This window comes from Triticum dicoccoides, chromosome 6B, assembly GCF_002162155.2.
Source record: "Triticum dicoccoides isolate Atlit2015 ecotype Zavitan chromosome 6B, WEW_v2.0, whole genome shotgun sequence".
Classification (NCBI taxonomy): Eukaryota; Viridiplantae; Streptophyta; class Magnoliopsida; order Poales; family Poaceae; genus Triticum; species Triticum dicoccoides.
Window position 1 is genome coordinate 311,723,830 of NC_041391.1, and position 72,089 is coordinate 311,795,918.

Below are 72,089 nucleotides of genomic sequence, written 5' to 3' on the forward strand. Positions count from 1 at the left end.
TCCTAGCTCAAACTGACAGGATGGGCACGAAATTTTTTCGACCAATTTTTTTTTTTCGACTGCCCGGACCCAAAAACTGGAAACGGGTCAAAAAAAACTTCCTATAATGGCACCTGTCTCAAAACACTCAGAAACACCTAAAATAGGATAGCCAGAAATTTTTTCGAAAAATGCGTTTTCGAAAAATTTTGGGCCTAAACGGAGCGTGGCTACCCGACTCCGACAAGGAAACACGAATAGGAAACTAGATGGATCTCGAAAACAAATCGAATAAGCAAAGAACTCGGATTGGTGGTGGATATATGGTGGTGGTATATGGCAGCGGTGGTGGTAGCGGTGGTAGTATATGGATATGGATCGGTGGTGGTATATGGACACGGATTGGTGGTGGTATATGGATACGGATTCGGTGCGGTGGTGGTAGATGGCAGGGGTGATGATGATGGTGCGGCGGCGGCGTGACAACTTATGACCAGAACTCGAAACTCTACAAGACTAGACTCTAAGACCAGCAACTAGACACGACGATGCAACCGCAAATTCAACAAAGCAAAACCCTAAAAAGATTATGCAAGGCTCAGATTGGTTCGGATATGATGAACTAACCCTAAATTTTTTTGTGGCTTTTTCATGGACTATAGGTATGAAGAACAGACTCGATCTAAACTACGAAAAACTGTAAAATCTCACCGAGCAACCTGGAAATCTGATACCACTTGATAAAGGCAAAGGTGACCCGTCTTTCGATGAGATGGTGGATTTCGCTTTGGTGGAAGTCGACTTTGACGATCCGACTACGAACGTGCGAGGATGTCGCGCCTTAGCAATCGCTAAACCAACTCCGAGAGGTTATTGACCACGCCGGAGCACGATCAACCTGACCACGAGGGTCTGTTTCCTGCGAGCAAACGAAGAACAAGCAAGAAACTAAGATTGCAATCTGGATATTGCGAATATAAGATGAAAGCTTTATTGATCAAGGTGGGGTTCTGTGACGCCTTTGTCTGGTCGTTGAACACAAACGAAGTACGCGAAGTTGCAGCTATGGCGAACTTTTAATCTAAACAAAACCCAAAGTCTAAACGATGCCCTAAGGGCTGTATATATGGAGGAAGAGGGGGAATTTCGTGGCCCTTGGTGGAGGAGTCCGAAATCAACCCTATCTCTTATTTCCCCACACATACGGACTCTAAAAATAGCCTATACTTATGTATTTCGAAATTACATGGGCCTGGCCCAATAATAAGGTGACGCAGCATCTAAAATAGCCTCGAGACGAAATTTATGAAGTGGCATCTTGTATATTTCGTCCAAGGCTTCATGCACCCATTATGGTGGCTTCAAAGTCCTGAAATCATCACTTGTAACTCCATTCTTGTTCCCCTTGCGCATGCCATCATCTCCATGCTTGTTCTTGCTCCAATGTTCATCCTTCTCCAAGCTAGGCCCTTCATTTGTAAGCAAAGCAAATGTATCCAATTTAGGCAGCATCATATTCTCATGAACATTAGAATCATTACCAAGAAACGAAAGTACCTGGTAATTTAGTTGGCGTGCACGAGCTCTAGTAATTGGTCCAGTATGTATAGCAGCAGGGGCTGTGGGTGTAACAATTGTATTGATGTCCTCATCACCCCGCCTCCATCAATTCTAGACTATAAGCAGTATACTAATATCACTCGTTTATTCCATCTTGCTTGTAAAGCTGAACGTGAAGTGCAGGATCGACAAGCATTGGGGCGAACTAACTTTTCTGCAGGCCGACCTTCATCATGGACACCACATGCATCTTCTACTTCAACTGCACCAGCACCTCCATCCGGTGCCACCTCCAGCCGTGATACAAGAAAACAGGCACAACCACCATTATCTGCCAAGAGCGCACCTGCCGGGCCTGCACAACGTTCTTCTTCTTCCATGGCATCAACAGGGCACACAAGTGATATTATTTGTCGTCGTTGTAAGGGAGGAGGTCATTATGCGAGGGAATGCAAATCTCCGCGTGTGATGATTGCTACCGCGGATGGTGGATATGAGTCTGCTAGTGACTATGATGAGGAGACTTTGGCTCTTATTACACGTGAAGAACATGGTGGAGATGATTCTGATCATGAGACGCAATACATGGCTCCTGAAGACGCTGACAGGTATGAATGTTTTGTTGCTCAACGTGTTTTGAGTGTGCAGGTCACACAAGCTGAGCAAAATCAGAGGCACAATTTGTTCCATACCAAGGGAGTTGTGAAGGAACGTTCTGTGCGCGTCATAATAGACGGAGGGAGCTGCAACAACTTGGCTAGCATGGAGATGGTGGAGAAGCTTTCTCTCACCACAAGACCACATCCACATCCTTACTACATCCAATGGTTCAACAACAGCGGCAAGGTTAAGGTAACACGTACTGTTCGTGTGCATTTTAGTATCTCTACATATGCTGATTATGTTGATTGTGATGTGGTACCTATGCAAGCATGTTCCTTATTACTTGGTAGACCATGGCAATTTGATAAAAATTCTGTACACCATGGTAGAAACAATCACTATACTCTTGTTCATAAGGATAAAAATATTACTTTGCTTCCTATGACTCCTGATTCCATTTTGAAAGATCATATTAATAGAGCTAATAAAGCACAACAGGAGAAGAATAAGAGTGAAAATCAGATTGTCGCAAAAGAATTTGAGCAACAAATGAAGCCTAATAATAAACCATCTAGTGTTGCTTCTGAAATTAAATTGAAAAGTGCATGTTTATTTGCCACCAAATCTGATATTGATGAGCTAGATTTCAGCAAATATGTTTGCTATGCTTTTGTGTGCAAAGAGGCATTATTTTCATTCGAGGACGTGCCTTCCTCTTTGCCTCCTGCTGTCACTAACATTTTGCAGGAGTTCGCTGACGTCTTTCCACAAGACGTGCCACCGGGATTACCGCCTATTCGAGGGATTGAGCATCAGATTGACTTAATTCCCGGTGCTTCACGGCCAAACCGTGCACCATACCGTACCAATCCAGAGGAGACGAAGGAGATTATGCGTCAAGTACAAGAGCTTCTTGACAAAGGTTATATACGCGAATCCCTTAGTCCTTGTGCTGTTCCTATTATTCTAGTGCCGAAAAAGGATGGTACATCACGTATGTGTGTTGATTGTAGAGGCATTAATAATATTACTATTCGTTATCGTCATCCTATTCCTAGGCTAGATGATATGCTTGATGAATTGAGTGGCTCTACAATATTCTCCAAAGTTGATTTGCGTAGTGGCTACCATCAAATTCGTATGAAATTGGGATATGAATGGAAAACAACATTTAAAACTAAGTTTGGATTATATGAGTGGTTAGTCATGCCTTTTGGGTTAACTAATGCACCTAGTACTTTCATGAGATTAATGAACGAAGTTTTACGTGCTTTCATTGGACGATTTGTGGTAGTTTACTTTGATGACATATTGATTTATAGCAGATCTTTGGAAGAACATTTGGAACATTTACGTGCTGTTTTTATTGCTCTACGTGATGCACGTTTGTTTGGTAACCTTGGGAAGTGCACCTTTTGCACCGACCGAGTATCTTTTCTTGGCTATGTTGTTACTCCACAGGGAATTGAAGTTGATAAAGCCAAGATTGAAGCTATTGAGAGTTGGCCGCAGCCCAAAATGGTCACACAAGTGAGGAGTTTTCTTGGCCTCGCTGGATTCTATAGGCGTTTGTGAGAGATTTCAGCACCATTGCTGCACCTCTCAATGAGCTTACAAAGAAAGATGTGCCTTTTCTTTGGGGTACCGCACAGGAAGAAGCCTTCACGGTATTGAAAGATAAGTTGACACATGCTCCTTTACTCCAACTTCCTGATTTTAATAAGACTTTTGAGCTTGAATGTGATGCTAGTGGAATTGGATTAGGAGGTGTGTTATTACAAGATGGCAAACCTGTTGCATACTTTTCTGAAAAATTGAGTGGGCCTAGTCTGAATTATTCTACTTATGATAAAGAATTATATGCTCTTGTTCGGACTTTAGAAACATGGCAACATTATTTATGGCCCAAAGAATTTGTTATACATTCTGATCATGAATCTTTGAAACATATTAAAAGTCAAGCTAAACTGAATCGTAGACATGCTAAATGGGTTGAATTCATTGAGACTTTCCCTTATGTCATTAAACACAAGAAGGGAAAAGAAAATGTTATTGCTGATGCATTGTCTCGTCGCTATACTATGCTTTCACAACTTGACTTCAAAATATTTGGTTTGGAGACCATCAAAGATCAATATGTGCATGATGCTGCTTTTAAAGATGTAATGCAGAATTGTAAAGAAGGGGAGGGATAGCATATTTGTTGTCGTGGATAGATTCTCGAAAATGGCACACTTTATACCATGTCATAAAAGCAATGATGCTGTTAATGTTGCTGATTTGTTCTTTCGTGAAATTATTCGCTTGCATGGTGTGCCAAATACTATTGTTTCAGATCGTGATACTAAATTTCTTAGCCACTTTTGGAGATGTTTATGGGCTAAGTTGGGGACTAAACTGCTTTTTAGTACTACTTGTCACCCCCAAACTGATGGACAAACTGAAGTAGTCAATAGAACGTTGTCTACTATGCTTAGGGCTGTTTTGAAGAATAATAAGAAAATGTGGGAGGAATGCTTGCCTCATATTGAATTTGCTTATAATCGTTCATTGCATTCTACTACTAAGATGTGCCCTTTTGAAGTTGTGTATGGTTTCCTACCTCGTGCACCTATTGATTTGTTGCCTCTTCCATCTTCGGAGAAGGTTAATTTTGATGCTAAACAACGTGCTGAATTGATTTTAAAAATGCATGAGTTCACTAAGGAAAACATTGAGCGTATGAATGCTAAATATAAACTTGCTGGAGATAAGGGCAGAACACATGTTGTGTTTGCACCTCGAGATCTTGTTTGGTTACATTTGCGTAAGGATAGATTTCCTGATTTGCGCAAATCAAAGCTAATGCCACGTGCTGATGGTCCCTTTAAGGTGTTAGAGAAAATAAATGATAATGCATATAAACTAGAGCTGCCTGCAGATTTTGGGGTTAGTCCCACTTTTAACATTGCAGATTTGAAGCCTTATTTGGGTGACGAAGATGAACTTCCGTCGAGGACGACTTCATTTCAAGAAGGGGAGGATGATGAGGACATCAATACAATTGTTACACCCACAGCCCCTGCTGCTATACATACTGGACCATATACTAGAGCTCGTGCACGTCAACTAAATTACCAGGTACTTTCGTTTCTTGGTAATGATTCTAATGTTCATGAGAATATGATGCTGCCTAAATTGGATACATTTGTTTTGCTTACAAATGAAGGGCCTAGCTTGGAGAAGGATGAACATTGGAGCAAGAACAAGAACGGAGTTACAAGTGATGATTTCAGGACTTTGAAGCCACCACAATGGGTGCATGAAGCCTTGGACGAAATATACAAGATGCCACTTCATAAATTTCGTCCCGAGGCTATTTTAGGTGGTGCGTCACCTTATTATTGGGCCAGGCCCATGTAATTTCGAAATACATAAGTATAGGCTATTTTTAGAGTCCGTATGTGTGGGGAAACAGGAGATAGGGTTGATTTCGGACCCCTCCACCAAGGGCCACGAAATTGCCCCCTCTTCCTCCATATATACAGCCCTTAGGGCATCGTTTAGACTTTGGGTTTTGTTTAGATTAAAAGTTCGTCATAGCTGCAACTTCGCGTACTTCGTTTGTGTTCAACGACCAGACAAAGGCGTCACAGAACCCCACCTTGTTCAATAAAGCTTTCATCTTATATTCGCAATATCCAGATTGCAATCTTAGTTTCTTGCTTGTTCTTCGTTTGCTCGCAGGAAACAGACCCTCGTGGTCAGGTTGATCGTGCTCCGGCGTGGTCAATAACCTCTCGGAGTTGGTTTAGCGATTGCTAAGGCGCGACGTCCTCGCACGTTCGTAGTCGGATCGTCAAAGTCGACTTCCACCAAAGCGATATCCATCATCTCATCGAAAGACGGGACACCTTTGCCTCTATCACTTTGCATAATATTTTTAGGGTTTTGCTTTGTTGAATTTGCGGTTGCATCGTCGGTCTAGTTGCTGGTCTTAGAGTCTAGTCTTTTAGAGTTTCGAGTTCTGGTCATAAGTTGTCACGCCGCCGCCGCGCCATCATCATCGCCCCTGCCATCTACCACCACCGCTCCGAATCTGTATCCATATACCACCACCAATCCGTGTCCATATACCACCACCGATCCATATCCATATACTACCACCGCTACCACCACCGCTGCCATATACCACCACCATATATCCACCACTAATCCGAGTTCCTTGCTTATTAGGTTTGTTTTCGAGATCCATCTAGTTTCCGATTCGTGTTTCCTTGCCGGAGTAGGTTTCGAAAAAAAAAAGAGTCGGGAAACCATGCTCCGTTTAGGCCCAAAATTTTTCGAAAACGCATTTTTCGAAAAAAAAATCTGGCTATCCTATTTTTAGGTGTTTCTGAGTGTTTTGAGACAGGTGCCATTATAGGAAGTTTGTTTTGACCCGTTTCCAGTTTTTGGGTCCGGGCAGTCGAAAAAAAAAATTTGGTCGAAAAAAAAAATTTCGTGCCCATCCTGTCAGTTTGACCTAGGAAGAGTTTTGAGACACTCGCCATTATAGTGATTTTTCGCAAAAAAAAAAGCAGCGCAAAAAAAAGAGCGAAAAAAAATTTTCAGAGTGTGCTTTTCCCTTGTTTACGTGCCGCGCCGTGATTTTGTTGGTGTTCTAGGCTCGCGTCTCTAGCACAGTCTAGCCTAGGACCAGCACAGTACCGTCGTTGAGCGTTTATTCAACTTTGCATCTCTGAATTGATTATTGCTGACCCTTTTTGCTACCATACTATAAGCCTTCCCAGCTCCACATACATCTACGTCGTGTGTTTGACTCTCCCTGGTAATCGCTCTATCCAAGCTTTCAGAGTTTTTGACTACAACGGTTGCCGATCACCGCCTGCTGCTGGGTAAGAACTGGTAAGAATTTGAGATTTGCTTGACGGATTTGTGATACACCACCACCACTTCTTGTTAGTTGATAGAGGCGGAGGTGTCCCGATCTTTCGATGAGATGATAACTATCGATTTGGTGGAGACGACTTTGATGATCCGACTACAAACGTGCACGACGTTGCGCCTTAGCAATCGCTAAACCAACTCCGAGAGGTTATTGACCACGCTGGAGCACGATCAACCTGACCACGAAGGTCTATTCTTGCAAGCAATCGAAGAACGAGCAAGAATATGATAAAGCAATCTGAATATTGCGAATATATGTGAAGTATAGATAATGGTGGGGATCCGGAAGCGGTCTTGGTCTGGTCGTGGGACACAAACGAAGTACACGAAGTTGCAATGGCTAACTTTTAACTAAACAAATCCCAAGGAAACGCTACTAGATGGATCTACTTATATAGGAGCAAGGGGTGGCGGCCAAGGAGGTGGGAGGACGTCCCAAGGCAGCCCAAAACTAAATCTAGGTCGTACAAGGCCAATGGGCCCAAGTGGAGGTGATGTAACACCTTTGGACTTGTAGTTTGACTCGGATTCTGCTGCAGCATCAGATTGTTTCGTCCACAACTCAACGCTCCGGACGAATTTGAAGGTGATTCCAATTGGGTTGGAAAGTGCACGAAATCTAGTTTCCAACAAAAAAAGAATCACCCAATTCGGAGTCCGTATGAACAACTTGTGTGTGTTTTGAGTCAGGTGTGTCTGTGCAGTCCGAATCTGAATCCAGAACGTGAGAGACTTGGACTCTATCTTCTCTTGGGCCAAAAGTGACGTGAGAGAACTTTTTGGACAGCAAATAAACATCTCTTTCTTCCTTATCTTCATATGTGGATTGTACAAATGTCTCATACACCTGCAATTAGACAAAACACAAAAGTGTGTGAAGTATTTTTGTTCTGGATAACATAAATAGATTATTGAATAGTTTGCACTAGAAATCACCTGACAAATATGCATATATGCAATATTTTTGGTCATATCCAAGGTAGTCATGTCCTCATCATTAGTAGTCTGTAGGATCATATTCTTGTGTGTTTCTATTGCTGCTAACCATGCCAGGATCACAAGCCGACGAGATTGACTGGGAGAATTTATCGAACAAGGAGCTTCATGATAAGTTTCAGCAAATGATGACTGAACAGGTGCAAGATGTGCTGAACAATTTTGAAGAGGCCATGGAGAAGATCACTGGCCTTGAGAAGACGTTCGAAACAAAGCTCGATAACAGATTTAATGAATTGCTCGCGCGTCTTCCACCACCACCACCCGCTGCACCTAACGCACCTCTCCAACAACAACAACAACGACTACCTCCACGTCGCGAAATAGACCTTCGCCGAGCGAGCCGTGTTCCTCTTGCGTTTGGCCAAACTGTTGGTGCTGCAGTTGATACTTCTGTGGCTCCTGCTACTGCTGTTGCTGGTACCCAGGAGGATGATGAGTATGCGGGCGATTATGAGGATGAGGTTGATCAAAATCAGATCTACGAGCAGCCACCAGCACCACCACCAGCAGGTCGACCTCAGGTATATATTCGTAATGGTAGGCCTGCACCACCACCTCAGGAACAAGATGATGTCCATATTCCTAAACTGAAATTGAATATTCCACCATTTGAGGGTAGATATGTTCCTGATATATATCTTACTTGGGAGTTAGAAACTGAACAACGATTTACATGTTTACAATATCCTGAGGAGAGACGAGTTGTTGCTGCTGTTTGTGCTTTCACTAGTTTTGCATGTGTATGGTGGTCTGAACATTGTAGATTATATCCTATTCCAACTACTTGGGCTGCTTTGAAAACTGCTATGCGTACGCGTTGGGTTCCACCATATTATCAACGTGAATTGCTTCAAAAATTGTAGCGTTTAAGACAAGGAAAAAATTCTGTAGAAGAATATTATCAGGAATTACAAACTGGCATGATTAGATGTGGTATTGTTGAGGAGAATGAAGCTATGCTTGCACGTTTTCTGGGTGGATTAAATAGAGAGATTCAGACCATTCTAGACTATAAGGAGTATACTAATATCACTCGTTTATTCCATCTTGCTTGTAAAGCTGAACGTGAAGTGCAGGATCGACAAGCATTGGGGCGAACTAACTTTTCTGCAGGCCGACCTTCATCATGGACACCACATGCATCTTCTACTTCAACTGCACCAGCACCTCCATCAGGTGCCACCTCCAGCCGTGATACAAGAAAACATGCACAACCACCATTATCTGCCAAGAGCGCACCTGCGGGGCCTACACAGCGTTCTTCTTCTTCCATTGCTTAATTCGAGGGATTGAGCATCAGATTGACTTAATTCCCGGTGCTTCACTGCCAAATCGTGCACCATACCGTACCAATCCAGAGGAGACGAAGGAGATTATGCGTCAAGTACAAGAGCTTCTCGACAAAGGTTATATACGCGAATCCCTTAGTCCTTGTGCTGTTCCTATTATTCTAGTGCCGAAAAAGGATGGTACATCACGTATGTGTGTTGATTGTAGAGGCATTAATAATATTACTATTCGTTATCGTCATCCTATTCCTAGGCTAGATGATATGCTTGATGAATTGAGTGGCTCTACAATATTCTCCAAAGTTGATTTGCGTAGTGGCTACCATCAAATTCGTATGAAATTGGGAGATGAATGGAAAACAACATTTAAAACTAAGTTTGGATTATATGAGTGGTTAGTCATGCCTTTTGGGTTAACTAATGCACCTAGTACTTTCATGAGATTAATGAACGAAGTTTTACGTGCTTTCATTGGACGATTTGTGGTAGTTTACTTTGATGACATATTGATTTATAGCAGATCTTTGGAAGAACATTTGGAACATTTACGTGCTGTTTTTATTGCTCTACGTGATGCTCGTTTGTTCGGCAACCTTGGGAAGTGCACCTTTTGCACCGACCGAGTATCTTTTCTTGGCTATGTTGTTACTCCACAGGGAATTGAAGTTGATAAAGCCAAGATTGAAGCTATTAAGAGTTGGCCGCAGCCCAAAACGGTCACACAAGTGAGGAGTTTTCTTGGCCTCGCTGGATTCTATAGGCGTTTTGTGAGAGATTTCAGCACCATTGGTTCACCTCTCAATGAGCTTACAAAGAAAGATGTGCCTTTTCTTTGGGGTACCGCACAGGAAGAAGCCTTCACGGTATTGAAAGATAAGTTGACACATGCTCCTTTACTCCAACTTCCTGATTTTAATAAGACTTTTGAGCTTGAATGTGATGCTAGTGGAATTGGATTAGGAGGTGTGTTATTACAAGATGGCAAACCTGTTGCATACTTTTCTGAAAAATTAAGTGGGCCTAGTCTGAATTATTCTAGTTATGATAAAGAATTATATGCTCTTGTTCGGACTTTAGAAACATGGCAACATTATTTATGGCCCAAAGAATTTGTTATACGTTCTGATCATGAATCCTTGAAACATATTAAAAGTCAAGCTAAACTGAATCGTAGACATGCTAAATGGGTTGAATTCATTGAGACTTTCCTTTATGTCATTAAACACAAGAAGGGAAAAGAAAATGTTATTGCTGATGCATTGTCTCGTCGCTATACTATGCTTTCACAACTTGACTTCAAAATATTTGGTTTGGAGACCATCAAAGATCAATATGTGCATGATGCTGATTTTGAAGATGTAATGCAGAATTGTAAAGAAGGAAGAATGTGGAACAAGTTTGTTGTTAACGATGGATTTGTGTTTCGTGCTAACAAGCTATGCATTCCAGCTAGCTCCGTTCGTCTTTTGTTGTTGCAGGAGGCGCATGGAGGAGGATTAATGGGACACTTTGGCGTGAAGAAGACGGAGGACGTACTTGCTACACATTTCTTTTGGCCAAAGATGAGACGGGATGTTGAGTGTTTTATTGCTCGCTGCACTACATGTCAAAAAGCTAAGTCACGACTCAATCCTCATGGTTTATATATGCCTTTGCCTGTACCTAGTGTTCCTTGGCAGGATATATCTATGGACTTTGTTCTAGGTTTACCTCGAACAAAGAAGGGGAGGGATAGCATATTTGTTGTCGTGGATAGATTCTCGAAAATGGCACACTTTATACCATGTCATAAAAGCGATGATGCTGTTAATGTTGCTGATTTGTTCTTTCGTGAAATTATTCGCTTGCATGGTGTGCCAAATACTATTGTTTCAGATCGTGATACTAAATTTCTTAGCCACTTTTGGAGATGTTTATGGGCTAAGTTGGGGACTAAACTGCTTTTTAGTACTACTTGTCACCCCCAAACTGATGGACAAACTGAAGTAGTCAAGAGAACGTTGTCTACTATGCTTAGGGCTGTTTTGAAGAATAATAAGAAAATGTGGGAGGAATGCTTGCCTCATATTGAATTTGCTTATAATCGTTCATTGCATTCTACTACTAAGATGTGCCCTTTTGAAGTTGTGTATGGTTTCCTACCTCATGCACCTATTGATTTGTTGCCTCTTCCATCTTCGGAGAAGGTTAATTTTGATGCTAAACAACGTGCTGAATTGATTTTAAAAATGCATGAGTTAACTAAGGAAAACATTGAGCGCATGAATGCTAAATATAAACTTGCTGGAGATAAGGGTAGAAAACATGTTGTGTTGGCACCTGGAGATCTTGTTTGGTTACATTTGCGTAAGGATAGATTTCCTGATTTGCGCAAATCAAAGTTAATGCCACGTGCTGATGGTCCCTTTAAGGTGTTAGAGAAAATAAATGATAATGCATATAAACTTGAGCTGCCTGCAGATTTTGGGGTTAGTCCCACTTTTAAAATTGCAGATTTGAAGCCTTATTTGGGTGAGGAAGATGAACTTCCGTCGAGGACGACTTCATTTCAAGAAGGGGAGGATGATGAGGACATCAATACAATTGTTACACCCACAGCCCCTGCTGCTATACATACTGGACCAATTACTAGAGCTCGTGCACGCCAACTAAATTACCAGGTACTTTCGTTTCTTGGTAATGATTTTAATGTTCATGAGAATATGATGCTGCCTAAATTGGATACATTTGTTTTGCTTACAACTGAAGGGCCTAGCTTGGAGAAGGATGAACATTGGAGCAAGAACAAGCATGGAGATGATGGCATGCGCAAGGGGAACAAGAACGGAGTTACAAGTGATGATTTCAGGACTTTGAAGCCACCATAATGGGTGCATGAAGCCTTGGACGAAATATACAAGATGCCACTTCATAAATTTCGTCCCGAGGCTATTTTAGGTGCTGCGTCACCTTATTATTGGGCCAGGCCCATGTAATTTCGAAATACATATGTATAGGCTATTTTTAGAGTCCGTATGTGTGGGGAAACAAGAGATAGGGTTGATTTCGGACCCCTCCACCAAGGGCCACGAAATTCCCCCCTCTTCCTCCATATATACAGCCCTTAGGGCATCGTTTAGACTTTGGGTTTTGTTTAGATTAAAAGTTCGCCATAGCTGCAACTTCGCGTACTTCGTTTGTGTTCAACGACCAGACAAAGGCGTCACAGAACCCCACCTTGATCAATAAAGCTTTCATCTTATATTCGCAATATCCAGATTGCAATCTCAGTTTCTTGCTTGTTCTTCGTTTGCTCGCAGGAAACAGACCCTCGTGGTCAGGTTGATCGTGCTCCGGCATGGTCAATAACCTCTCAGAGTTGGTTTAGCGATTGCTAAGGCGCGACGTCCTCGCACGTTCATAGTCGGATCGTCAAAGTCGACTTCCACCAAAGCGAAATCCACCATCTCATCGAAAGACGGGACACCTTTGCCTCTATCACGAAAGTACCTGGTAATTTAATTGGCATGCGCGAGCTCTAGTAATTGGTCCAGTATGTATAGCAGCAGGGGCTGTGGGTGTAACAATGGTATTGATGTCCTCATCAAAAACGGTCATAATTTTCTCATTAGGAGTCCGTGTCGGACCCATAAGTACTCAAACTGCTCGCGGCGAGCGTGCGAATCCAAAAAAATACTCCCGTCTTGTGCCAGGAGGCCCGGAGTACCCTTAAATTCAGCCTTAAGCAGGACTTTTTGGCCCTGAAAGTCAAAGAACATCATTCGTCGCTATTTTTCAAACAAGTTTCTGAACCCATTGGTACTTCCTTTTGATGGAAATTCGAGAGATTATGTTGCTTATAGACATTAGCCCCCCTGGTAGGGACAAACGTACCTTTCTGCAGATGCTCTATGATCCGAGCAATCTTATTTGGCCATAAATTGAAGAAAATCCAGCGGCTATATGCCTTATTCTCCTTGTTTTCGCCGGATGGCATGGTGTAACTCATGCACGTGAAAGCCAAGAACTAAAGGGCATTCCTGGCATCGGTCAATATATATGTGGAAACGATATCTCCACTATAGAGGACAAGAAATTTTGGGGCAGTCAGGCAAAAAGCGCACGAGAAAATGAAGTACTTTTAAGGACTGCCATAGATTGGACAGATGTTCACTAAAGCGGTCATAATTTTGTCATTTGCAGTCCGTGTCGGACCCATAAGTACTCAAACTGCTCGTGGCGAGTGCATGAAATCAAAAAATACTCCCGGCTTGCGCCAGGAGGCCCGGAGTACCCTCAAATTCGGCCTTAAGCAGGACTTTTTGGCCCTGAAAGTCAAAGAACATCATTCCTTACTGTTTTTCAGACAAGTTTCTGAACCCATTGGCAATTCCTTTTGAAGGAAGTTCATGAGATTATGTTGCTTATAGACATTAGCCCCCCTGGTAGGGACAAACGTACCTTTCTGCAGATGCTCTATGATCCGGGCAATCTCATTTGGCCGTAAATTGAAGAAAATCCAGCGGCTATATGCCTTATTCTCCTTGTTTTCGCCGGATGGCATGGTGTAACTCATCCACGTGAAAGCCAAGAACAAAAGGGCATTCCTGGCATCGGTCAATATATATGTGGAAACGATATTTACACTATAGAGGACAAGAAATTTTGGGGCAGTCAGGCAAAACGCGCACGAGAAAATGAAGTACTTTCAAGGATTGCCATAGATTGGACAGATCTTCACTAAAACGGTCATAATTTTGTCATTCGGAGTCCGTGTCGGACCCATAAGTACTCAAACTGCTCGCGGCGAGTGCCCGAATCCAAAAAATACTCTCCGCTTGCGCCAGGTGGCCCGGAGTACCCTCAAATTCAGCCTTAAGCAGGACTTTTTGGCCCTGAAAGTCAAAGAACATCATTCGTCGCTGTTTTTCAGTCAAGTTTCTGAACCCATTGGCACTTCCTTTTGATAGGGGCAAAGGTGTCCCGTCTTTCGATGAGATGATGGATATCGCTTTGGTGGAAGTCGACTTTGACGATCCGACTACGAACATGCGAGGATGTCGCGCCTTAGTAATCGCTAAACCAACTCCGAGAGGTTATTGACCATGCCGGAGCACGATCAACCTGACCACGAGGGTCTGTTTCCTTCGAGCAAACGAAGAACAAGCAAGAAACTGAGATTGCAATTTGGATATTGCGAATATAAGATGAAAGCTTTATTGATCAAGGTGGGGTTCTGTGACACATTTGTCTGGTTGTTGAACACAAATGAAGTACGCGAAGTTGCAGCTATGGCGAACTTTAGTTTAAACAAAACCCAAAATCTAAACGGTGCCCTAAGTGATGAGGACATGACTACCTTGGATATGACCAAAAATATTGCATATATGCATATTTGTCAGGTGATTTCTAGTGCAAACTATTCAATAATCTATTTATGTTATCTAGAACAAAAATACTTCACACACTTTTGTGTTTTGTTTAATTGCAGGTGTATGGGACATTTGTACAATCCACATATGAAGATAAGGAAGAAAGAGATGTTTATTTGGTGTCCAAAAAGTTCTCTCACGTCACTTTTGGCCCAAGAGAAGATAGAGTCCAAGTCTCTCACGTTCTGGATTCAGATTCGGACTGCACAGACACACCTGACTCAAAACGCACACAAGTTTTTCATACGGACTCCGAATTGGGTGATTCTTTTTTTGTTGGAAACTAGATTTCGTGCACTTTCCAACCCAATTGGAATCACCTTCAAATTCGTCCGGAGAGTTGAGTTGTGGACGAAACAATCTGATGCTGCAGCAGAATCCGAGTCAAACTACAAGTCCAAAGGTGTTACATCACCTCCACTTGGGCCCATTGGCCTTGTACGACCTAGATTTAGTTTTAGGCTGCCTTGGGACGTCCTCCCACCTCCTTGGCCGCCACCCCTTGCTCCTATATAAGTAGATCCATCTAGTAGCTTTTCCTTAGAATTTGTTTAGTTAAAAGTTAGCCATTGCAACTTCGTGTACTTCGTTTGTGTCCAACGACCAGACCAAGACCGCTTCCGGATCCCCACCATTATCAATACCTCATATATATTTGCAATATTCAGATTGCTTTATCATATTCTTGCTCGTTCTTTGATTGCTTGCAGGAATAGACCTTCGTGGTCAGGCTGACCGTGCTTCCGGCATCGTCAGTAACCTCAGGAGATTGGTTTAGCGATTGCTAAGGCGCAACGTCGTGCACGTTTGTAGTCGGATCGTCAAAGTCGTCTCCACCAAATCGATAGTTATCATCTCATCGAAAGATCGGGACACCCTCGCCTCTATCAAGTGGTATCAGTTTTCAGGTTGCTCGGTGAGAATTTCCAGTTTTCCTAGATTAGATTTATTTTCTTACCTATTGTCCAAGAAAAAGCCACAAAAAAGAGTTAGAACTATTCATCCTTGGTCCAAGCCAGTCTGAGCCTTTGCAATTTTCTTTTCATTGCTTGCATAGTTGAATTATCGGTTGCATCGTCGTGTCAAGGTACATGATGAGGACATGACTACCTTGGATATGACAAAAAATATTACATATATGCATATTTGTCAGGTGATTTCTAGTGCAAACTATTCAATAATCTATTTATGTTATCCAGAACAAAAATACTTCACACACTTTTGTGTTTTGTCTAATTGCAGGTGTATGGGACATTTGTACAATCCACATATGAAGATAAGGAAGAAAGAGATGTTTATTTGCTGTCCAAAAAGTTCTCTCACGTCACTTTTGGCCCAAGAGAAGATAGAGTCCAAGTCTCTCACGTTCTGGATTCAGATTCGGACTGCACAGACACACCTGACTCAAAACGCACACAAGTTTTTCATACAGACTCCGAATTGGGTGATTCTTTTTTTGTTGGAAACTAGATTTCGTGCACTTTCCAACCCAATTGGAATCACCTTCAAATTCGTCCGGAGCGTTGAGTTGTGGACGAAACAATCTGATGCTGCAGCAGAATCCGAGTCAAACTACAAGTCCAAAGGTGTTACATCACCTCCACTTGGGCCCATTGGCCTTGTACGACCTAGATTTAGTTTTAGGCTGCCTTGGGACGTCCTCCCACCTCCTTGGCCGCCACCCCTTGCTCCTATATAAGTAGATCCATCTAGTAGCTTTTCCTTGGGATTTGTTTTGTTAAAAGTTAGCCATTGCAACTTCGTGTACTTCGTTTGTGTCCAACGACCAGACCAAGACCGCTTCCGGATCCCCACCATTATCAATACTTCATATATATTTGTGATATTCAGATTGCTTTATCATATTCTTGCTCGTTCTTCGATTGCTTGCAGGAATAGACCTTCGTGGTCAGGCTGACCGTGCTTCCGGCATCATCAGTAACCTCAGGAGATTGGTTTAGCGATTGCTAAGGCGCAACGTCGTGCACGTTTGTAGTCGGATCGTCAAAGTCGTCTCCACCAAATCGATAGTTATCATCTCATCGAAAGATCGGGACACCCTCGCCTCTATCAAGTGGTATCAGTTTTCAGGTTGCTCGGTGAGAATTTCCAGTTTTTCCTAGATTAGATTTATTTTCTTACCTATTGTCCAAGAAAAAGCCACAAAACAAAAGTTAGATCTATTCATCCTTTGTCCTAGCCAGACTGAGCCTTTACAATTTTCTTTTCATTGTTTGCATTATTGAATTATCGGTTGCATCGCCGTGTCGAGTTGCTGGTCTTAGTGTCTAGTTCCTTTAGAGTTTCGAGTTCTGTTCATATTAGTCACGCAGCCGCTGCATCATTATCCCATCCGCTGTCCACCATCCCATCCACCAATTTCCACCATGTGCTACGCACTGTTTATTGTCATAATCATAGTTGAGGTCACTCACATCTTCGCCTGATCGAATCTGCATCTTATCTAGTTTGTCTTGGAAAGAGGGAGAAAAAGAATATAAAGAAAAAAAGAGAGAAAAAAGGAAAGAAAAAAAAAGAAAAAGAGGGAGAAGAAAAAGAAAAAAAAGCGTGAGAAAAAAAAGAGAGAAGAAAAAAAATTGGATCTATCTAGAATCAATCTCGTACCTGAATTCGGATTGGAATCTGTTTTGCGCACTGTTCAGTAAAACAGGTGTATCTTCCTCATACGAAGTCCGTTTTGGCTCCGTGAGTACTCAAATTGAAGATAGCGACGAGCCGCATCTAAATAGTTGCAGAAGCTAGTTCAATATTTGACACCTCAAAATCGGCTTCTAAATAGGTCTTTTTGCCCTCCAAAATTCGTGAACACAGCTTGTTCCAATTTTTTAGGCCAGTTTTAGAATTCTTTGACTCCTCATATCAACTCGGAATTGAGTGATTCTTTTTGCATTGGAAAGCTTGAGTTAGTAGCATTCTTTGAAAGAATTTATCAGAAAATTGTCTCAAACTTTTCAAGAGGAAAGTTGGAAAGAGAGTTGTTGTATATCCTGCTTGGCAGTTGTTTTTCATCATTATCTTCACTGCCGTTGTGATCTTCACTTATATCTTGCTGTCAAGAGCTACTTAGTATCCTTCATTGATGCTAGTTGTGCTACGCCGTGACCTCATTAGTGTTCTAGGCTCGCGTCTCTAGTCCGGTCTAGCCTAGGACCAGCACAGTACCGTCGTTGAGCGTTTATTCAACATTGCATCTTTGAATTGATTATTGCTAATCTTTTGCTACCATATATAGCCAACCCAGCTCCACATATTTCTACACCGTGTATACGTACGCTCCCCTGGCAATCGCTTTACTCAATATTCAGAGTTACTTGACACCGCTGGTTGCCGATCACCGCCTGCTGCATGGTAAGAACTTGTAAGACATTGATATTTGCTTTACTGTGAGCGTTTTACCACCACATCCTAGTAGTTATAGGAACATTATTTGTGGGTTTTGTTTCTTGTTCTACTAATCATGACAGGATCCAGAGTCAATTCATGGGCTTTGTCGATCGCGGGAGACGTGCTACCACCTTTGCAAATACCACAACCGTCACGAGAGGTGCACAAACATCCAAATGCACATGATCAGGTTAATGTATCTATACCACCATTTAATGGCCGTTTTAAACCTGCTTTATATATTGAATGGGAGTTCGACATAAAAAATATATTTGCTTCCCATAATTTCAATGAACATAAAAAGGTTAAGGTTGCGGTTGGTTCTTTCACTGGTTATGCTTTGGTTTGGTGGAGTGAATATTGTCGGTTACACCCTGATTATATACCTACTACTTGGGATGATTTGAAACTTGCCATGCGACATACTTTCGTCCCTGCTTATTATACTCGTGACATGATTAAGAAGTTGCAACACTTAAAACAAGGTAGTGAAACTGTAACAAAATATTATGATGATTTACAAACTACCTTGTTGCATTCCTCTTTAGAAGAAAGTGAAGATGATTTTATGATGAGGACATGACTACCTTGGATATGACAAAAAATATTGCATATATGCATATTTGTCAGGTGATTTCTAGTGCAAACTATTCAATAATCTATTTATGTTATCCAGAACAAAAATACTTCACACACTTTTGTGTTTTGTCTAATTGCAGGTGTATGGGACATTTGTACAATCCACATATGAAGATAAGGAAGAAAGAGATGTTTATTTGCTGTCCAAAAAGTTCTCTCACGTCACTTTTGGCCCAAGAGAAGATAGAGTCCAAGTCTCTCACGTTCTGGATTCAGATTCGGACTGCACAGACACACCTGACTCAAAACGCACACAAGTTTTTCATACAGACTCCGAATTGGGTGATTCTTTTTTTGTTGGAAACTAGATTTCGTGCACTTTCCAACCCAATTGGAATCACCTTCAAATTCGTTCGGAGCGTTGAGTTGTGGACGAAACAATCTGATGCTGCAGCAGAATCCGAGTCAAACTACAAGTCCAAAGGTGTTACATCACCTCCACTTGGGCCCATTGGCCTTGTACGACCTAGATTTAGTTTTAGGCTGCCTTGGGACGTCCTCCCACCTCCTTGGCCGCCACCCCTTGCTCCTATATAAGTATATCCATCTAGTAGCTTTTCCTTGGGATTTGTTTAGTTAAAAGTTAGCCATTGCAACTTCGTGTACTTCGTTTGTGTCCAACGACCAGACCAAGACCGCTTCCGGATCCCCACCATTATCAATACTTCATATATATTTGCAATATTCAGATTGCTTTATCACATTCTTGCTCGTTCTTCGATTGCTTGCAGGAATAGACCTTCGTGGTCAGGCTGACCGTGCTTCCGGCATCGTCAGTAACCTCAGGAGATTGGTTTAGCGATTGCTAAGGCGCAACGTTGTGCACGTTTGTAGTCGGATCGTCAAAGTCGTCTCCACCAAATCGATAGTTATCATCTCATCGAAAGATCGGGACACCCCCGCCTCTATCAAGTGAAAAAAAAATAAAGGAATAGAAAAAAAAGTGTGAGAAAAAAAACAAAATTTGGATCTATCTAGACTCAATCTCGTAGTTGAATTCAGATTGGAATCTGTTTTGTGCACTGTTCAGTAAAACAGGCATAACTTCTTCATATGAAGTTTGTTTTGGCTCCGCGAGTACTCATATGAAAGCTAGCGACGAGCCGCATCTAAATAGTTGTAGAAGCTAGTTCAGTATTTGGCACCTCAACATCAGCTTCTAAATAGGTCTACTGCTATTGTGATCTTCACTTATATCTTGCTGTCCAGAGCTACTTCATATCCTTTATTGATGCTAGTTGTGCTACGACGTGACCTCATTAGTGTTCTAGGCTCGCGTCTCTAGTTTGGTCTAGCCTAGGACCAGCACAGTACCGTCGTTGAGCGTTTATTCAACATTGCATCTCTGAATTGATTATTGCTAATCTTTTGCTACCATATATAGCCAACCCAGCTCCACATATTTCTACACCGTGTATACGTACGTTCCCCTGGCAATCGCTTTACTCAATATTCGGAGTTAGTTGACACCGCTGGTTGCTGATCAACGCCTGCTGCATGGTAAGAACTTGTAAGACATTGATATTTGCTTTACTGTGAGCGTTTTACCACCACATCCTAGTAGTTATAGGAACATTATTTTTTGATTTTGTTTCTTGTTCTACTAATCATGACAGGATCCAGAGTCAATTCATGGGCTTTGTCGATCGCGGGAGACGTGCCACCACCTTTGCAAATACCACAACCGTCACGAGAGGTGCACAAACATCCAAATGCACATGATCAGGTTAATGTATCTATACCACCATTTAATGGCTGTTTTAAACCTGCTTTATATATTGAATGGGAGTTCGACATAAAAAATATATTTGCTTCCCATAATTTCAATGAACATAAAAAGGTTAAGGTTGCGGTTGGTTCTTTCACTGGTTATGCTTTGGTTTGGTGGAGTGAATATTGTCGGTTACACCCTGATTATATACCTACTACTTGGGATGATTTGAAACTTGCCATGCGACATACTTTCGTCCCTGCTTATTATACTCGTGACATGATTAAGAAGTTGCAACACTTAAAACAAGGTAGTGAAACTGTAACAAAATACTATGATGATTTACAAACTACCTTGTTGCATTCCTCTTTAGAAGAAAGTGAAGATGATTTTATGGATAGATTTTGGGGAGGATTAAACCGTGATATTCAAGAGATACTAATTCATGAAGAGTGTTATCCTATGGACCATTTGTTTCATCTTGCTTGCAAAGCTGAACAGGAAATAAAACGACGTGTTGGCCACGAGGAGAACAAGCGCACGGTGCACATTCCAAGAGTTGATATGATTGTTCCTTCAACTACTAGGCATACTATGACAACCACATCCGTTGTTGTCAGGACTACATCACCTCCACCATGTGACACATCGCCCCGAGAGTGGCTACATCATCTGAGTTGATCATAAGAGGTAATGACAAAGGTACTGATCTTCCATCTCTACATGAGAATGATGAATGCCTTGTCAATTTGAATGCACCATCTGATGAGCTACCCACTACTTTGATCACACCACCTATTTTAGAGGACTACGTTGATAATTTGACTTTGCCATGTGATCAAACAACTGAAATACCAACAATTTTGAGTGCACCCATTGAATTAACTATTGATGCAAAAGAACCAATGTTTAATCATTTTGATATGACCTCTAATCTTGGTGATGATTCTGTGTTGAATAACTTATTGCATGTTTGCTTATTTAAGCATGTTGTAGCATGTAAATTTGATGCAAGTAAGGTTTATTCACCAATGTTGGGATGGTTTAATGATGAACATTGTCAATCTTTTGAAATGAATAAGAGCTTCACTTATATGTGCAAACTGAGTTGCAATATTTTCATGCCTTCTACTTCTTGTGCTAATTATTTGGCTTTAGATTTTATGAACTATGCAAGTTACTCATCTATTCATGTGTCATATATGCAAAACTCAAGGGAAGTAAAAGTGGATGACATATACATATACAACATGTACACCTTGTCTCTTTTGTTAGCCACATTTCAGATTAAGCAACGCCGAGGACGGCTTTATTTTCAAGAAGGGGAGGATGATGAGGACATGACTACCTTGGATATGACCAAAAATATTGCATATATGCATATTTGTCAGGTGATTTCTAGTGCAAACTATTCAATAATCTATTTATGTTATCTAGAACAAAAATACTTCACACACTTTTGTGTTTTGTCTAATTGCAGGTGTATGGGACATTTGTACAATCCACATATGAAGATGAGGTAGAAAGAGATGTTTATTTGGTGTCCAAAAAGTTCTCTCACGTCACTTTTGGCCCAAGAGAAGATAGAGTCCAAGTCTCACGTTCTGGATTCAGATTCGGACTGCACAGACACACCTGACTCAAAACGCACACAAGTTTTTCATACGGACTCCGAATTGGGTGATTCTTTTTTTGTTGGAAACTAGATTTCGTGCACTTTCCAACCCAATTGGAATCACCTTCAAATTCGTCCAGAGAGTTGAGTTGTGGACGAAACAATCTGATGCTGCAGCAGAATCCGAGTCAAACTACAAGTCCAAAGGTGTTACATCACCTCCACTTGGGCCCATTGGCCTTGTACGACCTAGATTTAGTTTTAGGCTGCCTTGGGACATCCTCCCACCTCCTTGGCCGCCACCCCTTGCTCCTATATAAGTAGATCCATCTAGTAGCTTTTCCTTGGGATTTGTTTAGTTAAAAGTTAGCCATTGCAACTTCGTGTACTTCGTTTGTGTCCAACGACCAGACCAACACCGCTTCCGGATCCCCACCATTATCAATACCTCATATATATTTGCAATATTCAGATTGCTTTATCATATTCTTGCTCGTTCTTCGATTCCTTGCAGGAATAGACCTTCGTGGTCAGGCTGACCGTGCTTCCGGCATCGTCAGTAACCTCAGGAGATTGGTTTAGCGATTGCTAAGGCGCAACGTCGTGCACGTTTGTAGTCGGATCGTCAAAGTCGTCTCCACCAAATCGATAGTTATCATCTCATCGAAAGATCGGGACACCGTCGCCTCTATCACTAAGGGCTGTATATATGGAGGAAGAGAGGGGGAATTTCGTGGCCCTTGGTGGAGGGGTCCGAAATCAACCCTATCTCTTGTTTCCCCACACATACGGACTCTAAAAATAGCCTATACTTAAGTATTACGAAATTACATGGGCCTGGCCCAATAAAAAGGTGACGCAGCACCTATAATAGCCTCTAGACGAAATTTATGAAGTGACATCTTGTATATTTCGTCCAAGGCTTCATGCACTCGTTATGGTGGCTTCAAAGACTTGAAATCATCACTTGTAACTCTGTTCTTGTTCCCCTTGCGCATGCCATCATCTCCATGCTTGTTCTTGCTCCAATGTTCATCCTTCTCCAAGCTAGGCCCTTCATTTGTAAGCAAAACAAATGTATCCAATTTAGGCAGCATCATATTCTCATGAACATTAGAATCATTACCAAGAAAGGGAAGTACCTGGTAATTTAGTTGGCGTGCGCGAGCTCTAGTAATTGGTCCAGTATGTATAGCAGCAGGGGCTGTGGGTGTAACAATGGTATTGATGTCCTCATCATCCTCCCCTTCTTGAAATGTAGTCATCCTCGACGGAAGTTCATCTTCCTCACACAAATAATGCTTCAAATCTGCAATGTTAAAAGTGGGACTAACCCCAAAATCTGCAGGCAGCTCAAGTTTGTATGCATTATCATTTATTTTCTCTAACACCTTAAAGGGACCATCAGCACGTGGCATTAGCTTTGATTTGCGCAAATCAGGAAATCTATCTTTACGCAAATGTAACCAAACAAGATCTCCAGGTGCAAATACAACATGTTTTGTACCCTTATCTCCAGCAAGTTTATATTTAGCATTCATACGCTCAATGTTTTCCTTAGTTAACTCATGCATTTTTAAAACCAATTCAGCATGTTGTTTAGCATCAAAATTAACCTTCTCCGAAGATAGAAGAAGCAACAAATCAATAGGTGCACGAGGTAGGAAACCATACACAACTTCAAACGGGCACATCTTAGTAGTAGAATGCAAAGAACGATTATAAGCAAATTCAATATGAGGCGAGCATTCCTCCCACATTTTCTTATTACTCTTCAAAACAGCCCTAAGCATAGTAGACAATGTTCTATTGACTACTTCAGTTTGTCCATCAGTTTGGGGGTGACAAGTAGTACTAAAATGCAGTTTAGTCCCCAACTTAGCCCATAAACATCTCCAAAAGTGGCTAAGAAATTTAGTATCACGATCTGAAACAATAGTATTTGGCACACCATGCAAGCGAATAATTTCACGAAAGAACAAATCAGCAACATTAACAACATCATTGATTTTATGACATGGTATAAAGTGTGCCATTTTCGAGAACCTATCCACGACAACAAATATGCTATCCCTCCCCTTCTTTGTTTGAGGTAAACCTAAAACAAAGTCCATAGATATATCCTCCTAAGGAACACTAGGTACAGGCAAAGGCATATATAAACCATGAGGATTGAGTCGTGACTTAGCTTTTTGACATGTAGTGCAGCGAGCAATAAAACGCTCAACATCCCGTCTCATCTTTGGCCAAAAGAAATGTGTAGCAAGTACGTCCTCTGTCTTCTTCACGCCAAAGTGTCCGATTAATCCTCCTCCATGCGCCTCCTGCAACAACAAAAGACGAACGGAGCTAGCTGGAATGCATAGCTTGTTAGCACGAAACACAAATCCATCGTTAACGACAAACTTGTTCCACATTCTTCCTTCTTTACAATTCTGCATTACATCTTTAAAATCAGCATCATGCACATATTGATCTTTGATGGTCTCCAAACCAAATATTTTGAAGTCAAGTTGTGAAAGCATAGTATAGCGACGAGACAATGCATCAGCAATAACATTTTCTTTTCGCTTCTTGTGTTTAATGACATAAGGGAAAGTCTCAATGAATTCAACCCATTTAGCATGTCTACGATTCAGTTTAGCTTGACTTTTAATATGTTTCAAAGATTCATGATCAGAATGTATAACAAATTCTTTGGGCCATAAATAATGTTGCCATGTTTCTAAAGTCCGAACAAGAGCATATAATTCTTTATCATAAGTAGAATAATTTAGACTAGGCCCACTCAATTTTTCATAAAAGTATGCAACAGGTTTGCCATCTTGTAATAACACACCTCCTAATCCAATTCCACTAGCATCACATTCAAGCTCAAAAGTCTTATTAAAATCAGGAAGTTGGAGTAAAGGAGCATGTGTCAACTTATCTTTCAATACCGTGAAGGCTTTTTCCTGTGCGGTACCCCAAAGAAAAGGAACATCTTTCTTTGTAAGCTCATTGAGAGGTGCAGCAATGGTGCTGAAATCTCTCACAAAACGCCTATAGAATCCAGCGAGGCCAAGAAAACTCCTCACTTGTGTGACCGTTTTGGGCTGCGGCCAACTCTCAATAGCTTCAATCTTGGCTTTATCAACTTCAATTCCCTGTGGAGTAACAACATAGCCAAGAAAAGATACTCGGTCGATGCAAAAGGTGCACTTCCCAAGGTTACCAAACAAACGTGCATCACGTAGAGCAATAAAAACAACACGTAAATGTTCCAAATGTTCTTCCAAAGATTTGCTATAAATCAATATGTCATCAAAGTAAACTACCCCAAATCGTCCAATGAAAGCACGTAAAACTTCGTTCATTAATCTCATGAAAGTACTAGGTGCATTAGTTAACCCAAAAGGCATGACTAACCACTCATATAATCAAAACTTAGTTTTAAATGTTGTTTTCCATTCATCTCCCAATTTCATACGAATTTGATGGTATCCACTACGCAAATCAACTTTGGAGAATATTGTAGAGCCACTCAATTCATCAAGCATATCATCTAGCCTAGGAATAGGATGACGATAACGAATAGTAATATTATTAATGCCTATACAATCAACACACATACATGATGTACCATCCTTTTTCGGCACTAGAATAATAGTAACAGCACAAGGACTAAGGGATTCACGTATATAACCTTTGTCGAGAAGCTCTTGTACTTAACGCATAATCTCCTTCGTCTCCTCTGGATTGGTACGGTATGGTGCACGGTTTGGCAGTGAAGCACCGGGAATTAAGTCAATCTGATGCTCAATCCCTCGAATAGGCGGTAATCCCGGTGGCACGTCTTGTGGAAAGACGTCAGCGAACTCCTGCAAAATGTTAGTGACAGCAGGAGGCAAAGAGGAAGGCACGTCCTCGAATGAAAATAATGCCTCTTTGCACACAAAAGCATAGCAAACAGATTTGCTGAATCTAGCTCATCAATATCAGATTTGGTGGCAAATAAACATGCACTTTTCAATTTAATTTCAGAAGCAACACTAGATGGTTTATTATTAGGCTTCATTTGTTGCTCAAATTCTTTTGCCACAATCTGATTTTCATTCTTATTCTTCTCCTGTTTTGCTTTATTAGCTCTATTAATATCATCTTTGAAAATGGAATCAGGAGTCATAGGAAGCAAAGTAATATTTTTATCCTTATGAACAAGAGTATAGTGATTGTTTCTACCATGGTGTACATAATTTTTATCAAATTGCCATGGTCTACCAAGTAATAAGGAACATGCTTGCATAGGTACCACATCACAATCAACATAATCAACATATGTAGAGATACTAAAATGCACACGAACAGTACGTGTTACCTTAACCTTGCCGCTGTTGTTGAACCATTGGATGCAGTAAGGATGTGGATGTGGTCTTGTGGTGAGAGAAAGCTTCTCCACCATCTCCATGCTAGCCAAGTTGTTGCAGCTCCCTCCGTCTATTATGACGCACACAGAATGTTCCTTCACAACTCCCTTGGTATGGAACAAATTGTGCCTCTGATTTTGCTCAGCTTGTGTGACCTGCACACTCAAAACACGTTGAGCAACTAAACATTCACACCTGTCGGCGTCTTCAGGAGCCATGTATTGCGTCTCATGATCAGAATCATCTCCACCATGTTCTTCACGTGTAATAAGAGCCAAAGTCTCCTCATCATAGTCACTAGCGGACTCATACCCACCATCCTCGGTAGCAATCACCACACGCTGAGATTTGCATTCTCTCGCATAATGACCTCCTCCCTTACAACGACGACAAATAATATCACTTCTGTGCCCTGTTGATGCTATGGAAGAAGAAGAACGCTATGCAGGCCCCGCAGGTGCGCTCTTGGCAGATAATGGTGGTTGTGCCTGTTTTCTTGTATCACGGCTGGAGGTGGCACCTGATGGAGGTGCTGGTGCAGTTGAAGTAGAAGATGCACGGGGTGTCCATGATGAAGGTCGGCCTGCAGAAAAGTTAGTTCGCCCCAATGCTTGTCGATCCTGCACTTCATGTTCAGCTTTACAAGCAAGATGGAATAAAAGAGTGATATTAGTATACTCCTTATAGTCTAGAATGGTCTGAATCTCTCTATTTAATCCACCCAGAAAACGTGCAAGCATAGCTTCATTCTCCTCAACAATACCACATCTAATCATTCCAGTTTGTAATTCCTGATAATATTCTTCGACAGAATTTTTTCCATGTCTTAAACGCTGCAATTTTTGAAGCAATTCACGTTGATAATATGGTGGAACCCAACGCGTACGCATAGCAGTTTTCAAAGCAGCCCAAGTAGTTGGAATAGGATATAATCTACAATGTTCAGACCACCAGACACATGCAAAACTAGTGAAAGCACAAATAGCAGCAGCAACTCGTCTCTCCTCAGGATATTGTAAACATGTAAATCGTTGTTCAGTTAGAATGTTTCTAACTCCCAAGTAAGATATATATCAAGAACATATCTACCCTCAAATGGTGGAATATTCAATTTTAGTTTAGGAATATGGACATCATCTCGTACCTGAGGTGGTGGTGCGGGCCTACCATTGCGAACATATACCCGAGGTCGACCTGCTGGTGGTGGTGCTGGTGGCTGCACGTAGTTCTAATGTTGATCAACCTCATCCTCATAATCGCCCGCATATTCATCATCCTCCGCATCAGCAGCAGTAGCCACAGAAGTATCAACAGCCGCACCAACAGTTTGGTCAGGCCGAAGAAGTACACGGCTCGCTCGGTGGAGGGCTGTTTCGCGACCTGGAGGTAATTGCTGTTGTTGTTGTTGCAGAGGTGCGGCAGGTGCAGCCGATGGTGGAAAACGCGCAAGCAGTTCATTAAATCTGTTATCGAGCTTTGTTTCGAACGTCTTCTCCATGCCATCTATCTTCTTCATGGCCTCTTCAAATCTGTTTAGCACATCTTGCACCTGTCCACTCATCATTTACTGAAATTTATCATGCAAATCCTTATTCGTCATGTTCTCCCAGTTAGTCTCATCGGCTTGTGATCCTGGCATGGTTAGCAGCAATAGAAACACACAAGAATATGATCCTACAGACTACTAACAAGAGGTGGTGGTGGGTGTCACAAATCCGTCAAGCAAATCTCAAATTTTTACCAGTTCTTACCCAGCAGCAGGCGGTGATCGGCAACCGTTGTAGTCAAAACTCTCAAAGCTTGGATAGAGCGATTACCAGGGAGAGTCAAACGCACGACGTAGATGTATGTGGAGCTGGGAAGGCTTATAATATGGTAGCAAAAAGGGTCAGCAATAATCAATTCAGAGATGCAAAGTTGAATAAACGCTCAACGACGGTACTGTGTTGGTCCTAGGCTAGACTGTGCTAGAGACGCGAGCCTAGAACACCAACAAAATCACGGCGCGGCACGTAAACAAGGGAAAAGCACACTCTGGATTTTTTTTTCGCTCTTTTTTTTTGCGCTGCTTTTTTTTGCGAAAAATCACTATAATGGCGAGTGTCTCAAAACTATTCCTGGCTCAAACTGACAGGATGGGCACGAAATTTTTTCGACCAATTTTTTTTTTCGACTGCCCGGACCCAAAAACTGGAAACGGGTCAAAAAAAACTTCCTATAATGGCACCTGTCTCAAAACACTCAGAAACACCTAAAAATAGGATAGCCAGAATTTTTTTCGAAAAATGCGTTTTTTTTTCCGAAACCTACTCCGGCAAGGAAACACGAATCGGAAGCTAGATGGATCTCGAAAACAAACCTAATATGACAAGAACTCGGATTGGTGGTGGATATATGGTGGTAGATGGCAGCGGTGGTGGTATATGACAGCTGTGGTGGTATATGGATACGGATTCGAAGCGGTGGCGGATAAGTGGTGGTGGTAGATGGCAGGGGTGATGATGATGGTGCGGCGGCGGCGTGACAACTTATGACCAGAACTCGAAACTCTAAAAGACTAGACTCTAAGACCAGCAACTAGACACGACGATGCAACCGCAAATTCAACAAAGCAAAACCCTAATAAGATTATGCAAAGGCTCAGATTGGTTCGGATATGATGAACTAACCCTAATTTTTTGTGTGGCTTTTTCGTGGACTATAGGTATGAAGAACAGACTCGATCTAAACTACGAAAAACTGTAAAATCTCACTGAGCAACCTGGAAATCTGATACCTATCGATGAGATGATAACTATCGATTTGGTGGAGACGACTTTGACGATCCGGCTACAAACGTGCACGACGTTGCGCCTTAGCAATCGCTAAACCAATCTCCTGAGGTTACTGACGATGCCGGAAGCACGGTCAGCCTGACCATGAAGGTCTATTCCTGCAAGCAATCGAAGAACGAGCAAGAATATGATAAAGCAATCTGAATATTGCAAATATATATGAGGTATTGATAATGGTGGGGATCCGGAAGCGGTCTTGGTCTGGTCGTTGGACACAAACAAAGTACACGAAGTTGCAATGGCTAACTTTTAACTAAACAAATCCCCCAAAGTCTAAACGATGCCTTAAGGGCTGTATATATGGAGGAAGAGGGGGGGGGGAATTTCGTGGCCCTTGGTGGAGGGGTCCGAAATCAACCCTATCTCTTGTTTCCCCACACATACGGACTCTAAAAATAGCCTATACTTATGTATTTCGAAATTACATGGCCTGGCCCAATAATAAGGTGACGCAGCACCTAAAATAGCCTCGGGACGAAATTTATGAAGTGGCATCTTGTATATTTCGTCCAATGATAGAGGCGGGGTGTCCCGATCTTTCGATGAGGTGTCCCGATCTTTTGATGAGATGATAACTATCGATTTGGTGGAGACGACTTTGACGATCCGACTACAAACGTGCAACGACGTTGTGCCTTAGCAATCGCTAAACCAACTCCGAGAGGTTATTGACCACGCCGGAGCACGATCAACCTGACCACGAAGGTCTATTCCTGCAAGCAATCGAGGAACAAGCAAGAATATGATAAAAGCAATCTGAATATCGCGAATATGTATGAAGTATTGATAACGGTGGGGATCCGTAAGCGGTCTTGGTCTGGTCGTTGGACACAAACGAAATACATGAAGTTGCAATGGCTAACTTTTAGTCTAAACAAAACCCAAAGTCTAAACGGTGCCCTAAGGGCTATATATATGGAGGAAGAGAGGGGGGATTTCGTCGCCCTTGGTGGAGGGGTCCGAAATCAAACCTATCTCTTGTTTCCCCACACATACGGACTCTATAAATAGCCTATACTAATGTATTTCGAAATTACATGGGCCTGGCCCAATAAAAAGGTGACGCAGCACCTATAATAGCCTCTGGACGAAATTTATGACGTGGCATCTTGTATATTTCTTCCAAGGCTTCATGCACTCGTTATGGTGGCTTCAAAGACCTGAAATCATCACTCGTAACTCCGTTCTTGTTCCCCTTGCGCATGCCATCATCTCCATGCTTTCTCTTGCTCCAATGTTCATCCTTCTCCAAGCTAGGCCCTTCATTTGTAAGCAAAACAAATGTATCCAATTTAGGCAGCATCATATTCTCATGAACATTAGAATCATTACCAAGAAAGGGAAGTACCTGGTAATTTAGTTGGCGTGCGCGAGCTCTAGTAATTGGTCCAGTATGTATAGCAGCAGGGGCTGTGGGTGTAACAATGGTATTGATGTCCTCATCATCCTCCCCTTCTTGAAATGAAGTCATCCTCGACGGAAGTTCATCTTCCTCACACAAATAATGCTTCAAATCTGCAATGTTAAAAGTGGGACTAACCCCAAAATCTGCAGGCAGCTCAAGTTTGTATGCATTATCATTTATTTTCTCTAACACCTTAAAGGGACCATCAGCACGTGGCATTAGCTTTGATTTGCGCAAATCAGGAAATCTATCTTTACACAAATGTAACCAAACAAGATCTCCAGGTGCAAACACAACATGTTTTGTACCCTTATCTCCAGCAAGTTTATATTTAGCATTCATACGCTCAATGTTTTCCTTAGTTAACTCATGCATTTTTAAAACCAATTCAGCATGTTGTTTAGCATCAAAATTAACCTTCTCCGAAGATAGAAGAAGCAACAAATCAATAGGTGCACGAGGTAGGAAACCATACACAACTTCAAACGGGCACATCTTAGTAGTAGAATGCAAAGAACGATTATAAGCAAATTCAATATGAGGCGAGCATTCCTCCCACATTTTCTTATTACTCTTCAAAACAGCCCTAAGCATAGTAGACAATGTTCTATTAACTACTTCAGTTTGTCCATCAGTTTGGGGGTGACAAGTAGTACTAAAAAGCAGTTTAGTCCCCAACTTAGCCCATAAACATCTCCAAAAGTGGCTAAGAAATTTAGTATCACGATCTGAAACAATAGTATTTGGCACACCATGCAAGCGAATAATTTCACGAAAGAACAAATCAGCAACATTAACAGCATCATTGATTTTATGACATGGTATAAAGTGTGCCATTTTCGAGAACCTATCCACGACAACAAATATGCTATCCCTCCCCTTCTTTGTTCGAGGTAAACCTAAAACAAAGTCCATAGATATATCCTCCTAAGGAACACTAGGTACAGGCAAAGGCATATATAAACCATGAGGATTGAGTCGTGACTTAGCTTTTTGACATGTAGTGCATCGAGCAATAAAACGCTCAACATCCCGTCTCATCTTTGGCCAAAAGAAATGTGTAGCAAGTACGTCCTCCATCTTCTTCACGCCAAAATGTCCCATTAATCCTCCTCCATGCGCTTCCTGCAACAACAAAAGACGAACGGAGCTAGCTGGAATGCATAGCTTGTTAGCACGAAACACAAATCCATCGTTAACGACAAACTTGTTCCACATTCTTCCTTCTTTACAATTCTGCATTACATCTTTAAAATCAGCATCATGCACATATTGATCTTTGATGGTCTCCAAACCAAATATTTTGAAGTCAAGTTGTGAAAGCATAGTATAGCGACGAGACAATGCATCAGCAATAACATTTTCTTTTCCCTTCTTGTGTTTAATGACATAAGGGAAAGTCTCAATGAATTCAACCCATTTAGCATGTCTACGATTCAGTTTAGCTTGACTTTTAATATGTTTCAAAGATTCATGATCAGAATGTATAACAAATTCTTTGGGCCATAAATAATGTTGCCATGTTTCTAAAGTCCGAACAGGAGCATATAATTCTTTATCATAAGTAGAATAATTCAGACTAGGCCCACTCAATTTTTCAGAAAAGTATGCAACAGGTTTGCCATCTTGTAATAACACACCTCCTAATCCAATTCCACTAGCATCACATTCAAGCTCAAAAGTCTTATTAAAATCAGGAAGTTGGAGTAAAGGAGCATGTGTCAACTTATCTTTCAATACCGTGAAGGCTTCTTCCTGTGCGGTACCCCAAACAAAAGGCACATCCTTCTTTGTAAGCTCGTTGAGAGGTGCAGCAATGGTGCTGAAATCTCTCACAAAACGCCTATAGAATCCAGCGAGGCCAAGAAAACTCCTCACTTGTGTGACCGTTTTGGGCTGCGGCCAACTCTCAATAGCTTCAATCTTGGCTTTGTCAACTTCAATTCCCTGTGGAGTAACAACATAGCCAAGAAAAGATACTCGGTCGGTGCAAAAGGTGCACTTCCCAAGGTTACCAAACAAACGTGCATCACGTAGAGCAATAAAAACAGCACGTAAATGTTCCAAATGTTCTTCCAAAGATCTGCTATAAATCAGTATATCATCAAAATAGACTAACACAAATCGTCCAATGAAAGCACGTAAAACTTCATTCATTAGTCTCATGAAAGTACTAGGCGCATTAGTTAACCCAAAAGGCATGACTAACCACTCATATAATCCAAACTTAGTTTTAAATGCTGTTTTCCATTCATCTCCCAATTTCATACGAATTTGATGGTATCCACTATGCAAATCAACTTTGGAGAATATTGTAGAGCCACTCAATTCATCAAGCATATATCTAGCCTAGGAATAGGATGACGATAACGAATAGTAATATTATTAATGCCTCTACAATCAACACACATACGTGATGTACCATCCTTTTTCGGCACTAGAATAATAGGAACAGCACAAGGACTAAGGGATTCGCGTATATAACCTTTGTCGAGCAGCTCTTGTACTTGACGCATAATCTCCTTCGTCTCCTCTGGATTGGTACGGTATGGTGCACGGTTTGGCAGTGAAGCACCGGGAATTAAGTCAATTTGATGCTCAATCCCTCGAATAGGCGGTAATCCCGGTGGCACGTCTTGTGGAAAGACGTCAGCGAACTCCTGCAAAATGTTAGTGATAGCAGGAGGCAAAGAGGAAGGCACGTCCTCGAATGAAAATAATGCCTCTTTGCACACAAAAGCATAGCAAACAGATTTGCTGAAATCTAGCTCATCAATATCAGATTTGGTGGCAAATAAACATGCACTTTTCAATTTAATTTCAGAAGCAACACTAGATGGTTTATTATTAGGCTTCATTTGTTGCTCAAATTCTTTTGCCACAATCTGATTTTCACTCTTATTCGTCTCCTGTTTTGCTTTATTAGCTCTATTAATATCATCTTTTAAAATGGAATCAGGAGTCATAGGAAGCAAAGTAATATTTTTATCCTTATGAACAAGAGTATAGTGATTGTTTCTACCATGGTGTACAGAATTTTTATCAAATTGCCATGGTCTACCAAGTAATAAGGAACATGCTTGCATAGGTACCACATCACAATCAACATAATCAGCATATGTAGAGATACTAAAATGCACACGAACGGTACGTGTTACCTTAACCTTGCCGCTGTTGTTGAACCATTGGATGTAGTAAGGATGTGGATGTGGTCTTGTGGTGAGAGAAAGCTTCTCCACCATCTCCATGCTAGCCAAGTTGTTGCAGCTCCCTCCGTCTATGATGACGCGCACAGAACGTTCCTTCACAACTCCCTTGGTATGGAACAAATTGTGCCTCTGATTTTGCTCAGCTTGTGTGACCTGCACACTCAAAACACGTTGAGCAACTAAACATTCATACCTGTCAGCGTCTTCAGGAGCCATGTATTGCGTCTCATGATCAGAATCATCTCCACCATGTTCTTCACGTGTAATAAGAGCCAAAGTCTCCTCATCATAGTCACTAGCGGACTCATCACTTGTGTGCCCTGTTGATGCCATGGAAGAAGAAGAACGCTGTGCAGGCCCCGCAGGTGCGCTCTTGGCAGATAATGGTGGTTGTGCCTGTTTTCTTGTATCACGGCTGGAGGTGGCACCGGATGGAGGTGCTGGTGCAGTTGAAGTAGAAGATGCACGTGGTGTCCATGATGAAGGTCGGCCTGCAGAAAAGTTAGTTCGCCCCAATGCTTGTCGATCCTGCACTTCACGTTCAGCTTTACAAGCAAGATGGAATAAACGAGTGATATTAGTATACTCCTTATAGTCTAGAATGGTCTGAATCTCTCTATTTAATCCACCCAGAAAACGTGCAAGCATAGCTTCATTCTCCTCAACAATACCACATCTAATCATGCCAGTTTGTAATTCCTGATAATATTCTTCTATAGAATTTTTCCCTTGTCTTAAACGCTGCAATTTTTGAAGCAATTCACGTTGATAATATGGTGGAACCCAACGCGTACGCATAGCAGTTTTCAAAGCAGCCCAAGTAGTTGGAATAGGATATAATCTACAATGTTCAGACCACCATACACATGCAAAACTAGTGAAAGCACAAACAGCAGCAGCAACTCGTCTCCCCTCAGGATATTGTAAACATGTAAATCGTTGTTCAGTTTCTAACTCCCAAGTAAGATATATATCAGGAACATATCTACCCTCAAATGGTGGAATATTCAATTTCAGTTTAGGAATATGGACATCATCTCGTACCTGAGGTGGTGGTGCAGGCCTACCATTACGAATATATACCTGAGGTCGACCTGCTGGTGGCGGTACAGGTGGCTGCACGTAGTGTTGATTTTGATCAACCTCATCCTCATAATCTCCCACATAATCATCCTCCTCCGCATTAGCAGCAGGAGCCACAGAAGTATCAACAGTAGCACCAACAGTTTGGCCAAACGCAAGAGGAACACGGCTTGCTCGGCGGAGGTCTGCTTCGCGACGTGGAGGTAGTCGTTGTTGTTGTTGTTGGACAGGTGCGTTAGGTGCAGCGGGTGGTGGTGGTGGAAGACGCGCGAGCAATTCATTAAACTTGTTATCGAGCTTTGTTTCGAACGTCTTCTCAAGGCCAGTGATCTTCTCCATGGCCTCTTCAAAATTGTTCAGCACATCTTGCACCTGTTCAGTCATCATTTGCTGAAACTTATCATGAAGCTCCTTGTTCGATAAATTCTCCCAGTCAATCTCGTCGGCTTGTGATCCTGGCATGGTTAGCAGCAATAGAAACACACAAGAATATGATCCTACAGACTACGAACAAGTGGTGGTGGTGGGTGTCACAAATCCGTCAAGCAAATCTCAAATTCTTACCAGTTCTTACCCAGCAGCAGGCGGTGATCGGCAACCGTTGTAGTCAAAAACTCTCAAAGCTTGGATAGAGCGATTACCAGGGAGAGTCAAACGCACGACGTAGATGTATGTCGAGCTGGGAAGGCTTATAATATGGTAGCAAAAACGGTCAGCAATAATCAATTCAGAGATGCAAAGTTGAATAAACGCTCAACGACGGTACTGTGCTGGTCCTAGGCTAGACTGTGCTAGAGACGCGAGCCTAGAACACTAACAAAATCACGGCGCGGCACGTAAACAAGGGAAAAGCACACTTTGAATTTTTTTTTCGCTCTTTTTTTTTGGCGCTCTTTTTTTTTGCGCTACTTTTTTTTTTGCGAAAAATCACTATAATGGCGAGTGTCTCAAAACTCTTCCTAGCTCAAACTGACAGGATGGGCACGAAATTTTTTCGACCAATTTTTTTTTTTTCGACTGCCCGGACCCAAAAACTGGAAACGGGTCAAAAAAAACTTCCTATAATGGCACCTGTCTCAAAACACTCAGAAACACCTAAAAATTGGATAGCCAGAATTTTTTTCGAAAAATGCGTTTTCGAAAATTTTTGGGCCTAAACGGAGCGTGGCTACCCGACTCCGGCAAGGAAACACGAATCGGAATCTAGATGGATCCCGAAAATAGACCTAATAAGCAAGGAACTCGGATTGGTGGTGGATATATGGTGGTGGTATATGGCAGCGGTGGTGGTAGCTGTGGTAGTATATGGATATGGATCGGTGGTGGTATATGGGCACGGATTGGTGGTGGTATATGGATACGAATTCGGAGCGGTGGTGGTAGATGGCAGGGGCGATGATGATGGTGCGGCGGCGGCGTGACAACTTATGACCAGAACTCGAAACTCTAAAAGACTAGACTCTAAGACCAGCAACTAGACACGACGATGCAACCGCAAATTCAACAAAGCAAAACCCTAAAAAGATTATGCAAGGCTCAGATTGGTTCGGATATGATGAACTAACCCTAATTTTTTTTGTGGCTTTTTCGTGGACTATAGGTATGAAGAACAGACTCGATCTAAACTACTAAAAAACTGTAGAATCTCACCGAGCAACCTGGAAATCTGATACCACTTGATAGAGGCGGGGTGTCCCGATCTTTCGATGAGGTGTCCCGATCTTTCGATGAGATGATAACTATCGATTTGGTGGAGACGACTTTGACGATCCGACTACAAACGTGCAACGACGTTGTGCCTTAGCAATCGCTAAACCAACTCCGAGAGGTTATTGACCACGCCGGAGCACGATCAACCTGACCACGAAGGTCTATTCCTGCAAGCAATCGAGGAACAAGCAAGAATATGATAAAAGCAATCTGAATATCGCGAATATGTATGAAGTATTGATAATGGTGGGGATCCGTAAGCGGTCTTGGTCTGGTCGTTGGACACAAACGAAATACATGAAGTTGCAATGGCTAACTTTTAACTAAACAAATCCCAAAGTCTAAACGATGCCCTAAGGGCTGTATATATGGAGGAAGAGGGGGGAATTTCGTGGCCCTTGGTGGAGGAGTCCGAAATCAACCCTATCTCTTGTTTCCCCACACATACGGACTCTAAAAATAGCCTATACTTATGTATTTCGAAATTACATGGGCCTGGCCCAATAATAAGGTGACGCAGCACCTAAAATAGCCTCGGGACGAAATTTATGAAGTGGCATCTTGTATATTTCGTCCAAGGCTTCATGCACCCATTATGGTGGCTTCAAAGTCCTGAAATCATCACTTGTAACTCCATTCTTGTTCCCCTTGCGCATGCCATCATCTCCATGCTTGTTCTTGCTCCAATGTTCATCCTTCTCCAAGCTAGGCCCTTCATTTGTAAGCAAAACAAATGTATCCAATTTAGGCAGCATCATATTCTCATGAACATTAGAATCATTACCAAGAAACGAAAGTACCTGGTAATTTAGTTGGCGTGCACGAGCTCTAGTAATTGGTCCAGTATGTATAGCAGCAGGGGCTGTGGGTGTAACAATTGTATTGATGTCCTCATCACATTTTCTTTTCCCTTCTTGTGTTTAATGACATAAGGGAAAGTCTCAATGAATTCAACCCATTTAGCATGTCTAAGATTCAGTTTAGCTTGACTTTTAATATGTTTCAAAGATTCATGATCAGAATGTATAACAAATTCTTTGGGCCATAAATAATGTTGCCATGTTTCTAAAGTCCGAACAAGAGCATATAATTCTTTATCATAAGTAGAATAATTCAGACTAGGCCCACTCAATTTTTCAGAAAAGTATGCAACAGGTTTGCCATCTTGTAATAACACACCTCCTAATCCAATTCCACTAGCATCACATTCAAGCTCAAAAGTCTTATTAAAATCAGGAAGTTGGAGTAAAGGAGCATGTGTCAACTTATCTTTCAATACCGTGAAGGCTTCTTCCTGTGCGGTACCCCAAAGAAAAGGCACATCTTTCTTTGTAAGCTCATTGAGAGGTGCAGCAATGGTGCTGAAATCTCTCACAAAACGCCTGATAGAGGCGGAGGTGTCCCGTCTTTCGATGAGATGATGGATATCGCTTTGGTGGAAGTCGACTTTGACGATCCGACTACGAACGTGCGAGGACGTCGCGCCTTAGCAATCGCTAAACCAACTCCGAGAGGTTATTGACCACACCGGAGCACGATCAACCTGACCACGAGGGTCTGTTTCCTGCGAGCAAACGAAGAACAAGCAAGAAACTAAGATTGCAATCTGGATATTGCGAATATAAGATGAAAGCTTTATTGATCAAGGTGGGGTTCTGTGACGCCTTTGTCTGGTCGTTGAACACAAACGAAGTACGCGAAGTTGCAGCTATGGCGAACTTTTAATCTAAACAAAACCCAAAGTCTAAACGATGCCCTAAGGGCTGTATATATGGAGGAAGAGGGGGCAATTTCGTGGCCCTTGGTGGAGGGGTCCGAAATCAACCCTATCTCTTGTTTCCCCACACATACGGACTCTAAAAATAGCCTATACTTATGTATTTCGAAATTACATGGGCCTGGCCCAATAATAAGGTGACGCAGCACCTAAAATAGCCTCGGGATGAAATTTATGAAGTGGCATCTTGTATATTTCGTCCAAGGCTTCATGCACCCATTATGGTGGCTTCAAAGTCCTGAAATCATCACTTGTAACTCCATTCTTGTTCCCCTTGCGCATGCCATCATCTCCATGCTTGTTCTTGCTCCAATGTTCATCCTTCTCCAAGCTAGGCCCTTCATTTGTAAGCAAAACAAATGTATCCAATTTAGGCAGCATCATATTCTCATGAACATTAGAATCATTACCAAGAAACGAAAGTACCTGGTAATTTAGTTGGCGTGCACGAGCTCTAGTAATTGGTCCAGTATGTATAGCAGCAGGGGCTGTGGGTGTAACAATTGTATTGATGTCCTCATCATTCATGAGGTCTAAGATAATGTTCCCAAACATGTAGGACACGCACTAAAGCATACAATTCTTTGTCATATACGGGATAGTTAAGTTGAGCACCGGAGAGTTTTTCACTAAAATAAGCAATGGCTCGTTTTTCTTGCATCAAAACTCCGCCAATTCCGGTACCACTTGCATCACAATAAACCTCAAAAGTTTTGTCAAAATTGGGCAAAGCAAGGATCGGAGCATGAGTAAGCAAAGACTTGAGTTCATCAAAAGCGGTTGATTGCAAAGTTCCCCAAACAAAAGGAGTATTCTTCTTGCTCAAAGCATGCAAAGGAGCGGCTATTGTGCTAAAGTTTTTCACAAATCGGCGATAAAATCCTGCAAGGCCAAGGAAACTACGCACTTGTTGCAAATTGGTTGGTTGGGGCCAAGTTTTAATTGCCTCAATTTTAGTTTCGTCAACATGAACACCTTTTGAAGAGACAACAAATCCCAAGAAAACCACTTTGTCAACACCAAACGTGCATTTTTTCAAATTTGCATAAATGCTTTCCTTGCGAAGGGTTTGCAAAACAGATTTAACATGATTAATATGGTCTTTCATTGTTTTGCTAAACACAAGAATGTCATCAAAGTAAACCACAACAAATACTCCAATGTAAGGTCTAAGCACATAATGCATAAGACGCACGAAAGTTCTGGGAGCTTCGGACAAACCCATAGGCATCACTAACCACTCATATAAGCCAAATTTGGTTTTGAAAGCGGTTTTCCATTCATCACCTTCTTGAATGCGAATTTGATAATAGCCACTTTTGAGATCTATTTTTGAGAAAAAGTTGGCTCCGCTAAGTTCATCAAGCATATCATCTAAACGAGGAATGGGATGCCTATAGCGAACGGTAATAGCATTTATAGGTCTACAATCGGAACACAAGCTGATGAGGACATCAATACAATTGTTACACCCACAGCCCCTGCTGCTATACATACTGGACCAATTACTAGAGCTCGTGCACGCCAACTAAATTACCAGGTACTTTCGTTTCTTGGTAATGATTCTAATGTTCATGAGAATATGATGCTGCCTAAATTGGATACATTTGTTTTGCTTACAAATGAAGGGCCTAGCTTGGAGAAGGATGAACATTGGAGCAAGAACAAGCATGGAGATGATGGCATGCGCAAGGGGAACAAGAACGGAGTTACAAGTGATGATTTCAGGACTTTGAAGCCACCATAATGGGTGCATGAAGCCTTGGACGAAATATACAATATGCCACTTCCTAAATTTCGTCCCGAGGCTATTTTAGGTGCTGCGTCACCTTATTATTGGGCCAGGCCCATGTAATTTCGAAATACATAAGTATAGGCTATTTTTAGAGTCCGTATGTGTGGGGAAACAAGAGATAGGGTTGATTTCGGACCCCTCCACCAAGGGCCACGAAATTCCCCCCCTCTTCCTCCATATATACAGCCCTTAGGGCATCGTTTAGACTTTGGGTTTTGTTTAGATTAAAAGTTCGCCATAGCTGCAACTTCGCGTACTTCGTTTGTGTTCAACGACCAGACAAAGGCGTCACAGAACCCCACCTTGATCAATAAAGCTTTCATCTTATATTCGCAATATCCAGATTGCAATCTCAGTTTCTTGCTTGTTCTTCGTTTGCTCGCAGGAAACAGACCCTCGTGGTCAGGTTGATCGTGCTCCGGCGTGGTCAATAACCTCTCGGAGTTGGTTTAGCGATTGCTAAGGCGCGACGTCCTCGCACGTTCGTAGTCGGATCGTCAAAGTCGACTTCCACCAAAGCGAAATCCACCATCTCATCGAAAGACGGGACACCTTTGCCTCTATCACTGAACATTGTAGATTATATCCTATTCCAACTACTTGGGCTGCTTTGAAAACTGCTATGCGTACGCGTTGGGTTCCACCATATTATCAACGTGAATTGCTTCAAAAATTGCAGCGTTTAAGACAAGGGAAAAATTCTGTAGAAGAATATTATCAGGAATTACAAACTGGCATGATTAGATGTGGTATTGTTGAGGAGAATGAAGCTATGCTTGCACGTTTTCTGGGTGGATTAAATAGAGAGATTCAGACCATTCTAGACTATAAGGAGTATACTAATATCACTCGTTTATTCCATCTTGCTTGTAAAGCTGAACGTGAAGTGCAGGATCGACAAGCATTGGGGCGAACTAACTTTTCTGCAGGCCGACCTTCATCATGGACACCACGTGCATCTTCTCCTTCAACTGCACCAGCACCTCCATCCGGTGCCACCTCCAGCCGTGATACAAGAAAACAGGCACAACCACCATTATCTTCCAAGAGCGCACCTGCGGGTCCTGCACAACGTTCTTCTTCTTCCATGGCATCAACAGGGCACACAAGTGATATTATTTGTCGTCGTTGTAAGGGAGGAGGATTAATGGGACACTTTGGCGTGAAGAAGACGGAGGACGTACTTGCTACACATTTCTTTTGGCCAAAGATGAGACGGGATGTTGAGCGTTTTATTGCTCGCTGCACTACATGTCAAAAAGCTAAGTCACGACTCAATCCTCATGCTTTATATATGCCTTTGCCTGTACCTAGTGTTCCTTGGGAGGATATATCTATGGACTTTGTTTTAGGTTTACCTCGAACAAAGAAGGGGAGGGATAGCATATTTGTTGTCGTGGATAGATTCTCGAAAATGGCACACTTTATACCATGTCATAAAAGCGATGATGCTGTTAATGTTGCTGATTTGTTCTTTCGTGAAATTATTCGCTTGCATGGTGTGCCAAATACTATTGTTTCAGATCGTGATACTAAATTTCTTAGCCACTTTTGGAGATGTTTATGGGCTAAGTTGGGGACTAAACTGCTTTTTAGTACTACTTGTCACCCCCAAACTGATGGACAAACTGAAGTAGTCAATAGAACGTTGTCTACTATGCTTAGGGCTGTTTTGAAGACTAATAAGAAAATGTGGGAGGAATGCTTGCCTCATATTGAATTTGCTTATAATCGTTCTGATGAGGACATCAATACAATTGTTACACCCACAGCCCCTGCTGCTATACATACTGGACCAATTACTAGAGCTCGTGCACGCCAACTAAATTACCAGGTACTTTCGTTTCTTGGTAATGATTCTAATGTTCATGAGAATATGATGCTGCCTAAATTGGATACATTTGTTTTGCTTACAAATGAAGGGCCTAGCTTGGAGAAGGATGAACATTGGAGCAAGAACAAGCATGGAGATGATGGCATGCGCAAGGGGAATAAGAACGGAGTTACAAGTGATGATTTCAGGACTTTGAAGCCACCATAATGGGTGCATGAAGCCTTGGACGAAATATACAAGATGCCACTTCATAAATTTCGTCCCGAGGCTATTTTAGGTGCTGCGTCACCTTATTATTGGGCCAGGCCCATGTAATTTCGAAATACATAAGTATAGGCTATTTTTAGAGTCCGTATGTGTGGGGAAACAAGAGATAGGGTTGATTTCGGACTCCTCCACCAAGGGCCACGAAATTCCCCCTCTTCCTCCATATATACAGCCCTTAGGGCATCGTTTAGACTTTGGGTTTTGTTTAGATTAAAAGTTCGCCATAGCTGCAACTTCGCGTACTTCGTTTGTGTTCAACGACCAGACAAAGGCGTCACAGAACCCCACCTTGATCAATAAAGCTTTCATCTTATATTCGCAATATCCAGATTGCAATCTTAGTTTCTTGCTTGTTCTTCGTTTGCTTGCAGGAAACAGACCCTCGTGGTCAGGTGATCGTGCTCCGGCGTGGTCAATAACCTCTCGGAGTTGGTTTAGCGATTGCTAAGGCGCGACGTCCTCGCACGTTCGTAGTCGGATCGTCAAAGTCGACTTCCACCAAAGCGAAATCCACCATCTCATCGAAAGACGGGACACCTTTGCCTCTATCAAGTGGTATCAGATTTCCAGGTTGCTCGGTGAGATTTTACAGTTTTTTCGTAGTTTAGATCGAGTCTGTTCTTCATACCTATAGTCCACGAAAAAGCCACAAAAAAAAATTAGGGTTAGTTCATCATATCCGAACCAATCTGAGCCTTGCATAATCTTTTTAGGGTTTTGCTTTGTTGAATTTGCGGTTGCATCGTCGTGTCTAGTTGCTGGTCTTAGAGTCTAGTCTTTTAGAGTTTCGAGTTCTGGTCATAAGTTGTCACGCCGCCGCCGCACCATCATCATCGCCCCTGCCATCTACCACCACCGCACCGAATCCGTATCCATATACCACCACCAATCCGTGTCCATATACCACCACCGATCCATATCCATATACTACCACCGCTACCACCACCTCTGCCATATACCACCACCATATATGCACCACCAATCCGAGTTTTTTGCTTATTAGGTTTGTTTTCGGGATCCATCTAGATTCCGATTCGTGTTTCCTTGCCGGAGTAGGTTTTGGAAAAAAAAAAGAGTCGGGTAGCCACGCTCCGTTTAGGCCCAAAATTTTTCGAAAACGCATTTTTCGAAAAATTTTCTGGCTATCCTATTTTTAGGTGTTTCTGAGTGTTTTGAGACAGGTGCCATTATAGGAAGTTTCTTTTGACCCGTTTCCAGTTTTTGGGTCCGGGCAGTCAAAAAAAAAAATTGGTCGAAAAAATTTCGTGCCCATCCTGTCAGTTTGAGCTAAGAAGAGTTTTGAGACACTCGCCATTATAGTGATTTTTCGCAAAAAAAAAAAAAACAAGCAGCGCAAAAAAAAAAGAGCGCAAAAAAAAATTCCAGAGTGTGCTTTTCCCTTGTTTACGTGCCGCGCCGTGATTTTGTTAGTGTTCTAGGCTCGCGTCTCTAGCACAGTCTAGCCTAGGACCAGCACAGTACCGTCGTTGAGCGTTTATTCAACTTTGCATCTCTGAATTGATTATTGCTGACCCTTTTTGCTACCATATTATAAGCCTTCCCAGCTCCACATACATCTACGTCGTGCGTTTGACTCTCCCTGGTAATCGCTCTATCCAAGCTTTGAGAGTTTTTGACTACAACGGTTGCCGATCACCGCCTGCTGCTGGGTAAGAACTGGTAAGAATTTGAGATTTGCTTGACGGATTTGTGACACCCACCACCACCATTTGTTCGTAGTCTGTAGGATCATATTCTTGTGTGTTTCTATTGCTGCTAACCATGCCAGGATCACAAGCCGACGAGATTAACTGGGAGAATTTATCGAACAAGGAGCTTCATGATAAGTTTCAGCAAATGATGACTGAACAGGTGCAAGATGTGCTGAACAATTTTGAAGAGGCCATGGAGAAGATCACTGGCCTTGAGAAGACGTTCGAAACAAAGCTCGATAACAAGTTTAATGAATTGCTCGCGCGTCTTCCACCACCACCACCCGCTGCACCTAACGCACCTCTCCAACAACAACAACAACGACTACCTCCACGTCGCGAAGCAGACCTCCGCCGAGCAAGCCGTGTTCCTCTTGCGTTTGGCCAAACTGTTGGTGCTGCTGTTGATACTTCTGTGGCTCCTGCTGCTGATGCGGAGGAGGATGATTATGTGGGAGATTATGAGGATGAGGTTGATCAAAATCAACACTACGTGCAGCCACCTGTACCACCACCAGCAGGTCGACCTCAGGTATATATTCGTAATGGTAGGTCTGCACCACCACCTCAGGTACGAGATGATGTCCATATTCCTAAACTGAAATTGAATATTCCACCATGTGAGGGTAGATATGTTCCTGATATATATCTTACTTGGGAGTTAGAAACTGAACAACGATTTACATGTTTACAATATCCTGAGGAGAGACGAGTTGCTGCTGCTGTTTGTGCTTTCACTAGTTTTGCATGTGTATGGTGGTCTGAACATTGTAGATTATATCCTATTCCAACTACTTGGGTTGCTTTGAAAACTGCTATGCGTACGCGTTGGGTTCCACCATATTATCAACGTGAATTGCTTCAAAAATTGCAGCGTTTAAGACAAGGGAAAAATTCTGTAGAAGAATATTATCAGGAATTACAAACTGGCATGATGGTATGTGGTATTGTTGAGGAGAATGAAGCTATGCTTGCACGTTTTCTGGGTGGATTAAATAGAGAGATTCAGACCATTCTAGACTATAAGGAGTATACTAATATCACTCGTTTATTCCATCTTGCTTGTAAAGCTGAACGTGAAGTGCAGGATCGACAAGCATTGGGGCGAACTAACTTTTCTGCAGGCCGACCTTCATCATGGACACCACGTGCATCTTCTACTTCAACTGCGCCAGCACCTCCATCCGGTGCCACCTCCAGCCGTGATACAAGAAAACAGGCACAACCACCATTATCTGCCAAGAGCGCACCTGCGGGGCCTGCACAGCGTTCTTCTTCTTCCATGGCATCAACAGGGCACACAAGTGATATTATTTGTCGTCGTTGTAAGGGAGGAGGTCATTATGCGAGAGAATGCAAATCTCCGCGTGTGATGATTGCTACCGCGGATGGTGGATATGAGTCTGCTAGTGACTATGATGAGGAGACTCTGGCTCTTATTACACGTGAAGAACATGGTGGAGATGATTCTGATCATGAGACGCAATACATGGCTCCTGAAGACGCTGACAGGTATGAATGTTTAGTTGCTCAACGTGTTTTGAGTGTGCAGGTCACACAAGCTGAGCAAAATCAGAGGCACAATTTGTTCCATACCAAGGGAGTTGTGAAGGAACGTTCTGTGCGCGTCATAATAGACGGAGGGAGCTGCAACAACTTGGCTAGCATGGAGATGGTGGAGAAGCTTTCTCTCACCACAAGACCACATCCACATCCTTACTACATCCAATGGTTCAACAACAGCGGCAAGGTTAAGGTAACACGTACTGTTCGTGTGCATTTTAGTATCTCTACATATGCTGATTATGTTGATTGTGATGTGGTACCTATGCAAGCATGTTCCTTATTACTTGGTAGATGATAGAGGCAAAGGTGTCCCGTCTTTCGATGAGATGGTGGATTTCGCTTTGGTGGAAGTCGACTTTGACGATCCGACTACGAACGTGTGAGGACGTCGCGCCTTAGCAATCGCTAAACCAACTCCGAGAGGTTATTGATCACGCCGGAGCACGATCAACCTGACCACGAGGGTCTGTTTCCTGCGAGCAAACGAAGAACAAGCAAGAAACTAAGATTGCAATCTGGATATTGCGAATATAAGATGAAAGCTTTATTGATCAAGGTGGGGTTCTGTGACGCCTTTGTCTGGTCGTTGAACACAAACGAAGTACGCGAAGTTGCAGCTATGGCGAACTTTTAATCTAAACAAAACCCAAAGTCTAAACGATGCCCTAAGGGCTGTATATATGGAGGAAGAGGGGGGAATTTCGTGGCCCTTGGTGGAGGAGTCCGAAATCAACCCTATCTCTTGTTTCCCCACACATACGGACTCTAAAAATAGCCTATACTTATGTATTTCGAAATTACATGGGCCTGGCCCAATAATAAGGTGACGCAGCACCTAAAATAGCCTCGGGACGAAATTTATGAAGTGGCATCTTGTATATTTCGTCCAAGGCTTCATGCACCCATTTTGGGCCTAAACGGAGCTTTGATTTGCGCAAATCAGGAAATCTATCCTTACGCAAATGTAACCAAACAAGATCTCCAGGTGCAAACACAACATGTTTTCTACCCTTATCTCCAGCAAGTTTATATTTAGCATTCATACGCTCAATGTTTTCCTTAGTTAACTCATGCATTTTTAAAATCAATTCAGCACGTTGTTTAGCATCAAAATTAACCTTCTCCGAAGATGGAAGAGGCAACAAATCAATAGGTGCACGAGGTAGGAAACCATACACAACTTCAAAAGGGCACATCTTAGTAGTAGAATGCAATGAACGATTATAAGCAAATTCAATATGAGGCAAGCATTCCTCCCACATTTTCTTATTATTCTTCAAAACAGCCCTAAGCATAGTAGACAACGTTCTATTGACTACTTCAGTTTGTCCATCAGTTTGGGGGTGACAAGTAGTACTAAAAAGCAGTTTAGTCCCCAACTTAGCCCATAAACATCTCCAAAAGTGGCTAAGAAATTTAGTATCATGATCTGAAACAATAGTATTTGGCACACCATGCAAGCGAATAATTTCACGAAAGAACAAATCAGCAACATTAACATCATCATCGCTTTTATGACATGGTATAAAGTGTGCCATTTTCGAGAATCTATCCACGACAACAAATATGCTATCCCTCCCCTTCTTTGTTCGAGGTAAACCTAAAACAAAGTCCATAGATATATCCTCCCAAGGAACACTAGGTACAGGCAAAGGCATATATAAACCATGAGGATTGAGTCGTGACTTAGCTTTTTGACATGTAGTGCATCGAGCAATAAAACGCTCAACATCCCGTCTCATCTTTGGCCAAAAGAAATGTGTAGCAAGTACGTCCTCCGTCTTCTTCATGCCAAAGTGTCCCATTAATCCTCCTGCATGCGCCTCCTGCAACAACAAAAGACGAACGGAGCTAGCTGGAATGCATAGCTTGTTAGCACGAAACACAAATCCATCGTTAACGACAAACTTGTTCCACATTCTTCCTTCTTTACAATTCTGCATTACATCTTTAAAATCAGCATCATGCACATATTGATCTTTGATGGTCTCCAAACCAAATATTTTGAAGTCAAGTTGTGAAAGCATAGTATAGCGACGAGACAATGCATCAGCAATAACATTTTCTTTTCCCTTCTTGTGTTTAATGACATAAGGGAAAGTCTCAATGAATTCAACCCATTTAGCATGTCTACGATTCAGTTTAGCTTGACTTTTAATATGTTTCAAAGATTCATGATCAGAATGTATAACAAATTCTTTGGGACATAAATAATGTTGCCATGTTTCTAAAGTCCGAACAAGAGCATATAATTCTTTATCATAAGTAGAATAATTCAGACTAGGCCCACTCAATTTTTCAGAAAAGTATGCAACAGGTTTGCCATCTTGTAATAACACACCTCCTAATCCAATTCCACTAGCATCACATTCAAGCTCAAAAGTCTTATTAAAATCATCGCGTATATGTGTTGATTGTAGAGGCATTAATAATATTACTATTCGTTATCGTCATCCTATTCCTAGGCTAGATGATATGCTTGATGAATTGAGTGGCTCTACAATATTCTCCAAAGTTGATTTGCGTAGTGGATACCATCAAATTCGTATGAAATTGGGGGATGAATGGAAAACAGCATTTAAAACTAAGTTTGGATTATATGAGTGGTTAGTCATGCCTTTTGGGTTAACTAATGCGCCTAGTACTTTCATGAGACTAATGAACGAAGTTTTACGTGCTTTCATTGGACGATTTGTGGTAGTCTATTTTGATGATATACTGATTTATAGCAGATCTTTGGAAGAACATTTGGAACATTTACGTGCTATTTTTATTGCTCTACGTGATGCACGTTTGTTTGGTAACCTTGGGAAGTGCACCTTTTGCACCGACCGAGTATCTTTTCTTGGCTATGTTGTTACTCCATAGGGAATTGAAGTTGATAAAGCCAAGATTGAAGCTATTGAGAGTTGGCCGCAGCCCAAAACGGTCACACAAGTGAGGAGTTTTCTTGGCCTCGCTGGATTCTATAGGCGTTTTGTGAGAGATTTCAGCACCATTGCTGCACCTCTTAATGAGCTTACAAAGAAAGATGTGCCTTTTCTTTGGGGTACCGCACAGGAAGAAGCCTTCTCAGTATTGAAAGATAAGTTGACACATGCTCCTTTACTCCAACTTCCTGATTTTAATAAGACTTTTGAGCTTGAATGTGATGCTAGTGGAATTGGATTAGGAGGTGTGTTATTACAAGATGGCAAACCTGTTGCATACTTTTCTGAAAAATTGAGTGGGCCTAGTCTGAATTATTCTACTTATGATAAAGAATTATATGCTCTTGTTCGGACTTTAGAAACATGGCAACATTATTTATGGCCCAAAGAATTTGTTATACACTCTGATCATGAATCTTTGAAACATATTAAAAGTCAAGCTAAACTGAATCGTAGACATGCTAAATGGGTTGAATTCATTGAGACTTTCCCTTATGTCATTAAACACAAGAAGGGAAAAGAAAATGTTATTGCTGATGCATTGTCTCGTCGCTATACTATGCTTTCACAACTTGACTTCAAAATATTTGGTTTGGAGACCATCAAAGATCAATATGTGCATGATGCTGATTTTAAAGATGTAATGCAGAATTGTAAAGAAGGAAGAATGTGGAACAAGTTTGTCGTTAACGATGGATTTGTGTTTCGTGCTAACAAGCTATGCATTCCAGCTAGCTCCGTTCGTCTTTTGTTGTTGCAGGAGGCGCATGCAGGAGGATTAATGGGACACTTTGGCATGAAGAAGACGGAGGACGTACTTGCTACACATTTCTTTTGGCCAAAGATGAGACGGGATGTTGAGCGTTTTATTGCTCGATGCACTACATGTCAAAAAGCTAAGTCACGACTCAATCCTCATGGTTTATATATGCCTTTGCCTGTACCTAGTGTTCCTTGGGAGGATATATCTATGGACTTTGTTTTAGGTTTACCTCGAACAAAGAAGGGGAGGGATAGCATATTTGTTGTCGTGGATAGATTCTCGAAAATGGCACACTTTATACCATGTCATAAAAGCGATGATGATGTTAATGTTGCTGATTTGTTCTTTCGTGAAATTATTCGCTTGCATGGTGTGCCAAATACTATTGTTTCAGATCATGATACTAAATTTCTTAGCCACTTTTGGAGATGTTTATGGGCTAAGTTGGGGACTAAACTGCTTTTTAGTACTACTTGTCACCCCCAAACTGATGGACAAACTGAAGTAGTCAATAGAACGTTGTCTACTATGCTTAGGGCTGTTTTGAAGAATAATAAGAAAATGTGGGAGGAATGCTTGCCTCATATTGAATTTGCTTATAATCGTTCATTGCATTCTACTACTAAGATGTGCCCTTTTGAAGTTGTGTATGGTTTCCTACCTCGTGCACCTATTGATTTGTTGCCTCTTCCATCTTCGGAGAAGGTTAATTTTGATGCTAAACAACTTGCTGAATTGATTTTAAAAATGCATGAGTTAACTAAGGAAAACATTGAGCGTATGAATGCTAAATATAAACTTGCTGGAGATAAGGGTAGAAAACATGTTGTGTTTGCACCTGGAGATCTTGTTTGGTTACATTTGCGTAAGGATAGATTTCCTGATTTGCGCAAATCAAAGCTAATGCCACGTGCTGATGGTCCCTTTAAGGTGTTAGAGAAAATAAATGATAATGCATATAAACTTCAGCTGCCTGCAGATTTTGGGGTTAGTCCCACTTTTAACATTGCAGATTTGAAGCCTTATTTGGGTGAGGAAGATGAACTTCCGTCGAGGACGACTTCATTTCAAGAAGGGGAGGATGATGAGGACATCAATACAATTGTTACACCCACAGCCCCTGCTGCTATACATACTGGACCAATTACTAGAGCTCGTGCACGCCAACTAAATTACCAGGTACTTTCGTTTCTTGGTAATGATTCTAATGTTCATGAGAATATGATGCTGCCTAAATTGGATACATTTGTTTTGCTTACAAATGAAGTGATAGAGGCAAAGGTGTCCCGTCTTTCGATGAGATGGTGGATTTCGCTTTGGTGGAAGTCGACTTTGACGATCCGACTACGAACGTGCGAGGACGTCGCGCCTTAGCAATCGCTAAACCAACTCCGAGCGGTTATTGACCACGCCGGAGCACGATCAACCTGACCACGAGGGTCTGTTTCCTGCGAGCAAACGAAGAACAAGCAAGAAACTAAGATTGCAATATGGATATTGCGAATATAAGATGAAAGCTTTATTGATCAAGGTGGGGTTCTGTGACGCCTTTGTCTGGTCGTTGAACACAAACGAAGTACGCGAAGTTGCAGCTATGGCGAACTTTTAATCTAAACAAAACCCAAAGTCTAAACGATGCCCTAAGGGCTGTATATATGGAGGAAGAGGGGGGAATTTCGTGGCCCTTGGTGGAGGGGTCCGAAATCAACCCTATCTCTTGTTTCCCCACACATACGGACTCTAAAAATAGCCTATACTTATGTATTTCGAAATTACATGGGCCTGGCCCAATAATAAGGTGACGCAGCACCTAAAATAGCCTCGGAACGAAATTTATGAAGTGGCATCTTGTATATTTCGTCCAAGGCTTCATGCACCCATTATGGTGGCTTCAAAGTCCTGAAATCATCACTTGTAACTCCGTTCTTGTTCTCCTTGCGCATGCCATCATCTCCATGCTTGTTCTTGCTCCAATGTTCATCCTTCTCCAAGCTAGGCCCTTCATTTGTAAGCAAAACAAATGTATCCAATTTAGGCAGCATCATATTCTCATGAACATTAGAATCATTACCAAGAAACGAAAGTACCTGGTAATTTAGTTGGCGTGCACGAGCTCTAGTAATTGGTCCAGTATGTATAGCAGCAGGGGCTGTGGGTGTAACAATTGTATTGATGTCCTCATCATCCTCCCCTTCTTGAAATGAAGTCGTCCTCGACGGAAGTTCATCTTCCTCACCCAAATAAGGCTTCAAATCTGCAATGTTAAAAGTGGGACTAACCCCAAAATCTGCAGGTAGCTCAAGTTTATATGCATTATCATTTATTTTCTCTAACACCTTAAAGGGACCATCAGCACGTGGCATTAGCTTTGATTTGCGCAAATCAGGAAATCTATCCTTACGCACATGTAACCAAACAAGATCTCCAGGTGCAAACACAACATGTTTTCTACCCTTATCTCCAGCAAGTTTATATTTAGCATTCATACGCTCAATGTTTTCCTTAGTTAACTCATGCATTTTTAAAATCAATTCAGCACGTTGTTTAGCATCAAAATTAACCTTCTCCGAAGATGGAAGAGGCAACAAATCAATAGGTGCACGAGGTAGGAAACCATACACAACTTCAAAAGGGCACATCTTAGTAGTAGAATGCAATGAACGATTATAAGCAAATTCAATATGAGGCAAGCATTCCTCCCACATTTTCTTATTATTCTTCAAAACAGCCCTAAGCATAGTAGACAACGTTCTATTGACTACTTCAGTTTGTCCATCAGTTTGGGGGTGACAAGTAGTACTAAAAAGCAGTTTAGTCCCCAACTTAGCCCATAAACATCTCCAAAAGTGGCTAAGAAATTTAGTATCATGATCTGAAACAATAGTATTTGGCACACCATGCAAGCGAATAATTTCACGAAAGAACAAATCAGCAACATTAACATCATCATCGCTTTTATGACATGGTATAAAGTGTGCCATTTTCGAGAATCTATCCACGACAACAAATATGCTATCCCTCCCCTTCTTTGTTCGAGGTAAACCTAAAACAAAGTCCATAGATATATCCTCCCAAGGAACACTAGGTACAGGCAAAGGCATATATAAACCATGAGGATTGAGTCGTGACTTAGCTTTTTGACATGTAGTGCATCGAGCAATAAAACGCTCAACATCCCGTCTCATCTTTGGCCAAAAGAAATGTGTAGCAAGTACGTCCTCCGTCTTCTTCATGCCAAAGTGTCCCATTAATCCTCCTGCATGCGCCTCCTGCAACAACAAAAGACGAACGGAGCTAGCTGGAATGCATAGCTTGTTAGCACGAAACACAAATCCATCGTTAACGACAAACTTGTTCCACATTCTTCCTTCTTTACAATTCTGCATTACATCTTTAAAATCAGCATCATGCACATATTGATCTTTGATGGTCTCCAAACCAAATATTTTGAAGTCAAGTTGTGAAAGCATAGTATAGCGACGAGACAATGCATCAGCAATAACATTTTCTTTTCCCTTCTTGTGTTTAATGACATAAGGGAAAGTCTCAATGAATTCAACCCATTTAGCATGTCTACGATTCAGTTTAGCTTGACTTTTAATATGTTTCAAAGATTCATGATCAGAATGTATAACAAATTCTTTGGGCCATAAATAGTGTTGCCATGTTTCTAAAGTGCGAACAAGAGCATATAATTCTTTATCATAAGTAGAATAATTCAGACTAGGCCCACTCAATTTTTCAGAAAAGTATGCAACAGGTTTGCCATCTTGTAATAACACACCTCCTAATCCAATTCCACTAGCATCACATTCAAGCTCAAAAGTCTTATTAAAATCAGGAAGTTGGAGTAAAGGAGCATGTGTCAACTTATCTTTCAATACCGTGAAGGCTTCTTCCTGTGCGGTACCCCAAACAAAAGGCACATCCTTCTTTGTAAGCTCGTTGAGAGGTGCAGCAATGGTGCTGAAATCTCTCACAAAACGCCTATAGAATCCAGCGAGGCCAAGAAAACTCCTCACTTGTGTGACCGTTTTGGGCTGCGGCCAACTCTCAATAGCTTCAATCTTGGCTTTGTCAACTTCAATTCCCTGTGGAGTAACAACATAGCCAAGAAAAGATACTCGGTCGGTGCAAAAGGTGCACTTCCCAAGGTTACCAAACAAACGTGCATCACGTAGAGCAATAAAAACAGCACGTAAATGTTCCAAATTGATAGAGGCGGAGGTGTCCCGTCTTTCGATGAGATGATGGATTTCGCTTTGGTGGAAGTCGACTTTGACGATCCGACTACGAACGTGCTAGGACGTCGCGCCTTAGCAATCGCTAAACCAACTCCGAGAGGTTATTGACCACGCCGGAGCACGATCAACCTGACCACGAGGGTCTGTTTCCTGCGAGCAAACGAAGAACAAGCAAGAAACTGAGATTGCAATCTGGATATTGCGAATATAAGATGAAAGCTTTATTGATCAAGGTGGGGTTCTGTGACGTCTTTGTCTGGTCGTTGAACACAAACGAAGTACGCGAAGTTGCAGCTATGGCGAACTTTTAATCTAAACAAAACCCAAAGTCTAAACGATGCCCTAAGGGCTGTATATATGGAGGAAGAGGGGGGAATTTCGTGGCCCTTGGTGGAGGAGTCCGAAATCAACCCTATCTCTTGTTTCCCCACACATACGGACTCTAAAAATAGCCTATACTTATGTATTTCGAAATTACATGGGCCTGGCCAAATAATAAGGTGACGCAGCACCTAAAATAGCCTCGGGACGAAATTTATGAAGTGGCATCTTGTATATTTCGTCCAAGGCTTCATGCACCCATTATGGTGGCTTCAAAGTCCTGAAATCATCACTTGTAACTCCGTTCTTGTTTCCCTTGCGCATGCCATCATCTCCATGCTTGTTCTTGCTCCAATGTTCATCCTTCTCCAAGCTAGGCCCTTCATTTGTAAGCAAAACAAATGTATCCAATTTAGGCAGCATCATATTCTCATGAACATTAGAATCATTACCAAGAAACGAAAGTACCTGGTAATTTAGTTGGCGTGCACGAGCTCTAGTAATTGGTCCAGTATGTATAGCAGCAGGGGCTATGGGTGTAACAATTGTATTGATGTCCTCATCAGGCCTAGTCTGAATTATTCTACTTATGATAAAGAATTATATGCTCTTGTTCGGACTTTAGAAACATGGCAACATTATTTATGGCCCAAAGAATTTGTTATACATTCTGATCATGAATCTTTGAAACATATTAAAAGTCAAGCTAAACTGAATCGTAGACATGCTAAATGGGTTGAATTCATTGAGACTTTCCCTTATGTCATTAAACACAAGAAGGGAAAAGAAAATGTTATTGCTGATGCATTGTCTCGTCGCTATACTATGCTTTCACAACTTGACTTCAAAATATTTGGTTTGGAGACCATCAAAGATCAATATGTGCATGATGCTGATTTTAAAGATGTAATGCAGAATTGTAAAGAAGGAAGAATGTGGAACAAGTTTGTCGTTAACGATGGATTTGTGTTTCGTGCTAACAAGCTATGCATTCCAGCTAGCTCCGTTCGTCTTTTGTTGTTGCAGGAGGCGCATGCAGGAGGATTAATGGGACACTTTGGCATGAAGAAGACGGAGGACGTACTTGCTACACATTTCTTTTGGCCAAAGATGAGACGGGATGTTGAGCGTTTTATTGCTCGATGCACTACATGTCAAAAAGCTAAGTCACGACTCAATCCTCATGGTTTATATATGCCTTTGCCTGTACCTAGTGTTCCTTGGGAGGATATATCTATGGACTTTGTTTTAGGTTTACCTCGAACAAAGAAGGGGAGGGATAGCATATTTGTTGTCGTGGATAGATTCTCGAAAATGGCACACTTTATACCATGTCATAAAAGCGATGATGATGTTAATGTTGCTGATTTGTTCTTTCGTGAAATTATTCGCTTGCATGGTGTGCCAAATACTATTGTTTCAGATCATGATACTAAATTTCTTAGCCACTTTTGGAGATGTTTATGGGCTAAGTTGGGGACTAAACTGCTTTTTAGTACTACTTGTCACCCCCAAACTGATGGACAAACTGAAGTAGTCAATAGAACGTTGTCTACTATGCTTAGGGCTGTTTTGAAGAATAATAAGAAAATGTGGGAGGAATGCTTGCCTCATATTGAATTTGCTTATAATCGTTCATTGCATTCTACTACTAAGATGTGCCCTTTTGAAGTTGTGTATGGTTTCCTACCTCGTGCACCTATTGATTTGTTGCCTCTTCCATCGTCGGAGAAGGTTAATTTTGATGCTAAACAACGTGCTGAATTGATTTTAAAAATGCATGAGTTAACTAAGGAAAACATTGAGCGTATGAATGCTAAATATAAACTTGCTGGAGATAAGGGTAGAAAACATGTTGTGTTTGCACCTGGAGATCTTGTTTGGTTACATTTGCGTAAGGATAGATTTCCAGATTTGCGCAAATCAAAGCTAATGCCACGTGCTGATGGTCCCTTTAAGGTGTTAGAGAAAATAAATGATAATGCATATAAACTTGAGCTGCCTGCAGATTTTGGGGTTAGTCCCACTTTTAACATTGCAGATTTGAAGCCTTATTTGGGTGAGGAAGATGAACTTCCATCGAGGACGACTTCATTTCAAGAAGGGGAGGATGATGAGGACACCAATACAATTGTTACACCCACAGCCCCTGCTGCTATACATACTGGACCAATTACTAGAGCTCGTGCACGCCAACTAAATTACCAGGTACTTTCGTTTCTTGGTAATGATTCTAATGTTCATGAGAATATGATGCTGCCTAAATTGGATACATTTGTTTTGCTTACAAATGAAGGGCCTAGCTTGGAGAAGGATGAACATTGGAGCAAGAACAAGCATGGAGATGATGGCATGCGCAAGGGGAACAAGAATGGAGTTACAAGTGATGATTTCAGGACTTTGAAGCCACCATAATGGGTGCATGAAGCCTTGGACGAAATATACAAGATGCCACTTCATAAATTTCGTCCCGAGGCTATTTTAGGTGCTGCGTCACCTTATTATTGGGCCAGGCCCATGTAATTTCGAAATACGTGGTGGTGGTGGAAGACGCGCGAGCAATTCATTAAACTTGTTATCGAGCTTTGTTTCGAACGTCTTCTCAAAGCCAGTGATCTTCTCCATGGCCTCTTCAAAATTGTTCAGCACATCTTGCACCTGTTCAGTCATCATTTGCTGAAACTTATCATGAAGCTCCTTGTTCGATAAATTCTCCCAGTCAATCTCGTCGGCTTGTGATCCTGGCATGGTTAGCAGCAATAGAAACACACAAGAATATGATCCTACAGACTACGAACAAGTGGTGGTGGTGGGTGTCACAAATCCGTCAAGCAAATCTCAAATTCTTACCAGTTCTTACCCAGCAGCAGGCGGTGATCGGCAACCGTTGTAGTCAAAAACTCTCAAAGCTTGGATAGAGCGATTACCAGGGAGATTCAAACGCACGACGTAGATGTATGTGGAGCTGGGAAGGCTTATAATATGGTAGCAAAAAGGGTCAGCAATAATCAATTCAGAGATGCAAAGTTGAATAAACGCTCAACGACGGTACTGTGCTGGTCCTAGGCTAGACTGTGCTAGAGACGCGAGCCTAGAACACTAACAAAATCACGGCGCGGCACGTAAACAAGGGAAAGCACACTCTGAATTTTTTTTTCGCTCTTTTTTTTTTGCGCTCTTTTTTTTTTGCGCTGTTTTTTTTTGCGAAAAATCACTATAATGGCGAGTGTCTCAAAACTCTTCCTAGCTCAAACTGACAGGATGGGCACGAAATTTTTTCGACCAATTTTTTTTTTCGACTGCCCGGACCCAAAAACTGGAAACGGGTCAAAAAAAACTTCCTATAATGGCACCTGTCTCAAAACACTCAGAAACACCTAAAAATAGGATAGCCAGAAAATTTTTCGAAAAATGCGTTTTCGAAAAATTTTGGGCCTAAACGGAGCGTGGCTACCCGACTCTTTTTTTTTTCCGAAACCTACTCCGGCAAGGAAACACGAATCGGAATCGAGATGGATCCCGAAAACAAACCTAATAAGCAAAGAACTCGGATTGGTGGTGGATATATGGTGGTGGTATATGGCAGCGGTGGTGGTAGCGGTGGTAGTATATGGATATGGATCGGTGGTGGTATATGGACACGGATTGGTGGTGGTATATGGATACGGATTCGGAGCGGTGGTGGTAGATGGCAGGGGCGATGATGATGGTGCGGCGGCGGCGTGACAACTTATGACCAGAACTCGAAACTCTAAAAGACTAGACTCTAAGACCAGCAACTAGACACGACGATGCAACCGCAAATTCAACAAAGCAAAACCCTAAAAAGATTATGCAAAGGCTCAGATTGGTTCGGATATGATGAACTAACCCTAAATTTTTTTGTGGCTTTTTCGTGGACTATAGGTATGAAGAACAGACTCGATCTAAACTACGAAAAACTGTAAAATCTCACCGAGCAACCTGGAAATCTGATACCACTTGATAGAGGCAAAGGTGTCCCGTCTTTCGATGAGATGGTGGATTTCGCTTTGGTGGAAGTCGACTTTGACGATCCGACTACAAACGTGCGAGGACGTCGCGCCTTAGCAATCGCTAAACTAACTCCGAGCGGTTATTGACCACGCCGGAGCACGATCAACCTGACCACGAGGGTCTGTTTCCTGCGAGCAAACGAAGAACAAGCAAGAAACTAAGATTGCAATCTGGATATTGCGAATATAAGATGAAAGCTTTATTGATCAAGGTGGGGTTCTGTGACGCCTTTGTCTGGTCGTTGAACACAAACGAAGTACGCGAAGTTGCAGCTATGGCGAACTTTTAATCTAAACAAAACCCAAAGTCTAAACAATGCCCTATGGGCTGTATATATGGAGGAAGAGGGGGGAATTTCGTGGCCCTTGGTGGAGGGGTCCGAAATCAACCCTATCTCTTGTTTCCCCACACATACGGACTCTAAAAATAGCCTATACTTATGTATTTCGAAATTACATGGGCCTGGCCCAATAATAAGGTGACGCAGCACCTAAAATAGCCTCGAGACGAAATTTATGAAGTGGCATCTTGTATATTTCGTCCAAGGCTTCATGCACCCATTATGGTGGCTTCAAAGTCTTGAAATCATCACTTGTAACTCCGTTCTTGTTCCCCTTGCGCATGCCATCATCTCCATGCTTGTTCTTGCTCCAATGTTCATCCTTCTCCAAGCTAGGCCCTTCATTTGTAAGCAAAACAAATGTATCCAATTTAGGCAGCATCATATTCTCATGAACATTAGAATCATTACCAAGTAACGAAAGTACCTGGTAATTTAGTTGGCGTGCACGAGCTCTAGTAATTGGTCCAGTATGTATAGCAGCAGGGCCTGTGGGTGTAACAATTGTATTGATGTCCTCATCGTGAAGGGCCTAGCTTGGAGAAGGATGAACATTGGAGCAAGAACAAGCATGGAGATGATGGCATGCGCAAGGGGAACAAGAACGGAGTTACAAGTGATGATTTCAGGACTTTGAAGCCACCATAATGGGTGCATGAAGCCTTGGACGAAATATACAAGATGCCACTTCCTAAATTTCGTCCCGAGGCTATTTTAGGTGCTGCGTCACCTTATTATTGGGCCAGGCCCATGTAATTTCGAAATACATAAGTATAGGCTATTTTTAGAGTCCGTATGTGTGGGGAAACAAGAGATAGGGTTGATTTCGGACCCCTCCACCAAGGGCCACGAAATTCCCCCCCTCTTCCTCCATATATACAGCCCTTAGGGCATCGTTTAGACTTTGGGTTTTGTTTAGATTAAAAGTTCGCCATAGCTGCAACTTCGCGTACTTCGTTTGTGTTCAACGACCAGACAAAGGCGTCTCAGAACCCCACCTTGATCAATAAAGCTTTCATCTTATATTCGCAATATCCAGATTGCAATCTTAGTTTCTTGCTTGTTCTTCGTTTGCTCGCAGGAAACAGACCCTCGTGGTCAGGTTGATCGTGCTCCGGCGTGGTCAATAACCTCTCGGAGTTGGTTTAGCGATTGCTAAGGCGCGACGTCCTCGCACGTTCGTAGTCGGATCGTCAAAGTCGACTTCCACCAAAGCGAAATCCACCATCTCATCGAAAGACGGGACACCTTTGCCTCTATCAAGATGATGAGGACATCAATACAATTGTTACACCCACAACCCCTGCTGCTATACATACTGGACCAATTACTAGAGCTCGTGCACGCCAACTAAATTACCAGGTACTTTCGTTTCTTGGTAATGATTCTAATGTTCATGAGAATATGATGCTGCCTAAATTGGATACATTTGTTTTGCTTACAAATGAAGGGCCTAGCTTGGAGAAGGATGAACATTGGAGCAAGAACAAGCATGGAGATGATGGCATGCGCAAGGGGAACAAGAACGGAGTTACAAGTGATGATTTCAGGACTTTGAAGCCACCATAATGGGTGCATGAAGCCTTGGACGAAATATACAAGATGCCACTTCATAAATTTCGTCCCGAGGCTATTTTAGGTGCTGCGTCACCTTATTATTGGGCCAGGCCCATGTAATTTCGAAACACATAAGTATAGGCTATTTTTAGAGTCCGTATGTGTGGGGAAACAAGAGATAGGGTTGATTTCGGACCCCTCCACCAAGGGCCACGAAATTCCCCCCCTCTTCCTCCATATATACAGCCCTTAGGGCATCGTTTAGACTTTGGGTTTTGTTTAGATTAAAAGTTCGCCATAGCTGCAACTTCGCGTACTTCGTTTGTGTTCAACGACCAGACAAAGGCGTCACAGAACCCCACCTTGATCAATAAAGCTTTCATCTTATATTCGCAATATCCAGATTGCAATCTCAGTTTCTTGCTTGTTCTTCGTTTGCTCGCAGGAAACAGACCCTCGTGGTCAGGTTGATCGTGCTCCGGCGTGGTCAATAACCTCTCGGAGTTGGTTTAGCGATTGCTAAGGCGCGACGTCCTCGCACGTTCGTAGTCGGATCGTCAAAGTTGACTTCCACCAAAGCGAAATCCACCATCTCATCGAAAGACGGGACACCTTTGCCTCTATCACAAGCGGAAACTTCCATCGGGCTTAGGCATAAGTATAACGGGAACGGCACAAGGGCTTAAGCTTTCACGTACATGACCGTTGTCGATGAGTTGTTGTACTTGCCGTTGGATTTCCCTTGTCTCTTCAGGATTGACACGGTATGGAGCTTTGTTTGGAAGTGGCGCTCTGGGGATGAGGTCGATTCGATGCTCAATGCCTCGAAGTGGAGGTAGACCCGGAGGTAGCTCATCGGGGAAAACATCTTGGAATTCCTGCAAAAGAGATTGAAACACTAAAGGTAGCTCCTGAGAAGTGTTAGTTTTTGGTTCTCCATCCTTGCACACAAGGACAAAGTGCATCACACTCGATGGGTTCTCACACACTTCTCTTATCTCACTTTTGGTGGCAAATAAGATGAGGTTTTTCTCTCTAGGCGAAGAGGCGCTCAAGTTTGGCTTGTGGCTCTCACTCACTTTTTGGTAGCTCACTTTCTCACTCTTCTCTCTTTGGTTGGTGGCTTGTTTGTCGGCTATCACTTGACTAGGAGACATGGGTCGTAGGACATATTCTTTTCCTTTCATCTTGAAGGTATAGTGGTTTGTACGCCCATTGTGGAAGACACCACGGTCGAATTGCCATGGCCGCCCAAGGAGGAGGTGGCAAACGGTCATTGGGACCACATCACACTCGAGAGTGTCTTCATATGCACCTATTTTGAAGGATACTTGGACCGTATGCTCAACTCGTATAGTGCCGGAGTCACTTAGCCATTCAACCTTGTAGGGGTGCGGGTGCTTCTTCTTGACCAATTGAAGCTTGGAGCATAGTTCTTCGCTTGCCAAGTTGTGGCAACTACCTCCATCGATGATGACCTTGACGGATCGTCCATTGATGCCGGCCTTTGTGTGGAAGATGTGGCATCGTTGGTCTTCTTCTTATTGATGTTGAAGTGTCAAGACCTTGGAGACAACAAGAGCGGGGCTCGTATCTTCATCACAAAAGACTTGATCATCTTCATCCTCGTTCACGCGCCGGTGCATGGCCACTTGCTCAAGAGCTTCCATTTCATCTTCACTCATTGAGTCGTAGGTGCCATCGTCGTTGAGGATCATGGTGCGCTTGTTGCTGCATTCATAGGACTTGTGGCCTCGGCCGCCGCAAGTGAAACACTTAAAGGAGCTTGTCTTGACGGTCTCATCGGTTGGAGTAGATGATGAAGCACGCGGCTTGAAGTTGCTCGTAGTAGGAGGAAGATGACTTGAACTTGTGGAAGTTTTCTTGTAACTTGACTTGTCGTCGTTGCTTGGAGAAGGCTTGGTTGATGTCGAAGTTGGAGTAGTTGTTGAAGCTTGGTTGTTGGAGAAGCCGTGTGTCTTGTAGGAGTACTTGGCGTACTTGATGTCATCTTGCACTTGACGTTCCGCCTTTGTAGCTTGATGCACGAGCTCAATGAGGTTGGAGTAGGGTTGGAAGTCGGCGATCTTCTTGATGGGATGATTGAGTCCATTCAAGAATCGTGCCATTGTTTGCTCATCATCTTCCGTGACATTGGCTCGAATCATGGCAATCTCCATTTCCTTGTAGTATTCTTCAACACTCTTTGTTCCTTGCTTGAGGAGTTGTAGCTTCTTGAAGAGATCGCGGTTGTAGTAGGTTGGCACAAAACGTGCTCGCATGACATCCTTCATTTGAGCCCAAGTGGTGATTGGAGGTTCACCTCTTGCTTCCCGGCGTTCAAGGACTTGTTCCCACCATATGAGCACATAGTCTTGGAACTCAAGTGATGCCATAGCGATCTTCTTCTCTTCCTCATAGTTATGCAAACGAAAGATTTTGTCGACCTTCAATGCCCATGAGAGGTACTCTTTCGGATCATTGCTTCCATTGAACTTGGGCATTGTGAACTTGAGCTTGCCAGCTTTGCTCTTCATTGTGTTGTTGGCGATGGTGATGATGACGTCCTTGCCATGGAGGGTAGTCATCCTCATGTTGCTCTTGGCGCGGAGGAAGTCCATGATCAACTTGCTCTTGTTGAACTTGAGGTTGAAGGCGAGCTTGACGAGCTTGAGGAGGGGCTTGTGGAGCTTGACGTTGCACACGCGGTAGGTAGTTCCTCTCTTGGATTTCTTCTCGGAGAGCCTCTTGATTGCGCCGTTCGCGATTGCGGTTGGTGATGGCTCGACTTGATTCTTGAAGGGCACGTTGCGCCTCAAGCGCTTGCGCTTCTCGTTGTTGTTGTTGAAGACGTTGAGCCTCGGCGTCTTGTTCTTCTTGGTGTAGACGCGCTCGTTCTTCTTCTTGGCGCCGAAGTCGTTGCCGTTCTTGAGCTTGAGGAAAAGCCACTTGGTTTGATTGATGACGAGGGACTTGCTCATCGTCTTGCTCTTGTGAATGCTTGTCAGTAGCGGGTTGCGAGGTGCATGACGGTCTTGATGCACGGCTCATCGAAGAATGGTCGAAGACGGTGTACTTGAGCCGAAGAAGGTGTCGTCGGAGTGTCGACTTGAGCGGCTCCGTCTTGAGGAGGAAGAAGTGGAATTATGCCGGTTCCTCATCAAAGCGCGGATCTCGTCCATTCTTGCATCATTTTCTTGCTTGTGAGAGTCGAACTTGTCGTCGAAGTAGTCTCTTCTACGTTCCTCGGAGAGTCGCAAGTCGGTGGCGAGGTTGTCGATGCGGTCGCTCATAGCTTGTTGCTCTTGGTGTAACGCCCTTTGAGCACCAAAGAGGTGGCTCTTTGTGACGAATGATGACATGTCGTCGATGTTCTCGATGAGAGGTGGATTTGTAGAAGAACTTGGCCTATCCATCATACCAAGTAAAATTGTGAGTGGTAGAAGGAGAAGAACTAATACCAATGTACCTTTGACCTAAGTTGAAGATGAATCAAGTTCACTCAAATGTGGACAATGAAATAGCACTATTGGTACCAATCCTTGTCGATTCTCACACCTACACAAGTAAAAGCTTTTGGTGGAGCTTGTTTAGGATGGTGGCACAAAATTGATTGCAATTGTTAGCTTGACTCAAAAATGTTGAAAAGGATTCGCAAATTCGCAAATGTAACAAGTAGACCAAGCAAGTAGTGGTACACGGAAACACACACGCAAATAGATAAATGGGATTGTGCAAACCAAAAGTGAGCCAAAATGTGGAATCCATGAAAATGCTCTTGTTGCACAATACTAGAGAGACGCTGATGAGGACATCAATACAATTGTTACACCCACAACCCCTGCTGCTATACATACTGGACCAATTACTAGAGCTCGTGCACGCCAACTAAATTATCAGGTACTTTCGTTTCTTGGTAATGATTCTAATGTTCATGAGAATATGATGCTGCCTAAATTGGATACATTTGTTTCGCTTACAAATGAAGGGCCTAGCTTGGAGAAGGATGAACATTGGAGCAAGAACAAGCATGGAGATGATGGCATGCGCAAGGGGAACAAGAACGGAGTTACAAGTGATGATTTCAGGACTTTGAAGCCACCATAATGTGTGCATGAAGCCTTGGACGAAATATACAAGATGCCACTTCATAAATTTCGTCCCGAGGCTATTTTAGGTGTTGCGTCACCTTATTATTGGGCCAGGCCCATGTAATTTCGAAATACATAAGTATAGGCTATTTTTAGAGTCCGTATGTGTGGGGAAACAAGAGATAGGGTTGATTTCGGACCCCTCCACCAAGGGCCACGAAATTCCCCCCTCTTCCTCCATATATACAGCCCTTAGGGCATCGTTTAGACTTTGGGTTTTGTTTAGATTAAAAGTTCGCCATAGCTGCAACTTTGCGTACTTCGTTTGTGTTCAACGACCAGACAAAGGCGTCACAGAACCCCACCTTGATCAATAAAGTTTTCATCTTATATTCGCAATATCCAGATTGCAATCTTAGTTTCTTGCTTGTTCTTCGTTTGCTCGCAGGAAACAGACCCTCGTGGTCAGGTTGATCGTGCTCCGGCGTGGTCAATAACCTCTCGGAGTTGGTTTAGCGATTGCTAAGGCGCGACGTCCTCGCACGTTCGTACTCGGATCGTCAAAGTCGACTTCCACCAAAGCGATATCCATCATCTCATCGAAAGACGGGACACCTTTGCCTTTATCAAGTGGTATCAGATTTCCAGGTTGCTCGGTGAGATTTTACAGTTTTTCGTAGTTTAGATCGAGTCTGTTCTTCATACCTACAGTCCACGAAAAAGCCACAAAAAAAATTAGGGTTAGTTCATCATATCCGAACCAATCTGAGCCTTTGCATAATCTTTTTAGGGTTTTGCTTTGTTGAATTTGCGGTTGCATCGTCGTGTCTAGTTGCTGGTCTTAGAGTCTAGTCTTTTAGAGTTTCGAGTTCTGGTCATAAGTTGTCACGCCGCCGCCGCACCATCATCATCACCCCTGCCATCTACCACCACCGCTTATCCGCCACCGCTTCGAATCCGTATCCATATACCACCACAGCTGTCATATACCACCACCGCTGCCATCTACCACCATATATCCACCACCAATCAGAGTTCTTGTCATATTAGGTTTGTTTTCGAGATCCATCTAGATTCCGATTCGTGTTTCCTTGCCGGAGTAGGTTTCGGAAAAAAAAAAGTCCGGTAGCCACGCTCCGTTTAGGCCCAAAATTTTTCGAAAACGCATTTTTCAAAAAAATTTCTGGCTATCCTATTTTTAGGTGTTTCTGAGTGTTTTGAGACAGGTGCCATTATAGGAAGTTTTTTTTGACCCGTTTCCAGTTTTTGGGTCCGGGCAGTCAAAAAAAAAAAATTGGTCAAAAAAATTTCGTGCCCATCCTGTCAGTTTGAGCTAAGAAGAGTTTTGAGACACTCGCCATTATAGTGATTTTTCGCAAAAAAAAAAACAGCGCAAAAAAAAGAGAGCGCAAAAAAAAAGAGCGAAAAAAATAATTCCAGAGTGTGCTTTTCCCTTGTTTACGTGCCGCGCCGTGATTTTGTTAGTGTTCTAGGCTCGCGTCTCTAGCACAGTCTAGCCTAGGACCAGCACAGTACCGTCGTTGAGCGTTTATTCAACTTTGCATCTCTGAATTGATTATTGCTGACCCTTTTTGCTACCATATTATAAGCCTTCCCAGCTCCACATACATCTACGTCGTGCGTTTGACTCTCCCTGGTAATCGCTCTATCCAAGCTTTGAGAGTTTTTGACTACAACGGTTGCCGATCACCGCCTGCTGCTGGGTAAGAACTGGTAAGAATTTGAGATTTGCTTGACGGATTTGTGACACCCACCAACACCACTTGTTCGTAGTCTGTAGGATCATATTCTTGTGTGTTTCTATTGCTGCTAACCATGCCAGGATCACAAGCCGACGAGATTGACTGGGAGAATTTATCGAACAAGGAGCTTCATGATAAGTTTCAGCAAATGATGACTGAACAGGTGCAAGATGTGCTGAACAATTTTGAAGAGGCCATGGAGAAGATCACTGGCTTTGAGGAGACGTTCGAAACAAAGCTCGATAACAAGTTTAATGAATTGCTCGCGCGTCTTCCACCACCACCATCCGCTGCAGCTAACGCACCTCTCCAACAGCAACAACACCGACTACCTCCACGTCGCGAAGCAGACCTCCGCCGAGCAAGTCGTGTTCCTCTTGCGTTTGGCCAAACTGTTGGTGCTGCTGTTGATACTTCTGTGGCTCCTGCTGCTGATGCGGAGGAGGATGATTATGTGGGAGATTATGAGGATGAGGTTGATCAAAATCAACACTACGTGCAGCCACCTGTACCACCACCAGCAGGTCGACCTCAGGTATATATTCGTAATGGTAGGCCTGCACCACCACCTCAGGTACGAGATGATGTCCATATTCCTAAACTGAAATTGAATATTCCACCATTTGAGGGTAGATATGTTCCTGATATATATCTTACTTGGGAGTTAGAAACTGAACAACGATTTACATGTTTACAATATCCTGAGGAGAGACGAGTTGCTGCTGCTGTTTGTGCTTTCACTAGTTTTGCATGTGTATGGTGGTCTGAACATTGTAGATTGTATCCTATTCCAACTACTTGGGCCGCTTTGAAAACTGCTATGCGTACGCGTTGGGTTCCACCATATTATCAACGTGAATTGCTTCAAAAATTACAGCGCCTAAGACAAGGAAAAAATTCTGTAGAAGAATATTATCAGGAATTACAAACTGGCATGATTAGATGTGGTATTGTTGAGGAGAATGAAGCTATGCTTGCACGTTTTCTGGGTGGATTAAATAGAGAGATTCAGACCATTCTAGACTATAAGGAGTATACTAATATCACTCGTTTATTCCATCTTGCTTGTAAAGCTGAGCGTGAAGTGCAGGATCGACAAGCATTGGGGCGAACTAACTTTTCTACAGGCCGACCTTCATCATGGACACCACGTGCATCTTCTACTTCAACTGCACCAGCACCTCCATCCGGTGCCACCTCCAGCCGTGATACAAGAAAACAGGCACAACCACCATTATCTGCCAAGAGCGCACCTGCGGGGCCTGCACAGCGTTCTTCTTCTTCCATGGCATCAACAGGGCACACAAGTGATATTATTTGTCGTCGTTGTAAGGGAGGAGGTCATTATGCGAGAGAATGCAAATCTCCGCGTGTGATGATTGCTACCGCGGATGGTGGATATGAGTCCGCTAGTGACTATGATGAGGAGACTTTGGCTCTTATTACACGTGAAGAACATGGTGGAGATGATTCTGATCATGAGACGCAATACATGGCTCCTAAAGACGCTGACAGGTATGAATGTTTAGTTGCTCAACGTGTTTTGAGTGTGCAGATCACACAAGCTGAGCAAAATCAGAGGCACAATTTGTTCCATACCAAGGGAGTTGTGAAGGAACGTTCTGTGCGCGTCATCATAGACGGAGGGAGCTGCAACAACTTGGCTAGCATGGAGATGGTGGAGAAGCTTTCTCTCACCACAAGACCACATCCACATCCTTACTACATCCAATGGTTCAACAACAGCGGCAAGGTTAAAGTAACACGTACTGTTCGTGTGCATTTTAGTATCTCTACATATGCTGATTATGTTGATTGTGATGTGGTACCTATGCAAGCATGTTCCTTATTACTTGGTAGACCATAGCAATTTGATAAAAATTCTGTACACCATGGTAGAAACAATCACTATACTCTTGTTCATAAGGATAAAAATATTACTTTGCTTCCTATGACTCCTGATTCCATTTTGAAAGATGATATTAATAGAGCTAATAAAGCAAAACAGGAGAAGAATAAGAGTGAAAATCAGATTGTGGAAAAAGAATTTGAGCAACAAATGAAGCCTAATAATAAAGCATCTAGTGTTGCTTCTGAAATTAAATTGAAAAGTGCAGTTTATTTGCCACCAAATCTGATATTGATAAGCTAGATTTCAGCAAATCTGCTCGGCGGAGGTCTGCTTCGCGACGTGGAGGTAGTCGTTGTTGTTGTTGTTGGAGAGGTGCGTTAGGTGCAGCGGGTGGTGGTGGTGGAAGACGCGCGAGCAATTCATTAAACTTGTTATCGAGCTTTGTTTCGAACGTCTTCTCAAGGCCAGTGATCTTCTCCATGGCCTCTTCAAAATTGTTCAGCACATCTTGCACCTGTTCAGTCATCATTTGCTGAAACTTATCATGAAGCTCCTTGTTCGATAAATTCTCCCAGTCAATCTCGTCGGCTTGTGATCCTGGCATGGTTAGCAGCAATAGAAACACACAAGAATATGATCCTACAGACTACGAACAAGTGGTGGTGGTGGGTGTCACAAATCCGTCAAGCAAATCTCAAATTCTTACCAGTTCTTACCCAGCAGCAGGCGGTGATCGGCAACCGTTGTAGTCAAAAACTCTCAAAGCTTGGATAGAGCGATTACCAGGGAGAGTCAAACGCACGACGTAGATGTATGTGGAGCGGGGAAGGCTTATAATATGGTAGCAAAAAGGGTCAGCAATAATCAATTCAGAGATGCAAAGTTGAATAAACGCTCAACGACGGTACTGTGCTGGTCCTAGGCTAGACTGTGCTAGAGACGCGAGCCAAGAACACTAACAAAATCACGGCGCGGCACGTAAACAAGGGAAAAGCACACTCTGAATTTTTTTTTTCGCTCTTTTTTTTTGGCGCTCTTTTTTTTTGCGCTGCTTTTTTTTTTGCGAAAAAAATCACTATAATGGCGAGTGTCTCAAAACTCTTCCTAGCTCAAACTGACAGGATGGGCACGAAATTTTTTCGACCAATTTTTTTTTTTCGACTGCCCGGACCCAAAAACTGGAAACGGGTCAAAAAAAACTTCCTATAATGGCACCTGTCTCAAAACACTCAGAAACACCTAAAAATAGGATAGCCAGAATTTTTTTCGAAAAATGCGTTTTTGAAAAATTTTGGGCCTAAACGGAGCGTGGCTACCAGAATTTTTTTTCTTTTTCCGAAACCTACTCCGGCAAGGAAACACGAATCGGAATCTGGATGGATCCCGAAAACAAACCTAATATGACAAGAACTCGGATTGGTGGTGGATATATGGTGGTAGATGGCAGCGGTGGTGGTATATGACAGTTGTGGTGGTATATGCATACGGATTCGAAGCGGTGGCGGATAAGCGGTGGTGGTAGATGGCAGGGGTGATGATGATGGTGCGGCGGCGGCGTGACAACTTATGACCAGAACTCGAAACTCTAAAAGACTAGACTCTAAGACTAGCAACTAGACACGACGATGCAACCGCAAATTCAACAAAGCAAAACCCTAAAAAGATTATGCAAAGGCTCAGATTGGTTCGGATATGATGAACTAACCCTAATTTTTTTTGTGGCTTTTTCGTGGACTGTAGGTATGAAGAACAGACTCGATCTAAACTACGAAAAACTGTAAAATCTCACCGAGCAACCTGGAAATCTGATACCACTTGATAGAGGCAAAGGTGTCCCGTCTTTCGATGAGATGGTGGATTTCGCTTTGGTGGAAGTCGACTTTGACGATCCGACTACGAACGTGCGAGGACGTCGCGCCTTAGCAATCGCTAAACCAACTCCGAGAGGTTATTGACCACGCCGGAGCACGATCAACCTGACCACGAGGGTCTGTTTCCTGCGAGCAAACGAAGAACAAGCAAGAAACTGAGATTGCAATCTAGATATTGCGAATATAAGATGAAAGCTTTATTGATCAAGGTGGGGTTCTGTGACGCCTTTGTCTGGTCGTTGAGCACAAACGAAGTACGCGAAGTTGCAGCTATGGCGAACTTTTAATCTAAACAAAACCCAAGGTCTAAACGATGCCCTAAGGGCTGTATATATGGAGGAAGAGGGGGTGGATTTCGTGGCCCTTGGTGGAGGGGTCCGAAATCAACCCTATCTCTGGTTTCCCCACACATACGGACTCTAAAAATAGCCTATACTTATGTATTTCGAAATTACATGGGCCTGGCCCAATAATAAGGTGACGCAGCACCTAAAATAGCCTCGGGACGAAATTTATGAAGTGGCATCTTGTATATTTCGTCCAAGGCTTCATGCACACATTATGGTGGCTTCAAAGTCCTGAAATCATCACTTGTAACTCCGTTCTTGTTCCCCTTGCGCATGCCATCATCTCCATGCTTGTTCTTGCTCCAATGTTCATCCTTCTCCAAGCTAGGCCCTTCATTTGTAAGCAAAACAAATGTATCCAATTTAGGCAGCATCATATTCTCATGAACATTAGAATCATTACCAAGAAACGAAAGTACCTGATAATTTAGTTGGCGTGCACGAGCTCTAGTAATTGGTCCAGTATGTATAGCAGCAGGGGCTGTGGGTGTAACAATTGTATTGATGTCCTCATCATTAAGGTAACACGTACTGTTCGTGTGCATTTTAGTATCTCTACATATGCTGATTATGTTGATTGTGATGTGGTACCTATGCAAGCATGTTCCTTATTACTTGGTAGACCATGGCAATTTGATAAAAATTCTGTACACCATGGTAGAAACAATCACTATACTCTTGTTCATAAGGATAAAAATATTACTTTGCTTCCTATGACTCCTGATTCCATTTTGAAAGATGATATTAATAGAGCTAATAAAGCAAAACAGGAGACGAATAAGAGTGAAAATCAGATTGTGGCAAAAGAATTTGAGCAACAAATGAAGTCTAATAATAAACCATCTAGTGTTGCTTCTGAAATTAAATTGAAAAGTGCATGTTTATTTGCCACCAAATCTGATATTGATGAGCTAGATTTCAGCAAATCTGTTCGCTATGCTTTTGTGTGCAAAGAGGCATTATTTTCATTCGAGGACGTGCCTTCCTCTTTGCCTCCTGCTGTCACTAACATTTTGCAGGAGTTTGCTGACGTCTTTCCACAAGACGTGCCACCGGGATTACCGCCTATTCGAGGGATTGAGCATCAGATTGACTTAATTCCCGATGCTTCACTGCCAAACCGTGCACCATACCGTACCAATCCAGAGGAGACGAAGGAGATTATGCGCTATGTACAAGAGCTTCTCGACAAAGGTTATATACGCGAATCCCTTAGTCCTTGTGCTGTTCCTATTATTCTAGTGCCGAAAAAGGATGGTACATCACGTATGTGTGTTGATTGTAGAGGCATTAATAATATTACTATTCGTTATCGTCATCCTATTCCTAGGCTAGATGATATGCTTGATGAATTGAGTGGCTCTACAATATTCTCCAAAGTTGATTTGCGTAGTGGCTACCATCAAATTAGTATGAAATTGGGAGATGAATGGAAAACAGCATTTAAAACTAAGTTTGGATTATATGAGTGGTTAGTCATGCCTTTTGGGTTAACTAATGCACCTAGTACTTTCATGAGATTAATGAACGAAGTTTTACATGCTTTCATTGGACGATTTGTGGTAGTTTACTTTGATGACATACTGATTTATAGCAGATCTTTGGAAGAACATTTGGAACATTTACGTGCTATTTTTATTGCTCTACGTGATGCACGTTTGTTTGGTAACCTTGGGAAGTGCACCTTTTGCACCGACCGAGTATCTTTTCTTGGCTATGTTGTTACTCCACAGGGAATTGAAGTTGACAAAGCCAAGATTGAAGCTATTGAGAGTTGGCCGCAGCCCAAAACGGTCACACAAGTGAGAGTTTTCTTGGCCTCGCTGGATTCTATAGGCGTTTTGTGAGAGATTTCAGCACCATTGCTGCACCTCTCAACGAGCTTACAAAGAAGGATGTGCCTTTTGTTTGGGGTACCGCACAGGAAGAAGCCTTCACGGTATTGAAAGATAAGTTGACACATGCTCCTTTACTCCAACTTCCTGATTTTAATAAGACTTTTGAGCTTGAATGTGATGCTAGCGGAATTGGATTAGGAGGTGTGTTATTACAAGATGGCAAACCTGTTGCATACTTTTCTGAAAAATTGAGTGGGCCTAGTCTGAATTATTCTACTTATGATAAAGAATTATATGCTCTTGTTCGGACTTTAGAAACATGGCAACATTATTTATGGCCCAAAGAATTTGTTATACATTCTGATCATGAATCTTTGAAACATATTAAAAGTCAAGCTA